The sequence below is a fragment of the Dioscorea cayenensis genome, chromosome 12 (assembly GCF_009730915.1).
Source record: "Dioscorea cayenensis subsp. rotundata cultivar TDr96_F1 chromosome 12, TDr96_F1_v2_PseudoChromosome.rev07_lg8_w22 25.fasta, whole genome shotgun sequence".
Classification (NCBI taxonomy): domain Eukaryota; kingdom Viridiplantae; phylum Streptophyta; class Magnoliopsida; order Dioscoreales; family Dioscoreaceae; genus Dioscorea; species Dioscorea cayenensis.
In genome coordinates, this window is record NC_052482.1 from 3,490,291 (window position 1) to 3,562,379 (window position 72,089).

The following is a 72,089-nucleotide window of genomic DNA, read 5'->3' on the forward strand; positions in this document are numbered from 1 at the left end:
GCAGTATGTAAAGACTTATTCAAAAATTACAATATTATTTGTTTGGACCGGGTTTTTATTTTTTATTTTATTTATTTATTTATTTATCTATTATTTCTTGGGCCTTTGGTTTTGATAAGAGTGGTGGCAAAAAAAAAAACACATTTGAGTGTTTTTTTTCTTCTTTTAGCTTTGTGAGAAGCAAATTAGTATACGGAGAATTCATAGCAAATATCAAATATGTAATAAATCAATTTTTATTGGTTATGACAATTAAAATTAAAAAGAAAAAAAAACCAAGTTTTATTTCCCAAAACCCCATCTCTCACCCAAATCTTAAAATAACATGTATTCATGTTATTTTTAAAACATTCTCCACATGTTTATATATATAATTTTTTTTCACTCTCTAGCCGTTGTTTTCAATTACTAGTATACTAAGCCTTTTGGGCTCTAATTGATTTTGCAATGTTTCTTACAAGGTTTTACTTGATTAGTTTTCATCAAGGTTGTCAGACCCGGACCGGCCCGGTCGGTTCAACCGGAAAAACCGGGAACCGGCCATGTGGCCGGCCCGGGTATACCCCATTGACCCGGGTATTAAAAAACCCGGTGTTAACCCGGTGACCCGGGCGGTTCAACCGGGAACCGGTTGACCCGGCCGGGTCAATCGGGTCACAATGTTTAATTTTTTTTTACATTATTTAATAATTTATTATTATTTTCTCATTAAAAATCACAAAATCGTGTATATTTATTAATATTAATTTATAATTTATAATCAATAAATAGAATTACAATATATATATTACAAAAATTAACATTTAAAAATAAAATATATTAATGTGTTATGTAAATACTTTCTAAAAATTTAATTTATTAAAAAAATAAAACAATAAATGAGTGTAATTTTTATTATAAAAAAATATAAAATTAAAAGTATTCTAATTAAATAAAAAAATATAAGAAAATCTAAAAACAAAATAAAAACTCAATTGAGATATAAGAATTAGTGAATTAAATTTCTTATTTATTTTAACAAAATCAACCAATAAACAAATAAATAAATAAATAACATCGAGAGAAGTTCAATAATTATATATTAATATATTAAATTTGTAAATATTTAAAAATATAAAAATAAATGACATAATTAGAAAACTCTACTGTATATAAGGTAATTTATCAATTTAAATATCAAATTTGAGTAGGTTTTTATAATATAATTATGGGTTTAATATTATATTTGCTTATTATTAATTATTATAATATTTTTTATATTTAATTATTGACCCCGGTTCAACTCCGGTTCGACCCGGTCGAACCCATTGACCCCTGACCCCTGGGCTTAGCCGGGTCATTGTCCGGGCCGGGTCTGACAACCTTGGTTTTCATTGATTCACCTTGTTTACAATAGTTAGCTAGTGTTTGTTCAAAGACATCAAACCTAACATAGCTAAGCTTATTGCTCAAAATTGTCAATGGAGGCCTCAAGTTGTCTATTATGGCCATATATGTCATGACCAATAATTATTTTTGAAATTATGAACACTACAAGACTTATGGATTGATTTGTTTAATGATAATTTTTACTTTTTGATTGTTTTTTTTCCCGCTCTATTTTTTTGTTGTTGAAGAGGATCAATTTAATGATTATTGTTATCAATACATCATTAGTATGAATTCTCCGGTTGTTGTCTATCTATAATCAGTTATTTGAAATGCAAATTATTCTCACACTAGCCAATGATTTTACATGTGTAAATATAGATTGGTGTTATAAACAAATATTTTAATGGATGCCTACTGTAGCAATTTCACTGTAGTAGCCGCCCATATGGTACTGTAGCGGCCGCCGGTACTGTTACTATTCCACCAATCAGGGTATTTTGGACCGTCGGATCGAATCGATCCTGGCCGTTCATTCAACTCTTGTAACCCTATAAATACCCCCTCATTTTGTATACTTTGATATAAAGAAAAGAGAAGAGAAAGAAAAGAGAGAAATAAAAGAAGAAAGAAGAAGAAGTTAATTCTTCAAGGTTTTTGGGTTTTGGTAAATACTCTGGTTCTCTATTCTTATTACTATCTTTACATTTATAACATATATATTCTTAACAATTGGCAATATATATATTTTTTTTTTTGAAAAAAATGGATAAACCACTAATTCATTCAAAAGAAAACATGAACAACATAGCAACTAACAAAACTGAAAGACAAAAAACGGGTCACAAGAAGTGAAACACCACAAGAGACATGAAGGAAAAGACAGAAATAAACAAGAGTCAGAGCTGAAAAAAGATAAGTATCATTCAGAAATTGGATGATGGAACTCTAATAGAGCTTAAAGCAGGTTGGTGCCTTCAAAGATGGGCTCATCTTGCTTGCTTGCCAGAGCTGGCTGGGGAGGAGGGCCGTGATCCCTAGGACTCACAAAAGCAAGACTACATTTAATTTTGAGGAGGGCCTACTCGAGTTGGGGAATATGTTTTTAAAACAAAATTTCAAGTATTTTAGGAACTTTTCAAATATTTTAGGAGTCGTAAGAATTTTTGGGTACGTTGAAAATTTATCTGCACTGATAATTTTATGATTTTTTAAGTTTTATTTATTTGCTACTAAAGACTATATACCGTAATATACGATCTCACATAAAAGAGATCCTGTCTTTAAAAAAAATATTAAGGTTTTATTCAAATATTAAGGAAATCTATCAAAATTTTAATGATATGAAAATTAAAGCAAAATTTCTCGCACTTTGGGAAAATGTATTTCAAAATATACTGCACTGTCATGAGTGCAAGGATGAAAGTTAATAATTTACATCCACGTTGTAATTAATATCATAAATTATTAACCATAAGATGAATGATGATACAAATACTATGAATCAAAAGTTAATGAAATACAAGTGAGTGGATATTGCATAATAACTTATGATCAAGATATATCAATTTATTACCTAAAATCTGTTTTATGCCACATATCAATAATTAATCAATCTGTCAGAAACATGAAGTTACACATTTATAAGAAATATGTTCAGTGAACTTTTAACAAAAAATAAAGAAAATTTGTCGATGAGTTACATAGCATAAATTTTTTTTTTTTTATTAAAGTTACATAGCATAATCATTTATATGTTCTTATAACAACTATATTTATTCGTATATCTCCCTGTTATGGCAATATATGGCAATATCTAACCTATATATCTTTATAAAAATAATGTTTTTTTGATTAAAAAATTTATACAAATATGAATGGTTATAAACACCGATTTCTTGATTAAGTAATTATTTATTCTCAAAACTTCAAAAGATCCGATTTTAATAGATTTAATCTAAAATTAGAACTTTATTTGTAGCTTGTTTTTATTTTTATAGATAAATAATACAAATCATATAATATTTTTAATATAAATAATGCATGATATAATAATACATATTATAATTGAAAAAAAAAATCATATATTAATATATTTTAAGTTATCGAACTAATTCCAATCGAGCTTCGTTCAAAATCAATTTTGAACTCAAAAACCAAGCTCAAACTAAATTTGAAAAACAGGAATATATGAATAGCTTGAATTATTCCTAAATAGCTTGATCAGCTAACACTTTTGGATATGTACTCCTAAAAATTATTAAATTGCATTTTTTTATAAAAATTATTTTCTTACATATGCATGCAAATATTGATAAGGATATGAGTCAGGAGCGGAGCCAGGAATTTTTTTTAGGGGGTGCCAAAAAAATTTTCCAAAGGAGTAATTTTTTTAGGGGGCTAAAAAAATTTTTTTCAAATGAAGATAAATTTTTTTCGAGGATAAGTAAAAAGTTAATGAAGAAAAGAATATATTTTTATAAATATTTTCTTGAAACTATACTTTTTTAAACAACATATATATACTAATTTTTTGAAAATCAAGTTATCGCACAATAAATTTTACAAAAAAAAAAAGTATTACTATATAACCAATTTATTAAATATCAAAAAACTAAATAATAAAATTTTATAAATATGTTTGTCTAAAACTATAATATTTTAGACTATATATACTAATCTGTAAAAACCTCATCAAACAATAGACTTTTGCCAAAATACAAAATAAAAAACTATATAAATCAATTTGTAAAATATTAAAATGCAAAACAATAAAATTTCACAAATATTTAAAAAAATATATATTATTTTTTATATTATATGCATTAATTTATATATATATATATATATATATATTATTTAAAAACAAAAACAAAAACAAAAACCAGGGGGCCATGGACCCCTAACTCCGCCCCTAATATGAGTCTCTTGGTTTTTATTTTCATTAAGGTTTTCATAGTGTGTACAACTAACAAAAGGATTAATTTTTTGTGTACCACTAAAAAAATATACTTCATATAGTTCTTGAAAAAAATAAAATAAAATACAATAAAATCCCATTTTAACAAATTAATAGAATACCTGTTTGTGTCTTTTAAGAATAAAATTAAAATTATTTTGATATAACTAAACAATATACACCTTGCACTTGCAAACACTTTATTTTTTTGTTTTTTGTTTTTTCCATTTTTTTTTCTTTTTCAATCTTTCACCATCTCATAGGAAAAATTGCAAAGTTTAATTCTACGCAAATCTTATAAAGTAAAAATTTCAATATAATTTCAAGATAAATATTGTGGATAATATTTTTTTTTTTTAAAAAAAATAATTTATTTGGGGTTTTTTTTTATGTATCTCCTATAATTGTTCATAAATATTAGGGCTTATACAGCAAACTTAAACATATTTTCATTGTTTTACATAATTTTTAATTATTTAGAATCCTACAAGCAAGAGAGCATTGATTTCTATTTTTCATTATTTTATACAATTTCTGTATATAAAATTTCAATCCTTGAAGACTTTTATACAATTATTTATATATAATTGGTATAAAAATAGGAGCATTTGGAAAAAAACAGCCCAATAACTAAAACCTAATATTTTATAATCTTTATGATTAGACATGGGCACGGGCCGGTTAACAGGGCCCAACCGGCGGGTCCGGATCGGTCTTTGGCCGACCCGTAACCGGCTCGGCCAACAGTGCCAACCCGGCCAACCCGTCGGGTCACACGTCACCGGAGGGTGACCCGGACCCGGCCCGGGTACAGTGCCAAACCGGCGGGCCGGGCCAAAACCCGCTAGTTCAAAGGCCGGCCCGCCAGGTTTTTTATAAAATTTTAATATTTTAAATAAATTTATAAATTTATAAAGTTATTAATATAATTTTAAATATAAAACAAAATATCCAAAACAAATAATAACAAACAAGTTGGTATGTGACTGATTTTATAGGCAGTTGTTATGCAATTTGTTTGAAATTAGTCAATGTGGGACTAAATTACAATAGTAAAAGACTTGTTTATTGATTTTATATTTTAGTATAGCATTTTTGTCAAAACAAATTTTATTGGTAGATTGGTTAGAATAGTATATGATTGGTTTTAATGGTTTAAGTCTTGAGTTCAAATCATGGTGACCACAATTGTTGTTTTTCATTTGTTTTAAATCAAATCTAAACTTTAAAATTTTAAAAACTATTTAGGATAATTTCAAATAAATCACAAAAATTAAAAACTTTTAGTATTAATTTATTTTTTTAAATGCTTATTATTGAATATTTTGATAATGTTTTAAAAGATGATATATATGATTACAATTTAAATATTTTCAAGAATCATAGATTTGATTAAAAGGGAACATGAGACGATGGAAATTGAAAAAAAAACTTATTATATACAAAATTTAATTTTCTATAAAAAATAATTAAATATATAATTGAGAAATTAAAATAATAATGTTTATTTTTTACCGTTATTTAACATTATGTTATGATAAATATTTTTTAACATAATTTAGTTTTCTTACAATAAAATATATTATTAACAAAATTTTATTAGTTATTTGTTCATCAGGATTTTGGTGAATATTATAATTTTAAGTTAATAATATATCTAGAAATACATAAAATTTTAGAATTTTCACCCAAAAATATACAAAAATATGTATGAAAGATTATAGTTTTAAATTAACAATAAGGTTATACTATTACACATCAATGACATTATTTTTTTTTTATATTTATTTTAAATAATATTAATAACGGAGATAAGTAATACATATAAAAACAATGGATTATAATGTTGAGTAACACAAAAAAGGGTGAGTAATACCCTTTTTTTTTATAATGGTTGCTACTAACAATTAAAGTAAATAATTTGACACAAAATGCAAAAATAATGAATCTAAAAAGGTATATATAATTAAACAGAAAGTGAAAAACTAATTTTTTATTCTTTTTAAAGTATGTTTATATATTTTTCCTTTCTTTAATTAAACAAGGAAAAAGTTTGGGTTGGTGGATTAGGTGTTTGAGGGATGAAAAGGTCATGGGTTCCAAATATTTGGTGTTTTGAATCTAAGTTTTTTTTAAAATAAAAAAAGGACTCAACCCGCCGGGTTGCCGGGTTGGGACAGCCCCAACCCGTAACCGGAGTGCGGGCCGGTTACGGGTTACCGGCCCGGCTCACCGGGTCAGCTGAACCGGCGGGTTTGGGCGGGCCGGGCCAAAAGACGGCCCGTGCCCCCCTCTATTTATGATAATCTTCAGAACTTTATGCAATAAATCCAAAATCAAAACACATTAAATGATTGATTTTTTTTAGATAATAAACAGGTTTTTTTAAATGTAATAAACAGATTTAAAATAGTAATTATTGTTTATTAATGCTGCATGTTGAATCATGATCCAACAGCTGATAATTTGACGTCTATAGAAGATGTATTATATATATATATATATATATATAAGGAAGGAAAGTATAGTGTAAATTATTAGGGAGAGACAAATCAACAGATTGATTGGTTTGAAATTTGATTTTAATTAGATTGTTGTAAATCTAGTATAAATAGGATTGAACATCCACTTTTCACTGTGCTTCTATTTATAAGCACAGTATTATTATTTAACTAAAGGGTATATCAATTATTGTATTATAATCCAACGGCTGATGACTTATGTAGATTTTAAATCCGAGGCCATGAGTAGGAAAACGCATCTTATATATATATATACACACACTAATGCAGTAATGGCCATGTCATCTGGAAACGTTGTTTTTATATGATCTTGTTTTCACTGTAATATAGAACAGCTTCAAATTGATATTAATAAGAATGGTAAAACATTGCTGGATAACATGTAAAGCAACATGCAACATGCCAACATGCCAACATGCATAAAGAATCAAGAAAAGAAAACCAAAGCAGTGCCGCGTTACTAATAAACAAAAAGAAAATCAACAAAATAAAATAAAATAAATTTAAGAAATATTACAACTAAAAAAAAAAAATAGAGAGACAATTACTAATTTATTATACTTGGATCTAAACACATCTACCTTCAAAACCCACTTCTCTTCTATAACAAAATTAAGCAATGAATTGCTAAAGTAAAACATGACATAAATTGTATGTTAAATGATTGCAAGAGCTAATAAAGAATAAGGCCGATTGATGCCTAAAATTCATACGATACTAAGATATTCATGCTAGACATTTGACAAGTTGTTATGAATATTGGGGTAAATTTTTTGATAGGACACTAAATAATGGTCCATTTTTATATTGGGGTCTAAACTTCAGTTTGAATTAAAATAATTACACAACTTCAATTTTGTTTCACTGAATGGTCAAATGAGAGATTCTAGCCTATTTTTTATGATGTATATGTCTAAAATTCTCTATTATCATATATATGACATGATATCTGTTTTATTGGTAATTTTATCTCACTTACTATAGAGAATTTCTGATATTGCATCATTAAAAATAGGCCAAAATTTGTCGGATGCTCCTCTAGTGAAACAAAATTAAAACTGGGTAACCATTTTGATGCAAATTGAAGTTTAGACTTCATAATGAAAAAGGACTATAGTTTGACATCCTATCAAAAAAATTTAAAATTAACTAAGTCTAGAGATTCTAATAGACTAATATGGAAGGACACCCCTAACAATAACAATGAGACAAGAACCCAAACAAACTCCTACGAAAATCATGTACACAGTAAATCTGGTCCATGGCAGTAAAATGACAGATAAGCATGTTATAGTTTAAGGGTGAAACCTCTTTTTTCTGTGACTCAAGATTTCTGCGAGTGAGAAATGAGAACTATGTTTGCCATTTATAGCATCACCTATTACCAATTGAACATATCTGCATGTGCTTCAAATGGTCCTCAAAATGTAGCATTCTTACTTTTGTGATTGGATTGTAGGTCTGATCAACCAACTAGGATAGGAACATGCAATAGAGATCCAATTAGCCTCTTCAAAGAACAAATATCAATTGATATAACTTCCTTCAACTATCCAAATTGTATCAGCTCTGTGGCATAAATAATGGATTTAGACAGAGGCTGAAGAAACAATGAGCTTGAGGCCATCTAAAAGCTTTATATGTCTTTCTAATATATATATATATATATATATACCTATTTTGCCTAAGTAAATGTAAGACAATTGAGGACCTCCAAATCCCAGAATTTAAATATGTTATATCAACTTGATAATTTTACCACTTCTTCTGTGAACAACATGTGTATCATCCTAAAGATAGGTTTGATGATATATACCAAATAGTTAAATCTAAAGCTTGGCGCATCTAGAAGCTTTATATGACTTTCTAATATAACTATTGTGTCTAAGTAAATGTAAGACAATTGAGGACCTCCAAATCCCAGAATTTAAATATGTTATTTCAACTTGATAATTTTACCGCTTTTTCTGTAAACTGATAGCATGCAGTACCTTCCTAATGACAGGTTTGATGATACATACTAAATAGTCATGTCTTGAGCTTGAGGCATCTAGCAGCTTTATATACATTTCTAATATGCTTATTGTGTCAAGTACATGTAGGACAATTGAGGACATCCCAATCCAAAAAGCAACAATTGTAGGGAACACCATGGGGAACAAAGGCATACCAATGAAAACTGAGGCTCAAATGAGCTAAAGCCAAAAAACAAATGCATCCTAGAATCCTCAAGCATGCCAACGCTTCAATAATCAAGTGCAACACAGAATATTAAACTTCAAATGAGTGTGCATAATCAAATATGCACAAGAAAGCGAAGGATATTGATAATTGTCCTCAATATCAATAAAAATAAATATAAATTATTAAAAAAAAAAAGATTAAGGTTAAGCTGCTCAAGGCAGGCATAGAAAGACCTTAAAATACATGGTGGATAATTTTCTAGAGGTGCTAATAACATTGGTTGGCAAAAGAATAGTTTATAAAGCAATCGAAGAAACGTTTACATGATGAGATGCTTCAAGACAGATGAGTAGTGACTTGACAGATCCTGCGTCATGAAGGACACCTAATCATGGCCCTTCAATTTTTTTTTTCTAAAAATGAACCTTACAGTCACAAAGTTTGATTTTAGGCCCATATGAAGGACAGAAAGTGGACTTCCATATCTCTTTTGCATGTTGAAAAACTGAAGGATTCTAAGTTATACCCTCATCTATGTTAAAGTACACCAACCATATTACCACATCAACTACTATATGAAAAAGCACCTTCATAAACAAAGACAAAAGCATAAAGCGAATAGATAAGAAAAAAAAGAAAGAATTTGGCAACCAACATATCTAGACAAACTATATTTGTCATAAACCTTAGTTATGAACAGTCAATAACTAGAAAAACATTTGCTAGTATCCTTATTTTTCAGTGAATTAATCAAATAAGCCATCCGAGGAACACGTTCAAGTACTGGATGGCCTACATTATAAATCACATTTCCAACAGACAAGTAATCAATTCATACAAAAGCCAATTAGGTGCTACATCACATATGAACAAGTCTTTCATTTCATGCTAATTGAAACCAAAGCAATGACCAACAAAATGGACCTCATTAGGTCCAAGATTCAGGTTGTCCAATCTCAATAGAAAGATGATCGACCCAACAACAAAATACCAAAGAAAACCCACCAAAACCCACCAAACATACATTACCTGAAAAGTATTCACCATAACTAAAGCCATCACATATAAGTGAATGTAACAAATTTAAGGCATAAATCATCAAAATTCACTTAAAACAGAGAAAACCAATTTAGCCAATGTATATTTTTCACAACAATAGAACCTAAGAAGATTCTAAACTTATTAATTGCATAGAAGAAAACTACCATAATTATAAATAACAATGCAAAACCATCACAATACAATCAACTGAAATAAAAATGGATGATCACCTCAGTTATGTGCACCAACACCTGCCTCACTCTGCCTGGCAAGCTTGGTCCACTCTGTGTGGAATGATCCCGGGCGATCAATTCGCTCATAAGTATGAGCCCCAAAGAGGTCCCGCTGCGCCTGCACAAGGTTTGCCGGGAGCCTAGATCTCCTATAGGTATCAAAATAAGACAAGCTAGCACACATCCCTGGTGTGCTAATCCCCGCCCCAATTGCCAACCCCACAACTCTCCTCCATGCCCCTTGCCTCTGTGCCATCTCCCTAGCAAACTCCGGGTCAACAATCAGATTCGGCAAGCTCCCATTCCGCTCATACGCCTTCTTAATCCTATCCAAAAACCTTGCCCTGATAATGCACCCTCCTTTCCAGATCCTGGCAAGCTCCCCCAAATTGAGGTTCCATCCCTTCTCCTGACTCTTTGCACGGAGCAAGTTCATACCTTGCGCATAACTACATATCTTTGAAGCATACAGAGCCTGCCGGACATCATCAATCAATCTTTTCTTATCAACAGCTCCAACTGAAGCTCTCAGAGCCTCATTGCTGATCCCTGCTTGTTCAAGGACTCCGGCGGCAGCCTCACGCTCCTCCTTCAATCCACTGAGGTACCTACAATCAAGAGACGCAGCAATGGTTGGCGCTGCCACTGAGAGCTCAGCGGCCTGCTGCACCGTCCACTTTCCAGTCCCCTTCATCCCAGTCTTATCCAAGATCTTATCCACAAGCTCTCCCTCACCATGCTCATCCTTGACCTTAAATATATCAGCAGTGATCTCGATCAAGAAGCTCTCCAGCTCCCCGCGATTCCATTCATCAAAGATGTTGGCGAGATCTTGGTTGGAGAGGCCGCCCACAGTCTTGAGGACATCGTAGGCCTCAGAGATGAGCTGCATGTCACCATACTCGATCCCATTGTGAACCATCTTGACGAAGTTACCAGCGCCGCCGGGGCCGACGTAGGTGACACAGGGGCCATCGTCAACCTGGGCAGCTACTTTGGAGAGAATATCAGCAACGTTGTCGAAGGCCTGGCGAGAGCCACCGGGCATGAGGGAAGGGCCGCGGCGGGCTCCCTCCTCGCCGCCGGAGACGCCCATGCCAAGGTAGAGGAGACCTTGGGGAGACGCTTCGGAGATGCGGCGCTCAGTGTTCTCATACCACTCGTTGCCGCCATCAATGATAGCGTCGCCGGGCTCGAGAAAGCGGGAGAGGGTGGCGATGGTCTGATCAACAGGGGCGCCGGCCTTGACGAGGATGATGATGGAGCGGGGGCGAGAGAGGGAGAGGACGAACTCGCGAGGAGAATGGTGACCAAAGAGGGGGAGGCCGCCCTCGTCGGCGGCGCGAGCAACGGTCTCATCGACCTTGGAGGTGGTGCGGTTGTAGACGGAGATGGGGAAGCCCTTTTCGGCGATGTTGAGGGCGAGGTTCTGGCCCATGACGGCGAGGCCGGCGAGGCCGATCCGGGAGAGCGCCGCCGACTCCATGATTAGGGTTAGGGTTAGGATTAGGGTTAGGGTTTTGGAGAAGGGTATATAAAACGGGAAGGAAGGTTGGCGGAGAAGGCGGACTCGTCGAGGTTGCGAAAGGGCAACGGGCGGAGATAACAAACCGAATGAGGTGCTGGTGGTCCCGTTTTCCCGTTCCGTTCCGTTCCGTGTTCTTGTTTCCCTCTATTTATTTATTTATTTATTTTATATATATATATATACTATTTTTTTTTACATTATTAGGTAATTTTTTTTTAGTATTATATACTCTCCGTGACTATGCCGGTGTTTTTAAAAATATTGTAATTTTTTAAGAAAAAATTACTATTTACCTCATAAAAATTTCAAAACTTCCCAAACAGCACCTATAAGTTATGAATACCCGGACAACCTTTCGATTATCATTTCATTTCTTTTTTGCCCCCGTAGGTCACTTAGACTTTGTTCATGTTGTGAAATTCCATCGTTGCCAACTTTTTTTTACATTTTTTTTTTCTTTTTTCTGAAACAAACTTTGGAAAACTTCTGTCAACTTGGATTCTTGGAGTTTTTCAATTCATCCCTATTTGGTGTGTTGGAGTTTTGCCAGTTGCCCAATAAGGTGAGAATCTTCATTGCCCTCACCTTGATCACCCTGCGATAACCTTGATCCCCTTGCGAGAGAGAGTAATATTTTATTTTTATGTAGGTTTACTATAGACATTTTTTGTGCTATTGCTAGATATAAAGTGGAGGAACGAGTACTAGTGTTCACGCCACTGACTTCTTGGGAATCAGTGTTAGCGGAAATATGTGAGCGATGGGGTCTTGATGTTTCCCATGTCAGGTAAAGTTTATCACTCTTGATGCACATGAAACAGTTTATTCAATAGAAAACGAGGTAGATTTCCAATGCATGTGTCACGTGTACGCCCTCTTCAATTGCGCTGCAGTCAATCTTGTGGTTGAGATTTCTACTACTGACAATGATTTCTTCTCGTTGTAAAGTTCTCATCTTTTATGTTTACATAGTTGTACAAGTTAATTATTGATTAATTATCACAGTTTCCGCTTAAAATTATATGTTTTCACATAATTATTACAGTTTCCACTTAAAACTTATATTTTTTTCTCAGCTATCCCTATCTTGTCCCCGTTTCCGTTTAAAATTATCCAGTTGCCTTTTAAACAGAAATGTTTCCGTTTAAATTTATCAAGTTTCTGTTTACAAAATTATATTCCCGCTTAAATTTATCCAGTTTCCGTTTAAACAAATGATTTTAGCAGGTATTCGGATCTGCGAGTGTATCTGTTCCACCTCAGGGCCACCCTAACGGTTTAGCAGGCTTTCCTTTCTCGTTAGACAGTCTGGAGTTTTGTCATTGGATGTCGAACAACATTTTATAGGTGCTAACCATTTCAGTGATGCATTTCACTACCACGAGTCCGAACACAATCGTAGATTTTGCAAAGAAACTGTCACCGACTAAGCATGGAGGACAACTTATATTCGTTACACATGTTTGCCACAAAGTATCGCATATTACTGTACATTTTGCTCATTATTTATGAAAATGAGTTCCGTAAATAAACGCAAATTTAAAAAGAAACGATAATATTTAAATAGAAATATAGGTAGTTAAACATAAACACTGAAACTTAAATAGAAAAATTGAAACTTAAACAGAACAATCGATAGTTAAAAAGAAACAACGATATTTACATTCAAAATTAAACCTGGTTGTCCTAGTCAAATGTGGATCGAGTCGCAAGCGTCCGGAGTCCGTGATATTTAAACATAAATCTAAATAGAAACAACGATATTTACGTGCCAATCGTAGATCTCTAAGCAGAAAGATTCATATGTTAAATAAAGACTACAATATTTACAATACAAATGAAATAAGATTTGCAACAGAGAATCAAGAAGTGGACTCTCTTGGATTACAGGTTCCAGTTCAGTGAGTGTTGCAAATGGTGTCCTTCGGATGATCTCCCAGTATCATCTACTCATGTGAACTTTCAATTCAGCCATAGTCTCCACTATCGGTGTCAAGTAGCATCGCCCATTAACTAAGTTTAAATAGAAAACTATATTTTAAACAGAAAACTAGCAACTTAAATGGAAAACTCATTTCTTAAACGGAAAGCTATGTTTTTAAACGGAAAACCCAATTTTTAAACGGAAACCTCATTTTTTACACTGATACTATTAAACACTACTTACTACAACCATATCAAATTAAAGGAGAAACATACATCATAAACATTACACAGCACAATGAGATTGCAAAACAATAAAAAAAATTTCTTCAGTACAGGATTATTACTTTCGATCGTGTATACAGACAAAAATGAAAAACAAAATAAAACCCTAGCCGAAAAATCTCCCTACAAACTACAAGATCATCCAATAATCACACCATAAAATCGAAAAATCTCTCTTTCTAATAGAATACTTTACAAATCAAACCGGAAAGAAACCCACAGAATGTCAAAACAAAAGGAAACTACACAATATCTTCAATGGCGTCCACCTCGCCTCAATACCTTGGAGCGCAAACTAATGAAATGCCGAAGAGTTGAGCAGAGTTCTCCTTCAAGACAGTGGTCCGATCCTACAAAAGATATCCAGACAATAACAACTTTAGAATGGGAAAAGCTGAAGAGACGAAGAAAGAGAAAAAAAACCGGGGCCAGTAATGGTGTCCTCTCGGGATTAGCCAAGAAAAAAGAAACCGCTTCCTCTCAAAGAGGAAAAATTATTACAGCCAAGGGTGTTATGGTCAAATCATGTCTCACTTGCCATAACTTCCCATGCAAGGGACAATTTCGTCCCAAAAATTCAAAACTAACTCTGTTACATGCTTGGGGGGTTTCAAATTCATTGTATTAAAAAAGAGGGGGTTTTTATGGATAATCAAATTTAGAGGGATAATTTGTACATATTGAAAACTTAAGGGGTTTTTTGGTAATTTCTGTTTTTTAATTAATTACTGAAATACATACTTCCGTAATCATTTTAAAAATACATATATTTATTTATTTTTTTTTAAATTGCTAGTCCCCATTAATTTTTTAATATTAAATTTTTATGCTTTTTAAAAATCACAAGTCTCATTAACATTAATTTCCTCAACAATGACAAGGATCTCAATGATCTCCATGCTATTTCTCAAGTACTTTGGCGATAGATTCCATGCCCATGGCAAGGCCGGAGAGGATGGAGTAGTCAGTGATGTTGGCCAAGCCGATGGCAAGAAAACCGTCGACGAGGGAAAACTCGCTGAGGTAGCTAAGGAATAGCATGGAGATCATTGTGCGTAAATAGAGAACTAAACTAATGATTGTTGAGGGAATTGAGATTCTTGCTATTGCTATTATTGAGGAAATTAGTGTAAGTGGGACTTTTGATTTTTAAATTTTCATGTACTAAAATATCTAATATGTCTATAATCTATATCCATGATTTAAGAATTAATTTTAAAATTTAACTTTACCAACCTTTTTAAATGTATTATTCTCCACTATTATTGCTTTAAATGCATAAATTTAATAGATAAAAGAAAAACTAAATAAAATGGAAAAATAACTAAATATTCATGAAATTTGTTATTCTAATTATTTATATACTCTTCGGTGAAATAGTTAAAATGGACATTTATAATGGGGGAAAATAAAAAATTAGACATGCTCTCTCAATATTTTTTCTTAAAAGATTTAAAAAAAAAAATTGGAGAAAACCCACACTAGAACAATTGATTATTTTATTCCTCTCTCAATTTAAAAAGTTTATATACTATCTCTGTTTTGTTTTTACCACTAATAACGAATTTCAGCTTCTTTTTATGGATTATTTTTAAAAAACTTCCTCATAAATTCACGTTCTCATTCTCAATTTTTGTCTTAGACATGTGTGAATGTTTTCATCTCGAAATACATCAAATAAGCACTATTATAGTTATTCATTTCCATTCAAATCCTATATATTTATAGTCCCAGGTCTCAAGTATCAACAAAAGTCATAATCTATTCTATCGCAATGCCCTATCACAAAACACTATCATTTTTGTTTTTTTTTATAATTATGGACAAACCATGAACTTTTAATTTTGAGTTAAAAAGAGATTTAAATGCGGGAGTTTTTGACCAGGGGGTTTGGGGGATTCCAAGTGCCATCTCCTATTGGTACAAGGGACTATTGTGACTAACTATTTGAAACCATTATCACTAGAGAATTAAGTATGGAGGCCCAACCAATAACTAAGCTCTTTTATCTTCTTTTAAAAACTATGAGAAGTGGGCTAGAATTTAGTTAGTTCACCAAAGATGAAAAAAGGTTCTCTAGTTGCGGGGAAAAAAAGTTTAAACTATAATCTCCTCTTATTGGAATTGTCATGGCATTCAATCAACTATCAAGCACATCTTTGAAAAAAAAGAAATTCATTTAGAGTTATCAAAACATATCAACTTGTTAAATAGGATGGCCAAAGAGACTCAAACCACGATTATCTAGTCAGATGCTTAGTATCAGGGTATGAGGTTCATACAAAAGACAAATTTTGTGAGGTGGTTTATCTAACCTTTTATAATTTAAAAGACCTCTCAATACACAGCTAATATGGGACTAAACTTGGCTGTCATACATATCATCTTCCTTTTTTTTTTCTTTTGTGTTATTCCTTCTTAGCATTTTTTTGAAGTCCTTGACTATCAAAGTCTCACTAGAAATGGATCATAAGAGAGGAAGCCACATAAACAATTAAGATTCGTCGTTCGGCTTTTCATGATTACTTGATAAAGAAGAAGAGCAAGTTTAAAAGCGGATGTGAGTTTGCTAAAGCTCAAATCCAACTTGTGAGTCTTAAAGAATGAAAACCCAAATCCGCTTCTTCAAATGGGCTTTAATCCATTTTGAAGCAGATCCAAGCCAATTAAAAAAGTAAAAGGCTAATAGGCTTTAAGCCTTTGGACATGGCTTAAGGGCCTTTTTGATAACTGGGCTTTCCTTTTGATGAATTCCTTTCGGGGCTTATTGCCAAAACAGGCCTAAATAAGCCCCGAATCTCTACTAAATCAAATAAATGAAGATATGGACTTAAAATCATGGACCCAAAACAAATTAAATAGGCTAAAAAAAAAAATCAAATTGTTATCAATCAATACACCAAATCAGTTTACTGGTTAGTATTAGTTCTATTTATATGAAGTGGTTTAATATTCATGTCAGCAACTAATTGCTTGGTGGAGACATGTGTTGGAAGTATGAAGCCCTGCTTGTATTTATTAATTTTATTTCAAACAAGATAATAGTCAATCTCTAAATGTTTGATCCTCTCCTGGAACATTAGATTGGTTGTAATATGTAATGCCACCTGATTGTCACATTTAAGTGGAATAGAAGTAGAGATCATTGAGTATATAGAAAATCCAAAGCAATTCACAAACTATAGAACCTATGTTTTTTTTTTCTCTATAGATGATTTGGATACAATGTTCTATTTCTTTGTTTTCCAAGAAACTAATGAAGTTTGTAAGAAGATGTAGTAACCTGACAATGTTTTTTTGATGTTTGGGCAAGATGTCTAATCTGTATCACAAGAAGCACATATCTGAAAGTCATTCTTTGCAGGGAAAAAGTAAACCTTATGATGGACAATCTTTTAATTATCTAACCAAATGTAAAGCTGTCTTCCAATGTTGTTGGCAAGGTGTCTATATATATATATATATATTGAATTAATTGTTATAGCCCATATGCAATGTATGGCCTAGTGAAATTGAGGTAGATTAATTTCCCAAAAGGTCTTTTGTCTTTTTTGTTTTTTGGATTAGGAAGAGGTTTGCTTGCATTTTTTGTATGCTTAATTTCTTTAGGTAAAGGTGTGGCATTAACCCTGCATCATTAATAATATCAATCATATTACTTTTGACAAATAGAAGTGCCACTTTCTAATCTTTATATTTCCAGTCCTAGTATTTGACATGCCCCAAATCTTTGTTATCATGTAGATATTACTTGACTTGGATTAAATCTTCTTCTGAAGTACCATTTAGTAAGACATCATCAATATGTACTATAAGAGCAATACATGAACATGTAGAGAACTTGGTGAACATGCAATAATCATGCTTGGATTGATTCAAATCATATGAACATAACTGAGTTGTAGACTCTGAATTCTATCATCTAGATGTATGTTTTTCAGCAGTTTAAAGACTGTTTAAGCTTGCAAATCCCTCCTGTTTTTGCTTTTGTGTAACCATATGGTGGAAGCATGAACACCTTTTCTTCTACAAATCCATGCAAAAAAGCATTGTTAATATCAAATTGGTGAATTGGCCATTAGTATGAAGAAGTAACAGCTAATAATAGTTTAACAGTAACTATTTTGGCCACTGATGAGAAGCTTTCTGTGTAATCAATCCCTTATATATGATTATATCCTTTTGCAACTAAACAAACCTTTGGCCCAAATCTTTCAATGTTGCCATCAAGTTTTAGTTTAGTCTTGTAGACCCATTTAGAGCTAATAGCCTTTTCCCCTTCAAATAAATGGGTCAGTTCAAGTTTTCATTTGCTTTTAATTAAAGCATTTAATTCCTGCTGCATAGCTTGAGCTCAGTCTGCATTCATTTTTGCCTCACTGTATCACCTTGGTTTTTGGATAGATGACAATTTAGCTAAATAGGACACTATCTGAAGATGTAGTGTATGGGTAAGTATTTGGTGTGTAAAGGTTTGAATGAGGTATGTTTGCAAGGCCAATACTTATGTTTTATTTATTTATTTATTTTTTGTTGCCATGATGAGCGGCTAGACTACTAAGAAATATATAAGTGTGCACAAACTTTAACCGAGTAAGTGGGGGGAGGGTTCATGTACATATGGTTGTTAGGACCATCCGTACACAACCACTACTTTTAGTCCCAGAAATGGGTTTTTACTAATGATTTGAACTCTCTCACTACTTGTGAAAAATTATAATAGAGACCCGACTACCAATAGACCACTTAGTGATTAGTAAGTCTAATACTTATGTTGACCGTATTAAAAGTATCAATATTAAAATTTATTTGAGAAATAAAATTTTTTAACCAAGTTTATTATGCACAGTAAAATTTGAGTTAAATTAAAAATATCCAATAACTAGTCTAATCAGCACTGATGTGCTCATTGGATCCATGATTTGGTGAATCTAGAGCTATTTTGACAAATAAAATAATTTTATGGTAATTTAAATAATAAAAATATAAATCAAATTCCCCTTTTAAAAATATAATATACACCATGAATTACAAAAATTCTTAAATTCTTAAGAGTAGAAAATTTGAAGTGGTTGGGATTAGTATTTTATTAGGATAAGCTAAAGACCTTTTTCTTCAAACACAATAACCTAATATGGTCATTATAATAATCTGTAGTTAACCATGTGAAGGGTATGCATGTGCCAATTTCAAGTTTGCACTGAGACATACAAAAGGGAAAACATTATGAGGGTATTTTTGTAATTTTAAGAATTATTTAATATAAGTATACATATGTTAAATAACATTTTTCCCCTCCCTATGCCCTCATGCATTGAACCATTCAACCAGAGGAAATTGAGGAACACAAGCGCCATTCATGCTTCTCGTTTTTTATTATTTATTTGTTTGTTATTTTTATATTTCTTTTTAGTGTTTTTTTTTTAAGAATTTTTTTTAATCAAATTGATTGAATTAATATATTTTAAACTACCACCAACACAATAACTAGAATCCGGATGGTAGTGAGTTTTTTTCCTAAAACATATTTAAATATATAGTGAATGTGTGAGTGACAATGATAAAGAATTTTTCTTTTAGATTTTTAATATAATCAATGACCTCTTGATCAATTAATATTAAATATTTATATAGAGTATTCATGCATTTATCAAAAAACCAAGTTTAAACCTCAACCCACACAAAATAAAGGTACATATAGATTTAGATTAAGGTATTAATTTTTTTTTGTATACAGTGGCTTATCAATTTTGTGAAGGAATATATATATATATATATATATCAATTAAATATATGGTTTGAATGCATACAAGAAGTTATTTCATTCTTTATGATTTAAAATTTTAAATTTAATTGAAATTAATCTAACATGATGTCATAACCAAACTAGCTTTTAATTGGGATAATGTACTAGAGCTAATAGTTTCCCTCTGATTAATAAATATCTTTATTTGTGTCCTTTTTTACATTCTTAAACTTCAATTTAATTAAATATGCAGGTGGAATCTAAGGGTGTGTTTAGTTTGGAGGATTTGGTTTTCCAATGTATAACCAAATTCTTTGACTTCAGAAATTTGTTGTTTGTTTCATTGTATTTGCTTTTCAAAGGGATGTGAAAATCCCATGGATGATGGATTTTTGTTTCTGACCATTTTTGGTCGTAAAACAAAATCTGACATAAAATCCCTCACGTGTATGTCACGTGAGGGATTCACTACTGATTGGGAAAAAGCGAGAAGGTGAGAGGATTCCATATTCTCGTGTTTTCTCTTTTTCATATCTGGGGTCCGGCTGTTCTTCTTCTTAGGAGCAGCATCAGAAGGTGATCTTCTGAGGATTCAAGGTTTGTATTTTTTTCTTTCCCAAATCCGACCTCCCAATTTCGATGTTCTTCTTAGGAGTAACAGATCAACCAAGAGAGGTTGGATTGCAGATCTTGTTTTTTTGAAATCTTATCTTTTTTCTTCAATCCAACAAATTTTTCAGAAATCTTGTGGTTTGCTTCCAACCGAGAGGGACTTGTTTCACGGTGATCACTTCAAGGTATTTCCTCTTCTCCCATCTATCTCTTGTTTTTATTTTTCCCCCATTTTACTGTCAATTTTGGTAATTTTTTTTGTTAGGTTTTTTTTCTTTCATTAATAATAATCTCCTTAAATTTAGTAATTATTTTCCTTTTAAAGCTTTCATAATTAATGGGATATGTGTCTTATATTAACTCTTAATGTTTCATGGTTTTGGGAAGAGATTTGGAGAGAGAGAGAGAGTGATTTGTGTTTGTTAGGATTTGAGATTGATATCTTTTATTATTATATATATATACAGATATATTGTGGAGACTTAGTTTTTGGATTTAAAAACATTGGGGGGAATACTTAATTCATATGTCCATTGTGTTGTGCATGAAATTGACACATTATGGATATTCCATAGAACAAGCTCTTATGGTGTATGAACACTTGATGGCTGATGACACACGTGCTAGAACCTTCTTTGGAATGCGTGAGGAATTTCGCAAGGTTTGGGTAAGAAAATTCTTTGATGGTGTCAACCAGGACCTTTGATGTGATGGTAAGAAATTTTTTATCTTCATTGTTCGTAGTTGTTCATTCTTTACATTTTATATCTTTCCTTTTGTATTAATGTTCTTGTTTTCTTATATTAATTTCAGGAGGAATGACTTTATTTCGCCGATGAAGGATAATTCTACTCTCTATATATAGTGGAAACTTATTTGTGATGGGAGTTCTCATGTGTTATTTTGTGTGTGTAATATATGGTGAAATGTGGAATATTATGGGTTTTATATGGAGTACTTATGTGAGGAGGTTCATAACTAGGTTAATATGTATTTATAGTTAAGTTTGATGTGTTGTATGTTGTGAAATTTCATATGTTGTAATATGGAGATAAATACCTATATGGAGTTGTTGGTTGTTTGTTTGTTGTTTTTGTAAGTACCTATAAGTTTTTGATGTTTATAAATAATGATTTTTTTATAATATTTGTTAGTGTTCTATAATGATGCTTATTGCAATAATATAGAGAATTTGTTGTGCTTTATAAGTTATGTGGTGTTTGAATGTTCATTATCTTTAGTGTATTAATTTATTTTTTTCTATCTCATGATATATATCTTGTCAGGTTATAGAATTTTGAAGTTATATATGTAGAAGTTTGAAGTTTTGAAATTTATAATTTTATATAGTTTTTATTTTTAATTTTTTTGATTTTTTCACATTTCTAGGTTGTGTTATCGAATTTATTATCATTATTTTTAAAATAAGGGTTATTTTATAAAATAAATAAATACAAACATTACGAAAAATTAAAAATATAAATATGATTTTTTTTTTCTATCCAATATTATAACAATACAATTTAATGAATTTTTTTATCATTAAAATCTAATAGATTTTGTTTTTGTGATGAATAAAATCTAATCTAATCAACATATTTATCCTTATGGGGGTAACCTCACCATGGTTTTTATATCTTCTAAATCCATCAAAACAAACACATGTTTATCAAATCCGGATTTAAAAATCCTTCCAAACAAACATAAAATTCTGAAATTCAGTATTTTCAAATACAGTTAACCAAACAACAGATTTCATTCTCCTGCATGTTCAAATCCATGGATTTACAAATACACTGTAATTGAAAATCCACTGCATTTTCAACTACATCAAACCAAACACACCATAAGTTAACAAACCTATTCAACACAAATGAAAGACAATAAAAATATAATAATAAAGACAAGTAACCCATGTTATTTAATCTGCAATGCTACTCCCTGGTGTGTGTTTTTTCTAATAATTATCTTTTATAAATTGATAGATTATTATTATTATTATTATTTTTCATTAGTATAACAAAAGTTAAAATTTAGAATTCACATAAACTCAATTACCCCTGTAATAAAAGGTCAAGGGTTCAATCTGTGTTTTGTTCATATTTAAAAAAAAAAAATTCACCAAAATATACTAGCTTTTAACCATTATTTATAAATTTTATGATTATTTATTATTGAAATTAATTTTTATGAGAATATATATTTTAAAACTAATTATATTTTTATAATAAATTTTATTTAATATAATTATCAATTTTAAAATTTATGTAGATTTATTAAATATAAATGGATGGATATTAAGTACCTGCAACATTCACTTCTAAGTTACATCAAATTAAATAATGAAAATGAAATGCACCAGAATTTTTTATTAAAACCAAAAAAAAAAAAATTGTAATTTAAAGTACATTACTATAACTCAAATTTTGACTTAAAAAGAAGGAATCAAGTAGTCTAAAAAATTAATTATATATTGCTTTATTTTAATAAAAAATATTATTATTTATTAAATTTAATAAATTATAAAAAATATTGTAGGGGAAATTTTGTTAAACTACCATATGATTTCCTCTTTATTAATTTGAAACTTGTGGTCTGAGTTATAATACTTTAGAACCTTACAATTTAAATAGTTTGCAAAAGTATGCCAAAACGCATAATTTCGTTAATTTTTACTGACATGGGTTAAAAAATCTTTTTGCCCCTTATTTACATTATTAAAACATGTATTAATAAAATCCATTCAGGTCTACCTGTGTAGTATTTAATCACTATTCAAGTTATAATTGGAGATAGATTTGAATGATTCTTAATTAGTACGTGTTTTAAATAATGTAAAATAAGGACAAAAAGTTAAAGTTAGGTTTAAATTAACGGAGTTAAATGTTTTGTCACTTTTTTTATAAAATGGTTTAGACCAGAGAGTACTAAAGTGTTACAACTCAAACTATAAGTTCTGAATTGATAAAAAAACAAACCACATAGTAGTTTAGCAAAATTTCTCCAATATTATATATACATCATGGTAAAAAAAGAAAAAAAAAAAGGTTATTTATGAATACTGTAATTGCTCTTAACGGTAGTTAGTAAAATTAATTATTAAGAAAGAAAATGATGGGTTATTTCTTAAAAAAGAAGGTGCTAATTGGATATCTATGTGCTAATTGGATACATGATTTAATGGTTCTAAGGTTAATTTGACAAATAAAAAGGTTCTAAGGCCATTTAGACAATAAAAATAAACAACTTGTTACCTTTTAAAAATATAATATACATGTACATTACACAAATTCTTAAGAGTAGAAAATTTGAAAAGGTTGGGATTAGTATTTTATTAGGATAAGCTAAAGACATTTTTCTTCAAACACAATAACCTAATAAGGTCATTATAATAATCTGTAGTTAACCATGTGAAGGGTATGCATGTGCCAATTTCAAGTTTGCACTGAAACATACAAAATGGGAAACATTATGAGGATATTTTGTAATTTTAAGAATTGTTCAATACAAGTGTACATTTGTAAAATAACATTTTCCCCCTCCCTATGCCCTCATGCATTGAACCATTCATCCATAGCAAATTAAGGAACACAAGCGCCATTCATGCATCTCTTTTTGATTATTTATTTATTTATTTTTATATTTCTTTTTGTTGCTTGTTTTGGTGTTTTTTGTTGAAGAAATCTTGGTGTAATCTTGGTTGTTTTTTTTAAGAACCAAATTGATTGAATTAATATTTTTTATCACCAACACAATAGCCAGAATCCGAATGGTAGTGAGTTTATTTCAAATGGTTGAAGGTTAAACTTTTTCCTAAAACATCTTTGATTATTTAGTGGATGTGTTAGTCACAATAGTAAAAAAAATCTTTTTAGATTTTTTATATAACCAATGACTTCTTGATCTATTGACATTATATCTTTGCATAGGATATTCTTATACTTACCAAAGAACTAAGTTCAAATCTCAGCCCACACAAGATAAAAGTACATATGGGTTAAGATTAAGGCATAAACTCCTTATATGTGTAAACTGTGGCTTATCTATTTTGTCGAGGAAAAAAATTGATATATGTGTCAAATAAGTATATGTTGGTTTGAATACATACAAGAAATTATTCCATTTTTTATGATTTAAAATTTTAAATTTAATTGAAATTAATTTAGTATGTCATAACCAAACTAGCTTTTAATTGGGATGATGGACCAGAGCTTATAGTTTCTCACTTATTAAGGGCATGTTCGGCAACAAAATAAAAAATATGATATAATTTTATTATGTAGGAAATGTAAGTAATTATTACAGAAATTATGGCATATTTTTTTTTACAGGATGAATGTTTGGTTAACAAAATAAAAAAAATTATAAAGAATGTTCGGCCGACATCCTGACCGTCGGTGGACCGGTAGCCAATCGCAGGCCAGTGGACCGCTAGTGAGTCGTCAAAGGCTGGTCGGAGTGTGGTGAACCAATGACCGGATAGTGACCGGAGCGCTGGTAGAATGATGGGGGGTGACTGGATTGAGAAAGAGTGACTTTTTATATTAAGAAAAATATTTCATTCCCAGTAAAATATTTTTTTTTTTATGCCATAACACATCTTTTATAACATAATTTTCTAGCATCAAATAAGTACCCAAACAATCATTATGTCATAATTATGTGAAAACGTTAAAATGTACCATATTACACAAATTATGGCATATTTTTGGGTTATCTAAAAAACAATAATAAATATCTTTATTTATGTCCTTTTTTATATTCTTAAACTTCAATTTAATTAAATATACAGCTGGAATCTAAGTTAACAAACCTACTCAACACAAATGAAAGACAATAAAAATACAGTATTAAAGACAAGTAACCCATGTAATTTAATTTGCAATGCTACTCCCTGGTGTGTGTGTTTTTTAATAATTATCTTTTATAAATTGATAGATTAATTTTTTTTTATTTTTTATTTTTATTAATATTACAAAAGTTAAAATTCTCAAGTACTCTGTAATAAAATATCAAGGGCTGACATGTATTTTGTTCACATTTTTTTAAGAAAATTCACCAAAATATACTAGCTTTTAACCACTATTTTTAAAATATATGATAATTATATTTTTATAATAAATTTTATTTAATATAATTATCATTTTTAAAATTTATTTAAATTTCATAAATATAAATGGATTGATATTAAGTACCTGCAGCATTCACTCCTAAGTTACATCAAATTAAATAATGAAAATGAAATGCATCAGGACTTCTTATTAAAACTATATAAAAAAAAATCTAATTGTAATTTAAAGTACAATACTTTAACTCAAATTTTGACTTAAAAAGAAGGAAGCCAAATAGTCTAAAAAATTAATTATATATTGCTCTATTTTAACAAAAAATAATAATATTATTATTTATTAAATATAATAATGACACACATTATAAAAAAAATTGTATATACACCATGGGGTAAAAAGAAAAAAGAAAAGGTTATTTACAAATACTGAAATTGCTATGGATGGTAGCTAATAAAATTAATTATTAAGAAATAAAAATATGAGTTATTTCTTAAAAAAAGAGGGGGTGGGAAGTAATTTCACTATCTTAAAATAAATCTCAACTTTTTATTTAATTAAAAAAAATTTATAAGCAAAACAATTATAGAACAATTGGCCCATTTGGGCCAATGGGAAAATGGATTTTACAAAGAGGCCCTTCCAAGATAACTAGATAAGCATACTTTCTATATATATATATAATAAAAATATAAATGATAGTCAAAGTCTTGGCAGATGGAGGGGGGGTACTTGACTATAAAGAAAGAGATGGTGGGCCTACAAGCAAAATTCCATTCCATGTATTATGCTCTCTCTCTCTCTTCATTCACATTGCAAAGAGACAAAATGAAAGCAAAACAGTCCCTTTTATAATTCAAACTCTTTTAAGTGTCACATTTTTTTGTTTTTGTCCTTTTCTGCCAACTTATAATAGAAAAAAATTTATAAATATACACAATATTAAATAATAATAATAATAATAATAATAATAATAATAACAACTACAACTACTACAATATTATCAAATTAGCTTTCGCTACCTCATCTATAATATTTAGAGCATGTGACTTTTAAAAAAAAAAAGAGAATCAATATATATACACTGAATTAGTAATATCAGAAATAATAAAGAATTTTATTAAACACACAGATAATTTTATATATTTTAAAATTATGAGGATCAAAATAAAAAATAATTGTTTTATCAACGATTTTTTTATGTATTAACATCAAGTTCCCTGTGTAGAGTGTTTTTGTTTTTATCGAGAAAAATCGGTTTAAACTTTAATTTATGTAAAGTGAGAGCATATGTGTGTATTAATGTATAAGCTGCGCATTTGTACACGCATCCGATGTGACTTATCACATTTATTAAAAAAAATAATAAATATATAATAAATAAATATTCTTATTATATTGGTATAAATAAAAATTAACAAACATTTTAATCCCATATCAAACACTAGAAAAATATATTTAAGCAAATAAGTAGACTTATAAAGTTGTACCACACACAGTTATCTCACATTGAGCATTCTTTTATTATAATTTAGCTCAATCTTGATAATTAAAAAAATAAAAAAGGACAAAAATTTCCTTCTTGGAAATTTCTACACCAAAGATTGTTGGAAATGGTTTATGACTTTATATCCATCAAATCCACAATAATGATTAAAAAGGGCTTATTGAGAAGATGTTTGAAAAATAAGAGAGAAACATTAAGATATGGATATGTTGGCATTTAAAAAAAAAAAATGATGTGATAAACAAAGTACATATTTATGTATATATTTGATTAAAAAAATAATATTTATGTACTAACAATATATGTTTGGATGTAATAATTCTATAGTAAAAAATTAATGGTGTATCAAAATTACTTCTTTACCCCTAAAATAATGAGTAATTACTTATACATCATTATAAAAACCATATTTGTTGCTTGACCTTGGCTTAAAGCAAGGATAGTTTGGTCTTTTTATTAAATTTTTAATTTAACATATATGAACAAATATGTTTTTCATATGGATATAATAGTAATTGTGTATTTTTTTATTGAAATGTAAGAAAAATGAACACTTGAAAAAAAAATCAGGGAGGTATATATATGTGATTTTTTTTTTTTAAATTACATCTGAGTATATGACATAAATTATTATTAAATTGGTAAATATGGTCAAATATTACCATACCTAGATCCACCTCCAACATCATATGTAGCCCAACGTGGTTGTACCAGAAGGCTAATTTTGTCCAAAAGTGCTATATTTCTAAATTACAAAAATGCCCTTATGAGCACTTAAGTGTGACAATAGTGGTCAACAGTAAATAAAAGTAAGAGAAAAGAAATGTGATCAATAAAGCCAAGTGAGGGCATTTCAGTCCAAGATGACTATTAAACAAAGGTAACATTTTAAAAAAAAACTTGTGAACAAGAAAATAAATTATTTTTTTTGGAGGTAAAACTCAACTATTATAAATCTTATGATTAAAATTATATTTTTTTTTAATTGGAAAATATAATTAATATTAATGATTTATTTATTTTTATTGTTTTCCATACATTCATATATGTTTGATTTTTTTATTGTTTCTATTTAAAGTAATTAAAAATAACATACATATTTCTAAAATATATTTTCTTCATATTTAGAGGCATTTTTAAATTCTATTTTAATGAGCTTAAATAAATTTTTGAAAAAAAAAATTAATATATACATAAGGGGAGCAATTTTTCATTCTCAAATTTTATAATAAATACTACCAATATTTTCAATATATATATATATATATATATACTTGCCCAAACCTTCACTAGCAAAATTTGACTTAATTATATCAGTTAAAATTTAAAATTTTAAAATTAAATTCCATTTAGACAAATTTAAAATTTTATTTAATATTAAATAAATAATATTATTAATTTTTTTATTAATCATGTATTTATAAATAAATAAAATTTATAAAAAAATAAAAAATGTAATTCTTTGAATAGTCCCCTATTTTTTCAAATTTACTTCTTTACTCTTTCTACCTATTATTTGAAATTATAATATATTCATAATTAGAGTGAGTTAATTATAATCTAAAATAAAAAGGACTAATATAAGTTGGATAACAATTTCACTGTATTAGGTGTAAAAAGTAAAAACAGGTGGTGCCGAAAACCAGAGTTGAGTGGAGGGTATTTTTGTCCAAATAAAAATAAAATAAGTGAAATGACTAAATTACCCTTCAAATAATAAAAAAAAAAGAGTAGGAGAAGAGTGGGACCCATCAATAGGAGAGAAGGGGGTTGTGTGTGGGACCCACATAAATAGTTCATTTTTGAGCCGCCCGTTTTGTCGGCTCTTTCGTCTCTTTCTTTCTCTCTTTTCTCTCTCTCTCTCTCTCTTTCTTTGCGACTCGTTTCTCGTTCCGCCATGCGCTATCTCGCGTGCGCCGCGGACCTCGACAACCCTTCTTATCCTGCTCCAGCGCCAGCCCCAGTCCCTTCTCCACTTGTCCTTCTCTGTCTCTCCCTTGGACCCTTCTCCTCCTTCGCTTTCCTGGCGTTTTTCTCTTTGTTTTTGGCTTAGAAGTTAGGAACACCCGCGTTACTTGCGGGCCAACGGAGAGAAAAGCAGGGATTGGAGGTCGAGATCCCTTTTTTTGGAGCTCTGTAATGAGAAAAGCCGGGAGCTTTTTTAGGTTTTCTTGATCCTGTGTTTCGCCATGGCTGGGAGTAACGAGGTCAACGCTAATGAATCGAAGGTGCTGACCTTTTTCCTTTTCTTTTTTTCTGGTTTGATTATTTGAGTTTTTGGTCTGAATTTAGGGCTTTTCATTTCAGAGATTTTGATTATTTTTTTTAATTTATTTTTGGCGTGGTTTGGGGTGATTTGAATCTTTGAGGGTTTTCATGCAATCGAGTTGCTGTTTTTGGGGTTGAGTGAACAAAGATGTGATTTTTTTGGGAAAAAAAATTTTGTTTTTCTATTGGGATATGATGATGCCTTTGACTCTGATTTGTGAGCAATTTGCTCGGATTTTATTTTAGGGTTTTAATTCTCAATCGGAAACCAAAATTAGGGCTTGAATCCCTACTGAATCTGATCTCTTGATGCCCTAATCCCTTTCGATTTTGTGAATTCTCAATAAAACAAACACCTTTGCATCTGATTCCTTTCCATCTCCTTAAAATTTCCCCCTCAAATTACAGAAACAAATCAATTCAATCAGAAACAAGTACTTGATCCCCATTTGATAACAAATCATATCTGTGATCTTATTATGCATTTGATTATTAATCTCATTCTTATTGTTTTGTTGTTTGATTTCATTGTTCATTGATGCAATGATTTGTATTTATAGTTTACTGAATTTGAGCTGAAATTAAACACAGATGGCTGTGCCTTTGAACACATGGGTGCTAATCTCCAACTTTAAACTTGCTTACAACATGCTTCGCCGTCCTGACGGTACCTTTAATCGGCATCTTGCCGAGTTCCTCGACCGGAAAGTCCAAGCTAATGCCACCCCTGTCAATGGTGTCCTCTCCTTTGATCAACTTATTGATCGATCCACCAATCTCCTTGTTCGTATTTACCGGCCGACCCCTATCCCCGATACTGAAGACCCTCAAACATCCCCTTCCCCTGCAACCTCCTCCATATTCTCCAGCCTCATTAGCTGTCCTTCTCCGGACCCGTTCCCTGTAATCATATTCTTTCACGGTGGCAGTTTCGCTCACTCATCTGCCAACACTGCTATCTATGATTCACTCTGTCGACGTTTTGTCACTCTTTGCAATGCGGTCGTTGTCTCTGTCAATTACCGTCGCTCACCTGAGTATAGATACCCTTGTGCGTATGACGATGGTTTTACTGCACTTAAGTGGGCTTGTGCTCAACCTTGGCTTCACTCCGGCAAGGATTCAAAGCTCAGGGTTTTCCTGTCTGGGGATAGCTCCGGTGGAAACATTGCACATCATGTTGCTGTACAGGCCATTGAGTCTGGCATTACTATCTCCGGCAACATTCTTCTCAACCCGATGTTCGGTGGACAGGCTCGAACAGAGTCAGAGGAGAGACTAGATGGGAAATACTTCGTCACACTGCAAGACCGGGATTGGTATTGGAAAGCATTCCTTCCCGAAGGGGCAGATCGAGACCACCCGGCCAGCAATCCATTTGGCCCCAATGGTATTGATCTCAGAGGGCTTCCCTACCCAAAAAGCCTTGTTGTCATTGCTGGTTTGGATCTCATTCAGGACTGGCAACTAGCCTTTGTCGAAGGGCTGAAGAAAGCCGATCAAGATGTGAAGCTCGTCTATCGCGAGCAAGCCACCATCGGCTTCTACTTACTGCCCAACACTGACCATTTTCATGAAGTCATGGAGGAGATCAAGTGCTTTGTGAGTTCAAACTGTTGATAAAACACAGAACTCTTCGCCATTTCATACTCACACACATATATATCTCTATATATATCTATATATATTTATATATAATACATATAGACATAGATATCGGTAGCTCGACATCTTGCCGCTGTTGCTGCTGCTATTTCTGCTGCTCTAGCCTGGAAAACTTTGTGCAAAACCAAAGCTCCATATCTTGACACAACCGGTTGCTTTTTACTGCACATTGTTTGTTTTTCGATTTGAATTTGAATTGAATCGAATTGAATCCATGCATGACTCGAGTCTGTTGTCGTAGAAGCAGCCGAGTTTCTGCTTCATTTCTACTGACAAGTTACTCCAGGTGATATAATCTGATGATCCTGTCTCCTGGCTAATGTTTGTAATAGCTCTAATTACAGCAACATGGCAAACAACCATGATGTATTTTGTTGTGAACTATATAATATATATATCTACATAATGTTGTAACACTTGTTTGAATTTCTTAGTAATGAACATAAGAAGGTTTTCCCTTTTGTTTTGAATTGATAGTTTGTCGGATTTTTTATGTTTAAAGGCAGTATTAATCCCTTGAAACATCCAGTATTTTAGTCGACATGATATATCATGTAATTATTAATTGTTCTTGTTCGCTTCAATAGGTATCATTGTATGTTTTTGTGCCTTTTGATTGAATGATTTTCTGTTGATTTTATTTCAGTCTTTTCATTATTTATGAAGAAAAAAAGGAACTATTAATGTATGGATTAAAAGTAGGTTTGAAACAATGTTTGATGAAGTTTATTAGGAATTAATATCAAATCAAATATAATGAGAAGAGATGCTGACATGATATATCAAAGTCTTTTGAAGTAGGTGATGTTACTTTAAGTTCTGAAGTAGTTGGTCCACATCAAGCTCTTGTATGCTATTATATATTATATATAAAGAAAACAAATTAAAACAACATTCAATTGAACAAAAATTAAATAAGAGAAAAGCCAACGATATCTTAGCCTACAAGCATCGAGTCCGCTCCACAAGGGCAGAAATCAAGAGTTGAATCTTCGTCCTACATATAGGGCAAAAATCAAGAGTTATATTTTTGCCCACTGTTTGACGAAGATCAAGAGTCGGATTTTTATTATGTCTATTGTGTATGGGCAAAAATCAGTAGTTGAATTTTCGTCAATTACATGACGAAGATCAAGAGTTGAATCTTCACCCATTGCATGACAAAGATCAAAAGTCAAATCTTCATCAAGTCTATTGCATGGCGAAAATTAAGAGTTGAATCTTCATAGAGTCTATTTTGTATGGGCAAAAATCATGAGTTGAATCTTCGCCCATTGCATGACGAAGATCAAGAGTCAAATCTTCATCTTGCAATGTAAGAATATATACGGTATATTTAAAAAAGCTTGGAGTGTAAGAATGTGTGATATATTTAAAAAAATATGCAAGTTTATCATATTTGCCCAGTTAAAAAAATAAATAAATAAAAACAAGGAGTGGCAAAATATAAAACAAAGGAGAGTCATTCTATATCAAAAGCCTCACAATATATATATATATATATAAGTAGTAAAAATACATATATTTTGCCATCATCCACCCACTCAAATGAGCATGAAGCTTGACATTTGGGGTTAAATAAATGGTAGCACTTTGGTCCACTTTTATTTCTAGGCAACCTTCTTGTTCTCTTTTGGATGTATTCAAATGCTCCAAGTGCATGCATTTTTTTTATTCCTTTCTTTTATTTATTTATTTAATCCATTTGTAGTTTGTCCTATATACAAAGAAATTTTCAATTATTATAAATTCTTTTAATGCATAAAATGAGTATTTGATAATTAAGAAATTCTCTAAAGAAAATGACAAAAATTAGTTTAATTAGGATGAACCTTTTTAAGTACAAACTACAATTATAGTTTTTTTTATAAATCCATATGTGTGTATATATATATATATATTTATATAATTAAGTCACAAACAAACAAAAAGTAATCATTTTTTATTTTAAAAATTACATTATAAATAAGATTCGAACTCTAGATATTTAAATAAGGAAAGGAATTAAATACTAACCCCTACTTTAAAATGGCTAATAAAAATTGCACATATAATGACAAGTTTTTTAAATAATAAATTTTTGTTTAAAATAAAAATAACTATATATATATATATATATATTGAAAACTTGGCAATGAATGGGACATGAGATTCCTTCTTTGTTGCTCAATTGACTTTCAAGTTCTATCTTTTAAGATAATGGTGTGAAGAGGAACATAGTTTAATGAGAAGGTAAGCACAATGGTGCTTTGCATTGTAGTAGTGTGCCTTATTATTTATATTAATTAAGACAAAAGATGGCAATGTGGAGCCAAAGGGCATAAACCTTTATAAAGGACTAATTTAAGTCCTTAGCAAAGGTATATATATATATATATATATATATGCTAGGCCGGCTCATTACACACTAAGGAACATCCACCCACTTGTAAGTTTTCTAGGTTGACTTAATTACTATTAGGGTTTTTCTTGTGGTTTGTTGTCTAATGAAGTGAGAATTTTCTTTTCTATGTATATTTTTAGGGTTTGTCTTGATCAGTATTAGGTTGACTGCTTAAGTATTATTAGGGTTTGTCTTGTGGTTTGTTTTCCACCCATTTTTTTGTTTTTTTTAGTTTAGATGTTGAGTTGTGAATATATATATATATATATATATATTTCATTAATATGGGTGGCAAGCATGCTGACAAATAATATTAAAAAAAAAGCATAGCACTAATCAACTGTGTTTACTTAAATTTTTAAGTTTTATTAGCCATTGTAAGGCAAAGTTTTTATTGGTTTGTGAATATGGTACAATAATTTCAATTTATTTTAAATTTTATAAGTAAAAAAAAACAATGATATATTGAAAGTAATTTTCTTTGACCAATTTGAGGTTGCTTCCAATTCAAGATTATGTAGTTACAAACTTATTCTATAATTTTCAAAAAATGCATTTTGTTCGAATATGTTTTTAAGCGAAGAATAATCAGAAAAACATATTTTAATTTGATCAAATGAACATAGACGCCGTAAAAATTGTGGTTTTTCCTTCATATAAACTTGAACTTTCATTAAGCCACTTCGGACTTTCTCTATTAATAATATGATAAGTACCATTGAATTTGGCTAAGGCATTCAACTTTTACAGTCCAGTGCCACTTAAAATAGATATTCCGCTATTGATATTATTGTCTGAGGGGTAAATTTTGATAGAGCATCAAACTATGGTACCTTTTCATTATGGGTCTAAACTTCAATTTGAATTAAAATGATTATTCAACTTCAATTTTGTTTCACTGGAGGATCATCGGACAAATTCCAGTCTATTTTTGATGATGTAATATCAGAAATTCTCTATCAGCAAATGAGATAGAATTATTAGCTGAACAGACAGGGTGTCATATATATAATGACAGCGAATTTTTGATATATACATCATAAAAAAATAGGCTAAAATCTCTCAAGTGACCGCTCGGTGAAACAAAATTGAAACTGGATAACAATTTTAATCCAAATTAAAGTTTAGACCCCAAAATAAAAAAAAAAGACATAGTTTGGTGCTCTATAACAAAAAATTACCCATTTTCTGAGTGCTAATATTATCTTTATCTATTGTTTATTTATTATCAAACATTTGATTCGCCCCATTTTTACTGTCAATGGAATTTGTGACTTTTTCCTACTTAATTTTATTTATATGTCATATTAAATCTTATTTGTTTATTCCTCCTCAACCTATTTTTATAAAAATAATAATAAGAAGAAGAATAAAGAGGGAAAGAATACTAGTGACTCTTAAATAGTAACTAAAAACCAACTCTTTTTGCACCATAGCCACTAGTTTCCTACTTGATATGTATACTTATATATAAATATATATAAGATTGTGTAGGTGGGTAGGTGGACAAAAGAAATAATGGAAAGGAAAAAGACAAAATTGATTGATTATGTGGGGATGATTATTTATTTATTTATTTTATTTATTAGCATCTTATATAAAATATAGATATTTTCTTGTTTTTGGTCCCCTCAATTTATTTATTTTATTTATCACCCTCTCATTTTTATTTTCTCTCTTCAAAGTATATTTCACATAAGATTTGAGAGTTATTTATTTAATATAATCATGGTAAATAATAATCATAAAACATTTTATTTTGTTAATAATTTATTAGTAAAATATTATACAATTATTTTTTTTTTTTGTATGAAGAGATTTTAAAAAAATTACTTTATTTTATCTTAATATTCAGCTAGTTTTATTTTCATGTAAAAATCTAAAATTTTGAGGAAATTGGTGGAGAACCATTCTTATCTTCTCTCTATTATTATTTTATTTTATTTATAAAATTAAATTGTGTTGTAAACGTTTTTCTTTATGATAAATATTACTTTAGTGTGAAAATTTAAAAAGAAAGAAAAAGCGTTTTAAACATATTACAATATATAAATACATAATATTAATGTTGATTATTTAGTTATTAGTTATATATTTTCAAAGATGCAAACTAATTTACAAATTTTATAAAAATAAAGATTGACCTTAAAATTTTCTTTTCTATCTTGAAACATAAATGCAGAGAGGAAAGTAAATAACAATTTGATCTTTCAATAAAATCTTTTAATTGATTTTTAAATCATAAAAATTTATACATAAATAAAATTAATTTATAAAAAAAACACAAAACAAAAAAAAATTACAAAAACGATAGAGCATAATCTTATGAATAAACAAATAAACAAAATTTTGACTAACAGCATCACTGATTTGGTTCTTTCAAAAATAAACAAATAAATAAATAAATAAATAAAATTATAAAAAACAACCTAAAAATAATAAGAGGAAAACATAGACACAAATTTTGACTAATAAACCAAGTAATGAATCACTTGTGAAACAATTTCATATTTTCATACAATTAAAAATTATATTTTAAATTTTTTTATTGAATAAATATGAATAAATCATACATCAAAGACAGGAAAAAGCACACGGAAAAAACTGAATCCTATAATATCTATGTCATTCACCTACATGACTATATATATTTGAGATTTAAACTCATCTTCCATAAACAGTTCTGGGGTCATACTTGCACTTCACAGACCCTAATTAAAATTTAGTATAATCATCAAAATAGTCTCTGTACTTTTCTCTCTCTTCTCTTTTGATCCCTCTACTCAGAAATGCTCCTGACTAGTCCCTTTATTTTTGAAAATATCCCCGTTTAGTTAAAAATGCTACCAACTAGTCCCTCTACTTTTAAAAATGTGACCACTTAGTCTCTCTAGTTTGATCATTTTTAAAAATAGAAGGACTAGTTTGAAACATTTTTAACTAAGTAGATATATTTTTAAAAATAGAGATATTAATTGAAAACATTTTGAGTAAAAAGACTAAAAAAAACAAAGAAAAAAATAGAGGGATCAATTAAGGTATTATACCTTAAAATTTTAACACAATAAATGGACAGGGAATCTTTAGACCAGAGGATAAGACAAATGAGAAGATAAATTTATATTATTAAAAAAAGGCTGTTTTACATATAGGCCCCCACAGTCACAGACACTCAAAATCACACACATAACCTTTGTTCAACTTCTTTTATGTGTGACAGATGAAAAATAAATGAATGCCTTTGTGAACATCTCTGAACATTTAATATTTTTATTACATGGAATACATTTATTTATAAGGTACAACTTACTGTTAATTTATTAACATTTATAAAAGAAATTTATATCTTGATATTTTTATATCTATATATATACACACAAGAAAATTTTCAAAGGCATTTAAGTAGTTCAGTAATTTATTACAATAACACATGGTGTACACATGCAAGAGTCTTAATTTTCCAGGAATAGATATGAAATAAAAAACAATACAAGGGTATATATATAATTTCCTTTTTTTCTTTGCAAAAGCATCTATATAAAAATCCATAAAACCAGGACTGATAGAACATAAGAAACAAGAATTCAACAAGTGATAAATCGGAAGAGCAAGTGCACACAAGTAAAAATAAATAAATTGTTGATAGATACTCTCAACGATTCTAAATACATGTCGTTTAAAGATGTTGCACAAGAATTAAGAATTGCATTAAATTATCTAAATTTTAACATAAAAATAACAAAATTACTAAACTATCATTTTCTTAAAATCATATATTTTTTTGAGATTATAAATATTACTCTCTTTATTTAAACTCCCTCTGTTCTTTTTTAGTTGTCACATTTAACTAATTCACACCGATTAAAAAAAATTAGTTAAAATTAATTGATTACCTATATTTTATAAAAAAAAATCCATTACTTTCCAAAATTACCCCTATTTAAAATCTCACTAGTAGAGAATATAATTTAATGCTTAGTTGATTTTAATTTATTGAAAATTGTACAAGTACATTAAATAATATGATAAATTTAAAAAAATTATTTAATGCTGCACAGTTTCTAATATGACAAGTAAAAAAAAATAGAAAAGAGCTCCAAAACATGACAACCAAAAAGGAACGGAGGGAATATAACTTAAAAAATTGGAAATGGGTAAAATTAGAAAAAATAAATAAATATTGCCTTGATATTGTAAAACGACAATTATTTTAGAATAATTTTTTTTTTCTTAAAATGACATGTATTTTGGAAGGAAGGGAATAATTTTTTTTATTAAAAAAAAGTGAAGAATAGAACAAGAACACAATGAAGTAGGAATTCAACATGTGAAAAAGCATTTAGTAGTCAAAGAAAGAACAAATGATAAAGCAACCATCCAACATATTATTTAAAAGAAAAGGAACTGTTGGTGTACCTGCAGAGTTCTGGGAAGCCATGTGGAGTGTGCATGTGGTAGATTGACCAGCAATCTTTGAAGTTCATACCTGGTGAAGAACATACCAAGTGTAGGCATTACTCTTCAAAAACATAAACAAAAACTGGAAAAAAAAATAAAGGTTTAAAAATGAAAGCATTTACAAAAAATTAATGACTTTGATCCTGACCTGCATACATGTAACATGCTGATAAAACTCAATGTTCATTTTCATCTTTATTTTATGAACAAAGCAGAGGGCAAATAATGGCTTTAAAAATTATATATCATTCACAGAAGCAATTTCAGTAGAGACATCATTGATGGAGATTTTGGAATTGCATATTAACTGCCAACTGCTCACTGTTGGCAGCAACCATGTGAGACTGTCAACTTGTTGAATGGATGATGGTTGATGATTCCTGTAGAGATCTCTGTCTTTGTTTTTGCACAAACAAATGATGAAATAAAATAATGGTTGATGTGTTTATACTTCAAGGACCTTCACAATCAATTTAGCTCAAGTGTCTGCAAAACAATTTATGGTTGTCACAGTGAGTATTAAATGAATAAGGCCAAGTTATTTGAACAAGTTTGCTTTTAAAAATAAACAGATTTAATAAACTAATCGTTGCACAATTAAATTTTAAAGTGAATCCGAAGGAAAAAAAAATGCCTGCATATGACAAAACCACGCAGTTAAATAAGAACCGCGTGGCAATAAAGATACATCTGCATTGTCATGTGTCACGCATTGAAAGGGTTTGGTGCAAAAGGATTCACTAAATCTACTGGTTTTACCTTCAATAATACATCTGAGAACTGAATATGAACTTAAGCAGAGAATCAATGGTCTTAATTGGCTCTATGTGAATCCTTATTACAAATTTCCAATTTCATGGATCGTCAAAATAGAAATTATTTTATTCTAACTGTAGCTGCATTACTGCAAATCATGCAACAGCTTCTCTTCACAAGAGTGCATGTAACATCCATATCACACGAGGAATTTGCAGAACAAGCAGATTTCATCAGTTTATCACATGCTCATCAGGACCCATTTATTCATTTCTAATAAACATCAAATAATCAATTTGCCAAAATAATCAATATGGCTCTTTCGATTGAGCCAGATTTCAAAAGCCTCTACCACCACATAATGTTGAGTTGAGCTGATGTCAGGTGCAATAAAATTGATAATTGAACACAATCACTCGACATAAAATGTAAAGAACCTCATGATTGATAGAGACTAATCTTCAGATAACTATCTGCTATCACCATCGGTCCCAGAGAGAATTTTCATGGCCTTGGTATTTACCATCTTACCAGTAACTACAAAACAAATTGAGAAAAATGCAATAAGGCATATGATCCCAAAGTGAAAACTTGAACTACTACATATAAAGCCAAATGAGAGCCACTGATGAGGATAACAGTAGAGTTTGCTTAAATGACTTTATAATCATTTGAAAAATAACCACCCAAAAGAACAGATTATTAGATTGCTGAGTTCAGACCAATACGGTGAAGACTTCCATGTGATTTAGTGTTCAAGCTGATACAGACAGTTGATTTACAACTATGAATAATACACTCTACCAACTTCATTAAAGAGTTACGGATTTTTACAAATAATCTCCTGAAAATGTTCTAATTGCAAATAAACACCAGACTTTGAATAATAACTCAAACATTAGTTTACAAATTTCACTATCATTACCTTTCAGTGAAAATTACATGAAGAGTCCACCTAACAAATTTTGAGCCACTAGAGGTCATTGGTCCATTACAAATGACCACTTTCCCTTTTTTCTTTTTTTGCCAGAAGCATAGGTTATGTCAAATCTTATATAATGACTCCAGCATACTTCAAATGATTAATGTGTTCATCATTGTATTAGTATTGCTTAGTGATAGGGTCATATCTGCTAGTTTAATTGTCCAATACGATGCCACTTTCTTCTGAAGCATTTAAATACTAGCAACGTTCACAACAAAGGTATTCAACAAGGAAGTCATGGATTCAAATACAAGGTTCAAGTTTGCTACATAATTTAGAATTTTATTAATAGGATATCAAATGAACACGCCAATCAAGTTGCTTGAATTTGGCTTAAAAAGAACTGGTATTTCATAAAATAAGTCAAGCTCAGGTGAGCAGCTTCTTCATGTTAAGCTCAAATATATTGACTTTATTTTCAATTTTAATATATATACTTATACACAAAAGCCAGTAGGCACGCAGTCAGAAAGGCATTCAATAAGCAGGTCATGGATTCAAATATGAAGTTCAAGTTTGTTCCAGGAGTTAGAATTAATAGGATGCAAATAAACAAGCCAATCGAGCTGCTTGAATTTGGCTTAAAACACCCAATATTTCATAAAATAAGTCAAGCTCAAGTAAGCATTGCTTCTTCATGTTAGGCTAAAATATATTGACTTTACTTCTAATATTTAATATATATGTAGAAGTCAATAGGCATAGAGTAGATAGACATAAGCAGTGGTTTCAGTTCTGTGATCATTGTTATTTCTAGAAGTTCAATTTCAACTACAAAGTAAGGCAGATTATCGGCCAAGGGTATTTCAAAATATATACATATATATAGAGAGAGAGTCCAAAGGTCCATATCCAATACTACTAATTAGAAGTTGTCTAACGGTTGCGGTTTTGTGTTTTCTTGAATTTTAGGACCAAGGTATTTTGCTCTTTTATGTTTTCAGCCAGCAAGAATGTGTAAAATGATCTAATGTCTTTGGTTTTTAATTTACTCTTTAAGTCAGGATTGATTGAAAAGTCTAGAAGTTTAGATAGTTCCATTTGTTATGTTAATTGCCACATCTATTTGTTATCAAACTTTTCTTGGAAAAAAGTCCTAATACCTGTAAAAGAGAGCTGGATTTTTTCAAATAAAATCAGTAATTTCGATGAACAAGGTCATTTTCTAGCTTAATGCCACTTTTGAGTTTGTGATTACCTTATTCTAAGCGTCATTGTTTAGAAAGTCAGGATGTGATTGCAAGGTTATCATGCACCACAAGCATATTATTTAATACATGACATAACTTATCCCACAAACCCACTGTTCTTGAGCAAACTCATGTTCAGCTTGAAGGTTACCCTGCTTTAGTGCAAAATATAGCTTATGCAAAGTGCCGCTCGATTGCTAACGGATGATCAGTGTGCTTTGTTCTCAATTTTATGTTGGCGTATATGGCGCCACCGAAATGAGGTGCTGTGGAGGGGCAAATTTGTGCAGCTTACTGTTTTGACGAATTCCGCATATCATTTCTTACATCATTGGCAGGAGGAGCAATGGGCAAGGGTCGCATCGGATGTGCATATTGTCCCTCATGGGGCTGCAATAGTGTGGTCTCCTCTTCCTTCAGGTTGGCTAAAGATGAACACTGATGCTGCTGTCTCAGCTATTGGGGGACACGCGGGGTTGGCTTGGATTCTACGAAGGCCGGACTTGTCGGTGGTTGCCGCGGCAGCTATTCCTATTGCTAGGGTGTTAAATGTCGAGCTGGCGGAGGCCTTAACCATTCGGGAGGCTCTCTCTTGGTTGAAGGATAATCATTTTAGTAATGTTTATTTAGAATCAGATGCACAACAGGTCATGGTCATCACAGCGATTCACAATTCAGAACTTGTCCATTCTGAGTTGGGTTTGATTGCTTCTGATTGTATGTGTCTTTTCTTTCTTCTTTGGCAAATGTTAGTTGCGTGTTTGTCCGGTGATCAGCAAACATGGTGGCGGATGCGTTAGCAAAAGCTGCTTGTTCTTTGTCTGATCGCATGCTTTGGGAGAATAGCACTCCCCCTATGTTATCTTCTTTTTTTAATGAGTAATCCAGGTGTTGATCTCAAAAAAAAAAAAAGTGCCGCTCGATTGAAGTAAGACCTATAGAGCTTGAATTTACAATCCCAACTCAGCACTGCACTTGACAAGCTCATTGAATTTCCAGTTAAACTTTAGGCAAGGCCAGGAAACTCAACTATTTTACACCCTACTTATCAATATAAATATAAAGAATCACTTCCAGACCCATGTCTCATGTACAGCATTTACAATAAACCCCAGTAGTAAGCACCAACAGGAAAATTTGGTGTGACATTATGCATGGGCCTGCTGTAATCAAATTTGGGCTCCCACCATTGCCAGAACTCTAAGAATTTGAACATTATTTAGCTTATTCCAAGTTCCATTCACCAAATGCAAGCTCAGTTGTTCTCATGCACAGCACATTCTAGATGGTAAAATAATCACCTCACAGTGTTTTCTCATGTCTGAACAATTTGTTCCATTTTTTATTTATTTCTCATTTGTGCATAAAAGATGCAATATGATAGAGAAAACTATATTGTCTGTTCTAAATAAAATTTTTCCTTTCTTGCACAGCCAAAGTCCACTAGGTCGCTATCTTAAAATGACTAAAATGCCCTTATCAAGTTAAAATGACCAAAATGTCTTTATTTTCTTAATGACCATAATATCTTTATCATATTAAAATTATCAAAATACCCTTAACTTACTAAAATTTCCTTGCATTGTTAACTTTTCACCTTTGACTGAAATATATAGTGTGGTCATTTTTATTATCATTTTCATCGTTTAATAAAAATGCAAATGATTTTTAGTTATATCTTTTTAATTTTAAAATGTTATTTACTTATTTAGTTAGCTATTAATTTATTTTATGTTTTACACAATGTATTGCCAAAAATTGCATGTATGTACATATTTCACATATTAAATATGTTATATTCCTAAGTATCCATCTAACAAGCCAAACAACTTAATATAACGCATGGTCAATATCCTAATGCGAACAAAACAACTCAATCTAGCATAGTCATCAAAGTAATCCACATCAAGCATGTGAATCTATAGTGGAATGTCAAATTCCACGAACCACACATGACCTTAAATCAAAGATGATCCCATATTCCATCACTCCAAACATCAGCTTTGTTTCTTCCCTTATATTCAAACCTTTTCCCCTTTCCTTCTTCCCATAGATAAAAAAATTTCTCCCTCATTCAAATTATTGTCTTATAAGACTTGGACTTTTTATATCTCTAGTTAAAGCTAAACCATAGTCAAGTATGGGATGGAATTTTACCAGATGGTTGGGAGGCATCTGAAATAAAGGCAAAGATTTTTAGGGAGTTTCACGCCAGCAGAAACAATATATTTATTATTTCCCTTCATACAAAAAGATACATTTTTCAAAATGGACCACGCATTCTTACAAATAGCCATAACCCAACAAAGATGGTTCCTTTCTCCCCCCACCAAGAGGGAGATTGAGGACAATCCCCTAGTTTTTTTTCTCTTAGGTTCCTATGATACTTATTCATGATTTTAATGAAGGTTTCAGACCAAAGACGTGAGCATGATCAAATTTTGTTAGGTAGTGGCCAAAATCAAAAGGTAATGATCAAAGCAGTTTAATTTAGACCAAAATTTGTAACAACCTTTATAATCATAAGCATATGATACAGACTGTCTGAAATTATCAAAGGGTGTTTGCCGAATCTTCTAGGAAGTTTTGAAGTACTAGCTAGCTATCTAGGTGTTTGATGATTAATCAACAGTGTTAATTAGCTGCATAAAAAAAAAAGACAGGGTGGCTATGACGCATGAATTGGCCAATTTAAGTTTGCCATTCAATAAATTTATTTTTACAAGGAACAATACAAACCGAGGCAATATACTTCAAATGAACAACATTGCCAATGTATAGCAAGATCATAAAGAATGTGAAACATTTAGTAAAAATACAGTTATAGGACACTCACTTGGCAAAATTTTATACGAATGAGGAGCTGATTGGTCTAATCAGTCGAGTGAATGGCAATATGCACCAATGAAAATATGCCAATCTTAGTTCATGTTGATTGCAAGGAATTGACAACTTCTGCAGGTGTAACAAAACCATGTTTCCACATCTTCCCAATTACTGTCTCAGCTTCCCACCTCCTTCCAATTTCTGAATATGCCTTATACATAATCAAGTATGTCTTTTTTGTGGGATCGAACCTAAAAAGCTCCATCTCATCCAAAACACCATGCATCTCCTCCCACCGCTTCTCCTTCCCATACATGACCATCTTACAATGGAATAACGACCGACACAACCTCCACCCAGCATACTCCGCTCGCCTGACAAACCCAGCCAACCGGTCAACTGCATTGCACTGGAAGTAGCCCGATATAATTGAATTCATCACCCCAATCGTTGTAACAATAGTGTTCCTCTGAAAAGCCTCAAAAATGAATCTTTCCATAGCCTCCATCAGCCCCTCCTGCGCATAGACCCGGATCAAAAGCACATTGAGCCATGGCCGATAATCCTCCTCTGGTATAAACTTACTCAGAGCCTCGATCTTTTTTACTCGCTCAGGATCATTGCTTTTGCAATAAGCACAAATCATCGCCCGAATCAACTGCACATCCTTATCATTCACATGCTCCCTCACCAACTCATAAACCTGCTCCATCTTCTCAAGGTTTCCTGAATGCGCATATCCCCGAAGCATCAACAAGTGTGTGTGATTGTCCGGCTTCACGGGTCCCTCCTCCATCAACCTATAAGTGCTCTCCATCTTGTCCCACATCCATGCAGTAATATACCCAGCAATGACTGTATTGTAAGTGCTGATATTGGGACTGAGCTCAGACTCTTCAATGGTCCTAAGGACAGCCTCCATGGGAGTCACCATCATAGATCGGCCGAACACCGAAAGGAGAATGTTGTAGGTGACAACGGAGGGCTTACAATCAGGATCAAGCTTGAGATCATCAAAGACGGAGATGGCCTTCTTGGTGAGGCCATTGTACATGTAGGCGGCCATGAGCGCGTTATAAACGGAAGTGGAGATCACGCGACGTTTGCGGGCGTCAGTGAGGAGTTCGGAGGCGAGCTCGGGGTTGTGGTTGCGACCAGCGATGGTGATCGCCTTGGCGTATTCCTCTGGGTGGATCGGGGGAGAGAGGGAGTCGGAATGGTGGCGACGCCAGTCGAAGGCAGCGAGGGCGAGGGAAGGGCGGGAGCGGAGGAGGGAGAGAAGGTGGAGAAATGCGAAGGAGGGGAGGAGAGGGGAGGAGGAGAGGATCTGAGAGGGGTCGGCAGGGTCTGGGAGGGAGAGGAGGCGAGATGTGAGGTCGGAGAGCTGGGATCGGATGGCGTCGGCGTCAGCCTCGGAGGAGGATGGCTTCTCGGTGAGGAGGACGATGCGGCCATGGAGATCGGAGAGGCCATCATCGGAGCAGAAGAAGCGACGAACGGTGGAGGACGAGGACGGGGTGAGGGTTTTGGGGATGGGATGGGGATGGAGGGAGAGAAAAGGGAGGAGAAGCTTCGTGGTGGAGCATCGCCGGAGGAGAAGGAGATGCCTCGCCGGAGCCATGGCGGACTGGCTCTGACGGCGGCGGCGGCGGCGGTGGCGGCGGCGGCGAGCTTTGATGAGGAGAGAAAAGGGTTTTATTGGATTGGTTTCTCTTGCATTGAACTGAAAAATTTGTGTTTAATTGCAGTTACACCCCTACTTTTTTTTTTTTGTTTTTGGTTGTTTAAATCAAAGAAAAACACTTTTAGAAATGGTTTTTTTTTAAAAAAAATTACTGTCTTTCCCTCGTGATATTCAAAAATCCCTAAAATTCCCCTCCAACTTTTGCACAACCCGGGCAACCCTCATGTTATAGTTTAAATTCCCTTTTACCCCTATTGGTCACTTGAAGTGAGTTCATGTTATGAAATATCATTTTTGCCCTTTTAAATGGTGGGAAAAATATCGCCCAATCACATCATGTCCGACCTCTATGCATACAATTGTGCATTTTTTTTTTTGTCTTCCTGCTTGTTTTTTGTCAAACAAAGTTTAGAAGGCTCATTATATCTACTTCTTCTTTTTCTTCTTGTTCTTCTTATTCTATTTCTTCTCGTTGTAAAGTTTTTCTCTTTTATGTTTATATAGTCGTAGAAATTAATTATTGTTTAATTATCCCATTTACCTTTTAAATATATTGTGTTATCATTTACATGTTGCTTTCTCCACTTAAATTATTTTGTTTCTATTTAAATTATTTACTTACCGTTTAAATATTTTTGTTACCATTTAAAACATGTTTAGTTACCGTTTAAACATTTTATGTTTCCGTTTAAAACATTGACCTTTTTCGTTTAAACTGAAGTGTTGGCAGGAATTCGGATTCTGAGAGCGCTCCTGTTCCACCTCATAGTGACCCTGACGGTGTGGTATGCCTTCCTTCCTCGTTAGATCAATCTGAAGTGTTGTCGTTGGATATCGGACAACATTTTCAAGGCATTTTCAACCGTAGATATTGCAATGAAACTGACTAGGCATTGTAAATAAACAATTATTTTAAAAAAATAACTTATTTGAGTGTCAACTTTTGATATTTAAACAAAGATATTGTTGTTTAAACATTTTACTTAAACATTTTGAGAATCAAGAACAGTATTGTAAATAAATAAAAAGTTATCTAGAAACTGTAATAATTTACACTGTGACAATGATATTTAAACAATAACAGAGATATTTAAACAAAGATAATGATTTTTTAAATATGGAGACATTTTTATTTAAACGTTAACTTCAAAAAATAAACATAAAACTAAGAATTTAAATAGAGACAAAGATATTTAAACAAAAACTATGATATGTAAATGATATACAATGTTATTTACACTGTAACTCTATTGTACAATATTATATATCAATCTTTTTTCTCCCCCGTCGACGAATCCCCCTTTTTAGTGATGCCGGCTGCGCTCCCTTCCTTAAGTATACGGGTAACATACTTTAAGCGCAAGTATGGGACATCCGCTTGCGGTAACCGTAGCTTTTTATCGTCGAGCAGCTGTTCAATAAACTGTTTGACGTAGACGGCGCAGTAGACACTTCCTTGTTTCTGCCTTACGATGTCAGTGTCGTGAACAAGGGGGTAGGCTAGAGTCACCGATTCGTCGAGGTCCATATCGACACAATAGTCGAATAGTCTCCGCTGTCGAGATTTAAAATTTGATGTTAGAATCCCGACTAAAAGAGCAATATTTATAAAACTCTAGTTATCAAATCACTTACCATCTCTCTGGCGTCTCTGTAGCATCGCCCATTAACTAGGTTGACCACCATAATCACAAGCCTGCGACAATAACCATATATTAAACAGTATTCAGACAAATTTAAGCGGAAAGTAACTTTTTTTAAACGGTAAACTAAATTCTTAAACGGAGACATAAAGATTTAAACAGAAAACTCACATTTTAAACAGAAACAATAATTGTTAAACAAATAAATCAAATGTTTAAATACAATACCATTACTTAAACGAAAACCTCATTTTAAAACTGCAACCGTATCAACGTAAAAGGAAAACTTACATTGTAAACATTACACAGCATAACAATCGAAAAATCTCTTTCGAACATGTACACAGACGAAAATGAAAACCAAAACAAAACCCTAGGCGATAAATCTCTCTGCAGACTTCAATATCATTCAATAAAAACAGAACCACAAAACAACCCAGAAAAATCTCTTTTTTTTAACAAAATTGTTTTAAAAAAATCATAAACACAACTTCTTCAACGGCGTCCACCTCGGTTCAATACCTTAGACTGCGAGCTGATGAAATGCTGAATACTTGAGTTGGAATTCTTCTATGAACAATGGCGGAACGCGAAGTTCTTCTTCGAGACAAGGATGCCCAAGCAAAGATAATTTTGGAAATGGAAAAGCTGAGGAGGCGAAGAGAGAAAAAAAGTATAACCCAGGCCAAGAATGGTTGTCTCTAGGGATTACCCAAAACAATAATCCCCCACTCCCTCTCAAACCGGACACATGATTGCACTGCCACAACTTCCTATGTGAGGAGTAATTTCATCCATAAAATTAAAAACTAACTCTGTTATAGCCAATTACAATTTTTGGGGGTTTGAAAATCATTAACTTTAAAAAAAAGGTGTTTTTAGGGATTGCCAAATTAAGAGGGTGTTTTTGACAATATTGTGAAGTTAGGGGGTTTTTTGTTTTGGCAATTTCCACTTTTTTTAATTGTAAAATTCGGTGAATTTTTAAAATTTTAGTTTACATGAAAATTTAGTAATCATACTCACAAACCAATAACTGGATTTATGCTATTATTTTTTAAGCAAATTGAAAATAATAATAATAATAATAATTTAAAAAGTGAAATTAGCGAGAGGTCCTTCAGCAATTAACTTACTAAAAAGTCCTTTTGATTTATCAAATTTTTTTTAATTTTTTCCCTGAAGAATTAAGCATCAGTTTGGATGGAGGTAATCATCTCCTTCTAGAGGGAATGTTTACTAATCCCAATACACAATCATGTTTAGATGTGCATTGGATGCTATGATTACCCTCCATGGAGTGATAGGGGGTGACTATCATTCCCCCCAAAATTGGGGGAATGAGGGGGAGGGAGGGGTAATGGACATGAAATGTCCATTTTACCCTCTCCTAATATATATATATATATATATAATATTAATTTTAAAAAAATTAGATAATAATTCTATATTAAATAAATAAATATTTGGGGGAAATGGCCATTTTTTCAAGGGAAATTTCAATTTTACCCTAATCCAATTTATTTTTATTGAAAAAATATTAATTTAATTAATAATTAGAATAATTAATTCCAATAATTATTAAATGAAGATATGTTATTTAAATATTAATTTAAATATAAAAAATTAATAAATGATATTTAAAATATTTATAATTAAAGAAAATAATTAATTAACCGTTAATTATAATAATTAACATGAATAATACATTGTTATAAATAAAAACTATTTATTCTTAAACAAAAGCTCACTATATTATTTAGTATTATTTGTTTATATTAAGGGCATAAACGTAATTACTCACTATCTTCTTTTTTTACTTTTCTCATTTTCAATAAATTACTTATCTACTTTTCTCATTCCCAATGAATTACTCTCTCAAACAAACAAAGTTTTCATTTCCATCCCCCTCCCTAAAGTTTTTAACTTTTTATTAGTGTTGTTCAAAAAAACCGGTTAAACCGTAAACCGGACCGGGCCGGTTTCATCATTAACCGGTCCGGTCCGGTTTTGGAACCGGTTCCAGACCGGTCTAGTCCAGTTCCAATTTTCGGAACCACGGTCCAAACCGGACCGGACCAGTTTGCCTTGTTTAGTTATTTTTACCTTAAACTCTCTCTATATATATATATATATATATATGTAAATTTTCTATTGTTGATGAAGCTGATTGTTTGTTTTTAACTCTATATATTCGATGGCCACTCTATTAATTTAATTTTAATTCATAAAAACCGAAACCGGGACCGAACCGGACTGGACCAAACTGGTCCAAAACAGTCCAAATCAGAACCGGACCGGACCAGACCGGTCCAAAACGGTTTGGACCGGTCCGGGTTTCTCTGTTATTTGGTCTGGTCCGGTCCCAATAATAAAAAAATCGTTTAACCGGTCTGGTCCGGTTTTGGACCGTGCACATCCTTACTTTTTATTCCCCATTCCGTCATCGAAACGAAGGGTAGGCTAGGAGATCTTCTATCTCTAGAAGTTGAAATATCCCAAAAGAATGAAGAATATATCAAAATACAAGCTCAACTCCAAGAGATTACAAAAGAAGCTGAAGAAATGAAAAAAATTCAATGTTTTCAGAACCAGACCGGGAAGTGAACCGGTTAAACAATTGGGTCATGGGTCAATTGGTTGGACCGGATGTCCCAATTTGGTTGAACCGGATGATGTAATAATTATATTAATATTATATATAACATTAATAATATTATATATATTATATAATATTTATATATATATATATATAATATTAATAAACCCTTTTCCCTCTCTCTCTCAATACCAGCATCTCTCTCTCTCAATCCAAACCTTCTAAACACCTGCATTTCTCTCTCTCTCTCTCTCTCTCTCTCTCTCTCTCTCTCTATCTAAACCCAAACGAATCTAAACACCAGCATCTCTCTCTCTCTCTCTCTCTAAACCCATACGAATCTAAACACCAGCATCTCTTTCTCTCTCTCTCTCTCTCACACACACACACACACACACACACACACACACACTCTCTCTCTCTCTCTCTCTCTCTCTCTCTTCGATGGTGGAAGCCTGGAAGGCATGCAAATGTGCAATGTTACATTGAAAACCGGGGTCAACCCGATTTTGGTCAAACCCGCCGAACCGGTGGGTTTAACCGGGTTTCGACTCCCGATCGACCCAGACCTTTACAGAACCGGACCGGACTGCCGGCCGGTTCCCGGTTTTGCCGGTCCGACCGGCCGGTCCGGTCCGGTTCTGAAAACATTGAAAAAATTCTATTAGAAGAAAGAAAACAAAGAATGGAGAAATTTGAAGTATTTCCAAAACCAATAGAAGAAGTAAAACAACTCATCTTCAAGAAAGTGATAGCATCATAATATGACCAATTCATCTCTGAGCAAGAAGTACTAAGATAACTTGCAAAAGAAGAAATTCTTCTAGCAGGATTTGCAATAACCGGAAATGTTCTCAGAGAGCTAGCACATAAAGATACTGGATGTCAATGTGAAGAAGGATTCATTGCTGTGAAATGTTCCTTAGATATGTCCCAATGGCTTGATCAAGAAATCAATAGCGTCCAGATAAAAGCCATCAACCTCTTTAAACATGGTTACCTATCCAAAATAATGATGATAAGACCAGAGCAAGCAAATTTCTTAAATGATTACTGGCAACTGATACATCTACTCCATAAGTTCTTTAAAGCTCTTGAACCGCAAATTGATGAGTATATAAATCTAGAATTAAATTCAATCCCTCCCTGCTATGATGAAGGTTATCCCGATGAAGCAAGGCATCATATCAAGATCACTCTTGTTCGCCATCATAAGCCTGAACAAGAAAGGGTAACTCCTATAAGACTTGAAGATATGATCATTTTAGTAGATATTAAAAGACAAATGAAGCTATGGCGAGCATGTACAATCTCCACTGATTGGAAAAGAACTTGCCCCACAATTACTGACAACCAGAGGTGTCAAATGGTGCTGGAAACAAAAATTATGAAGGTATATGTTGATCAGTACATGTTCCCCATGTACTGTCCTTTTCCAAATCTAATTTCACAAATGCCAGCTACTGAACTACATATGAAACAAGTCTGCTCATGGGTAAGAGAGTATCGCTTTGGAGATTATTCAAGATTAAGTATCCCAACAGATATTTTAATGCTACCAAGTCCAGAAGGATCTCTAGAAGGCTTGGATGATATTGCTGAACAAAATCTAGCCAACATGATGGAAGGCTAGAAAATCCCTACTGTTCCAGATTCCTCACTGTCCCAGACTTCAACACTTTTGAGGACTGAAGCAGAATTGTTTATTTTTAATATGTAAAGGAGTCGGTGTTTGTTTTTTAATATGTAAAATAGGTTTGCAACTGTAGCACAGTAGTTTTACTGTTGAAGTTTGGTAAGTGTCATATTTGTAATAGGAAAGTTGGGTAAGTGTCATGTTAGTAATAGGAAAGTTAGGTATGTGTCATGTTTGTAATCGTAAGGTTTGGTAAGTGTCTTATCAGGAATAGTGTGGCTTAAGAGTTAAGTTTTGGAGCCTATATAAGGCTCCTTGGTGTTTGTAAGAAAGAAGGAGGAATGAGTAATTTGAAATAAACAAACCCTTTGTTCTATCCATAACACCTCTCCATGAGCAATTAAGATAATCTTTGAATCCATCCCTCTCTCATGTATCTCTCTCCCTTTACTCACTCTTCTTAAAGAGAGCTTCCGCCCTAACCTTTACTTTACTTGGATGTGTCTCACCCAAGTAAGTTGAAAGACATCCCCAACGACCTCTCCATTGTCCCCGAGGCTGGCTTGACGACGGTGTCAAGGAGGAAGTTCTAGTTTCTTTTATACTGTTTTTTACATAGTCTAGATTAGATAAGATAGTTTCTAATCTTAATAATTGTATTTCTAAATTATTTAATTTCTTGATAATTAAATCCATTTTTGCATCCATCTTTATTTTTATGATTCTGTTAATATTATTTCTTCTATTATTTCTTCGATGATTTGTATTGCTATCTTTAATACCGTTAATACTCTAGTTATTATTTTTATCTCTTTTTTATAAATATTTTTCATTTTAAGATCTTAATATCCTTAACGAGGTCCCCAACATGTAGATAGTGAGTTTTATCTTGGTAGTATGACTTTTATTTGATCCATGAACCTTTATCTAAAAATCTAAAAAGAAAATGAGTTTTGTACAGATCTTTTGAAAAAATATTTTTGAGCTTAAAAATGAATCTTTTATGTGAAAAGAGTTAATCTAACTAATATGAGGAGTAAGACAAACTGGAGAACACCAAAAAGTACCCCTCAGAAGGACCAGAGGTCCATTTAGGGGAAAAAGAGTGTGGAGGTAAGTCTGAACTCTGAAAGTTGGAAAGGATGAACTCTCACATATTAAAAGATAATCATTTGAATTGCAAAAAATTACTCTTCTAAGTAATTATGCAAAGTGGAACACTCAGGCTTTGGAAACTGGAGACTCTACAAGGGTGTCCTAGTACCGTAGACAGGGAAAGGTTAGTACACTCTAAGACGATAAGGTTGAACGAGCCAACAGAGAATGTCCATGGTGAAAGGAAGATAATTTTTCAAAAACCCATAAAAATAAAAAAACCAACAAAAACCAAAAATAAGTTTTTACTTTCAATAATTATGGATCAAATAGAGTTATTTGCCAAGTTTAACTTCTATCATATTGCATGTTGTGGATCTTGTTGTTGCATAAGAATTTCTTTAAATACTTTTATTTACTACAAAGTAGTAGTAACTTTTATTTACTGCAAAGTAGAAGTAGATTATAGTTTCTGCAAATCTTATTTCAATTTCAATATAAATATCATTACAAAAAATATATAAATAAAATAAACCAAATTTTATTGCATCAAAAATTATAACAACAACAAAAATATCAAATCAACGATATCAACAAAAATACCAAAAAGAAAAATCATCAAATTAAACTAAACTAATGAAAAATCAATTAAAAATAAAATCAAAACAAATATTAAAACATCAATGAATCAAATTATTAAAGAAACAATAGAGAAAATAATTACAATACAAGTAATATGTATTACAATAATAATGTTTATCCTAATAAACATCATAATAATATTAAGAAATTTTAATATCTTAAAATGAAAAATATTCATAAAAAAGAGATAAAAATAATAACTAAAGTATTTACTGTATTAAAGATAGCAATACAAATCATCGAAGAAATAATAAAAGAAATAATATTAACAGAATCATAAAAATAAAGATGGATGCAAAGATGGATTTAATTATTAAGAAATTAAATAATTTAGAAACACAATTATTAAAATTAGAAATTATCTTATCTAATCTAGATTATGTAAAAAACAGTATAAAAGAAAAAGAAAATCGAAAAAACGAAATAGATGACTTATGTAATCAAGTAAAAAATATTAAATTAGGAACAAATCAAAAGATTAGAAAACCAATAACGCCATTTAAAATTTGGACTAAAGAAGAATTATTAAAACCACCAAAATATAGGTTAAAATTTCCAAGAAATGAAACATTTACTTGAAACAACAGAATACTATAAAATAAGATATTATCCTTTAGAAGAACTAAATCAATATAACTTAAAAGATAAAATAAAATATCAAAAATATATATGGCTTAATAAAGTAGAAGAATATCTATCAGAAAATTAAGAATTACAAATGGATCAAAAGAAGAAAAAGAACAATTAAAAAATTGGAAAATTAAATTATCACAAGAATTTGACAATATAGAAATTCAATATGTCTAGAGAAAATCAAGAAAATTCAGAAAACAAAACTATAGTAAAAAATATAGATAACATTAGAAGATTCTCTATCTTAAATCATTTAAAATATACAAATCATATTAATAAACATCATAAAAGACAAGAAGTAACTTACACAATTGGAGAACAACAAAATAAAACAAGAGATATGAATATCGAACTAATCCCATGAGAAGAATTATATAAATTTGGAATATTTGAAACAAAAACAAAAATATATGAACATTATGATGAAATAGAAATATGTTGTACAAGTGATGATAAACGAATTATATTAGATTTAATAACAGAAGAATCATATAATAAACTTGTATCACCAGGCTATACATTGATCTATTTAGGCCTACTAATGTTAGGAGTAATAAGATTACACAGAAAAGGATTAGACCCAAGAATTTTAGTAAGCTTAGTAGATATAAGACGTATTAAAAATATGACAAAAGCAACTATAGAATCCATGGAATTAAATATGAATTGTGATCATCTAGAAATAATTTATATGACCAAGACTTTTTAGTTCCATTTGAAACATTTTATAAATATATAAAATTAGTAATAAATTCAAAAGTTTACACCATGATCTCAAATGCAGCAAATCTAATAATAACAAAAACATTCACAGGACAATTGACAAACATCTGTAAAATTAAATATATCTTAACACTTAAAAAAAATTATTTTTAGAAAACCAAGGACTAAAAGTAATAGAAGGAAAATTTTTATCCATCAGAAGTATTAGTAGAAAGTGAATGGAACATTCAACCTATAGATATCCCAATAACATCAAATAGACCAAGTAATGCAGAATTTTATGAAAATATTGATGGAAGTACAAGTATAAGAATGATAGATTATAAAAATAAAGGCATAAAAATAGAAGAACTTCGAGAATAAAATGGATTTAATATATACAACAGATCCAGAACTAATTAAAAAACAATTAAAACCATTAGGATTAGGAAATATAAATATAACTGTAACAGATCAAATAAAAAAAAGAAGAGCAATTTGGCTAATATGTGTTAAAGATTATATAACAATGAAACAATTTTATCAAATAAGATCAGAAATACTAATAGAAACCAAAACAATAAAAATATGATAATAAAGGAAATTGGATATGGAATATGAAATATATACCAAGAAAAGAATTATATCCACTAGAACATCAACAAAGAACAATCAGATTAAATAAATGGAAAAAGTCCCTAGAAGAACAATTTAAATCTATTGAAAGTTGTTATACATGAAAGATTTAATAGATTCAACAGATATAGCCTTAATAGATACTTTAATAAGTAACTCAATCAAATATACAATAAAAGATAACATAAGTTTAAAAGAAGAAATAAAAGCAAGACAATGTATGTGGTTAAAAGGAGTTAAAATATATATAACTTTAAGAGATCAAATTCATTATCAAGCATAATCATTAATAGAAGTAAGAATTAAATCAAAAGAAAGAGATGAAAATGGTAAATCTATTTAAAAACCAACAAAAATAAAATATAAAGATTTTCATCAAGATGAATATTTAAAAGATCAACATAGATTATGGAATTACAGATCAAGATTGAAAAATGAATATGATTCCATAAATATTTGTTATGATTAAAAATGAGTAAACAAACTTATAATCTAGATATAAATCCTAAATATCTATTAGAACAATATAACCAAATTGAAAATTTTAAAAAAAGCAAACATAAATTTGAACCATTTAAAATAAATTATAAAACAAGATGTGATAAATGCTATAAATTACTTATAACAAAGCATAGAGTAACATGCTTAAAATGTGAATTATCATTATGTAGAAAATGTGTATTAGACTTATGCAATTTTACTTTTGAAGAACAAAAAATAGAAAAGCCAAACAATAAATTCAGACAAGATAAAGAAATAATTGAACAATTATTAAAAAGAAAAATTACAAAATAAAAAAGAACAAAGTAAAGGAAAAGATATAATTATTCAAGAATAAAATATAATACAAGAAGAAGGACACGTTTTAGATAAATTATTAGAAATATATGATGACTAAGAAAAGAAAAATAGATAAGGAAAATACTATAGAATTAGAAACAATGATTGAAGAATTAAAAGAATTTAAAGACAAAATAATATTGAAATATCATATAACCCATTCTAGAAGTAAAATTGTAGATTCATTACAAAATACTATAGATTTAATTACAAAAAGAAAAAGAAGACTTTATGGAGAAAATAATGAAATAAGAGAGAAAAAATTAACAATGTCACAAAAGATTACAAAAATGGAAAAATAAATAAAAGAAATACAAGATAATATAAAACAATGGAAAATGAATAACTATCTAAAACAACAAGAAATGATAGACTTCCCATTCTTACAACAAAAATTTAATCTCTATTCATCTCCCTCTTAGAATCCAGGAATAGAAGTTTCACAACAAACTGAATCTCCATTGTTCTTATCTCTTTGGGAAACATGTAACTTAAATATGTAATTTGAACATTACCCCATAGTTTGTCCATTCGCATTAGAGAAAACTGTGACTGCAAAACCAGCAGGTTCATATGCGTTTTCTTTAATTGTAGGAACTATGTAACTAAATTTCCTAAAAGAAAATAAACAGACAAATGTTTGTTCATCTGAATAATAAGAGCTGTGGCTACAAAACCAGTAGGTCTATATGTGTCTCTTGTTATGGTGAAAACCTGGTTATCTTTAAACCTCAATGACATGCAAAACATGTAAATTTATTTAGACTAACAAGATTATTTTTTTGCAGAAATGGCAGGCAAAAATGTCTATAATCAATCATCCTCCTTTGAATCTCTGTTAAATCTCCCAATATTCCCATCAAACTCCACTTTAAAATTCAGAACACAAGCCAACCTAAACCTGTCACAACAAGTTATTCTTGACAATCTTTGGGCCAATAAACATGACCCAAAAATCCTCATCTCTCTATTCCACTCCTTAGCAAAATACTTTCACCAGACAAATGAAAAAATAAAATAAAAAATCCACCTCATTTACCATTACCAGAAACACCCAGTATAAAATTCTCTTTGAAACCTCAAACACTTGACTACATGGTAGAACAAGAAAAGAAAATTAAAACATTGGAAGTTGAAATATCCCAAAAGAATGAAGAAAATATCAAAATCCAAGCTTAACTCCAAGAGATTACAAAAGAAGCTGAAGAAATGAAGAAAATTCTATTAGAAGAAAGAAAACAAAGAATGGAGAAATTTGAAATATTTCTATAACCAATAGAAGAAGTAAAACAACTCATCTTCAAGAAAGTGATAACATCACAATATGACCAATTCATCTCTGAGCAAGAAGTACTAAGACAACTTACAAAAGAAGAAATTCTTCCAGCAGGATTTGCAATAGCCAGAAAATGTACTCAGAGAGCTAGCACATAAAGATACTGGATGTCAATGTGAAGAAGGGTTCACTGCCGTGACGTGTTCCTTAGATATGTCTCAATGGCATGATCAAGAAATAAATGGCGTCCAGATAAAAGCCATCAACCTCTTTAAATATGGTTACCTGTCCAGAATAATGCTACCAAGTCTAGAAGGATCTCCAGAAGGCTTGAATGATATTGCTAAACAAAATCTAGCCAACATGATGGAAGGCTAGAAAATCCCTACTGTTCCAGATTCCTCACTGTCCCAGACTTTAACACTTTTGAGGACTGAAGCAGTATTGTTTATTTTTAATATGTAAAGGAGTCGATGTTTGTTTTTTTATTATGTAAAATAGGTTTGCAACTGTAGCAACAGTAGTTTTACTGTTGAAGTTGGGTAAGTGTCATGTTAGTAATAGAAAAGTTTGGTATGTGTCATGTTTGTAATAGTAAGGTTTGGTTAGTGTCTTGTCATAAATAGTGTGGCTTAAGGGTTAAGTCCTGGAGCCTATATAAGGCCCCTTGGTGTTTGTAAGAAGGTATGAGGAATGAGGAATTCGAAATAAACAAACCCTTTGTTCCATCCATAACACCTCTCCATGAGTAATTTCCCATAAGCAAATCCCTTGCTCCATTCCTCCTCTCATCTTCATGTGAATCCATCCTTCTCTCATGCATCTCTCTCCCTCTACTCACTCTTCTTAAAGAGAGCTTCCGCACTAACCTTTACTTCACTTGGATGTGTCTCACCCAAGTAAGTTGAAAGGCATCCCCAACGACCTCTCCATCATCCCCGAGGCTGGCGTAACGACGGTGTCAAGGAGGAGGTTTTGAGGCACAATAAAAAAAGTTCTTTTTTTTTATTGCTCCCCAAAATCTTTCTACTTTGCTCAATTTTGCTCTAGATCATCAAATGGTTTTTTGTTTTGATTCTAGGTTTTCTAAAAATTTTAACCATGTATGTTGATAATCTCCTTCTTATCACAAAGGCGTCTAGGAAACTCTTGATTTTTGTAAAACTTCCCTAGATATCTGTACTACTATAGCTAGGTAGCAGTCCAATTTTAGTTATCTCATTAGTTCAGTAAAAGAGTTTCTAGAAATATCAACTCTATTTTTAAGTTAAAAATTGGAGATTATCATCTTCCTTACCAAAGCATCAATATTGATTATAGGAGACTAAAAATTATTGCTTTCTATCTCATGATTGCTAGAATTAAGAACATCATTACCTCTTAGAACTATAGATGCCTTTCTAAAGATGGGAGAATTGTGCTAATTAAGAGTACCTTAATGTCTATTACATCTTACTAGCTTTCACTCTACCCCATTATTGATACAGTGCTTGATAATATCTCTAAACTAGCTAGGAAGTTCCTCTGGTCTAGTAAACACTTAAAAAAAAAAAAAATCAATCTATTAATTGGAGCAATACTACACTTGTTAAATTTGAGAGGGGTTTAGACATCATGATCTTTAAAACTTTAATAATTGGCTTTTCTGGTAAATCTTGTTCTAAAATATTTCAATGGCGAATAGATTGATATTCTCAAGGTTAAGTATGGTTGGCTGAGACCTTGGAATATCAAGACACTTGCTAGCTGCTCATGGTTTTCAGGGTTTTATGTTGAGCTTTGGAGACAATTAGACCTAACTTGTGGCTTAATTGTATAAATTCTTTTGAGTCCTCTTTCTTTGATGATCCTTGGTAATATGAAATTCCTATTAATCTTAAACTTACCTTCTTGAATATGGATTTCATCACCAAGGATTTGCAAGTCAAAAATTTCGTTTTAAGTAGTTATTAGGACTTAGATGGTTTGAAAATTATTTTGGGTAACTCTTAATCTTATCATACTATCCCAATGTAACAATAATCCTGAGGATGTAGCTTCCCAGCATTTGGTTTGGTTACAATTTTTACTGCCATCATTAAATCCATAGTTGGTAGCAACATGAATCAATATACTTAGAATGGTTGGAATAACATTTGAAAATTGCATGCTACTCCTAGAGCAAAATTTTTCTTATGGATGGTATTTCAAGGTAGAATCCCTACTTATGAATACTTGTATGCCTTAAAATTGGGACCTAGAAACTTTTGTGTTTTTGTGGTTTGAATAAAGAGAACAATGAACATATTTTTCAATATTGCCACAAGATCCAGAATATTTGGCACAACATCAAGCACTTATTTAGTTAGATCCTATAAATCATTTGCAAGATGTTTCTAGAAGTACTCCAACAAAACGAAGAAGGAAGCTTCTATTGTTAATGTGATGTGGTTTACATGAAAAGCTAGGTGTGATACTATTTTAAAAGGAAGCCACCTAAATTATGATAGAATTGCTTACAAAGCTCTCCAACATGTGGAAGAATACTATATATATTCAATTACAATCACCAAAAAATGGGGAAGTACTTTATGAATCTCAAGAATGTTAATATCGACAACAACCTTTCACTTACAAATGCTACATGGTTTGATGAAGTACTTGAATATTGAAAGTGTTGGCTTTACTATAACGGATAACAAACTATGATAGAGTTGCAAATTGGAGGCTAAATCCACTTTGAAAGTTGAGATCCAATCTATGTTTCAAGGACTTATATGTGTTAGAGATATAAGTGCAAGTGGGTGAGAGTATGGTTAGAGGAGAAGAAGTTATCTCAAAGAGGTTGCAAAAGAAGTGTAGAGGAGATGTTTGTTCGAAACTCTTTTTAGATCAAAAGGAAGATGTCATTTCAATACATTCTTTAGTCTAATATATAGAATAAAAAACATACGAAAGGTGTCAACCTGACATAGGCACCAATCATTAAAGACAAACTAGATAAGGATAAACATGCACGTACTTAACTAGATAAACTACTCGTGGACTAGTTAACTTGTTCACGCACAGTACCAAATAGTCACCCATCAGTCCATTTACCAACCCACATACCCAGCCTGTTATCTGAGTAAACATCAACGCACTCCCCATACTTAAAACTTTTCACACCAAGTAGACCTTTGAGATATTTAATAGGTGAGCTTTAGTGAATACATCAGCATCTTGTTCGTTGGTACAACAATGAAGCAATTTGATTGCTTCTTCTCCTATCACGCCACGGATGAAGTGGTAATGAGTGTCATTGTGTTTGGTGCGACCATGCGAGGCGAGATTATTTGCAATAGTAATGCCTGATTTGTTGTCACAGAGGATCACAGTGGGTCTAGTTTGCTTCACATTCATATCATTAAGGAACTTCCTCATCCACATTGCTTGATATGCAGCGGAGGTAGTAGAAATATACTCAGCCCTAGTGCTTGATAAAGGAGTGATATCTTGTTTTTTTGAATCCAAGTAACAACTACCGATCTGAGGTGGAAAAACCAGACCCTGGTGCTCTTCTTGTCATCTACGGAGCCTCCCTAATCACTATCAGTATTTCTAGTGAATGTTAGATGATCTGTTGACTCATAAAGCAGACTAAAGTCCACAGTGCAGGCTATATGATGCATAATTCTCTTGACTGCACCTAAATAATGCATTGAGGGATGATGAATATAACTTAACACAACCAAGACTGCATACATGAGGTTTGGTATGGTGTGAGTGAGATACAACAAGCTACCCACTAGCCTTCTATATTTCCAGCATTTGTGTCTCCCGAGCTATCATCTAAGTAGAGTTTCTCATTGATATTAATTGGGTTGGACATAGTCTTTCATTTGAACGTACCTGATTTACTCAAGAAGTCTTCAGCATACTTCTTCTAAGACACAAACACAAATCCTTCCCCATGCTTTACTTCAAGGCCAAGGAAGTACTTGACTAAGTCCAGGTCTAACATTTCGAAAGCTTTCATCATAGTGCTTTTAAATTCTAACAACATTTTAGAAGAGTAGCTCATGTAGATGATATCATCTACATATATGTACAAGAGTAATATATGAGAGGTTCCTTGGAGTTTCTTGTACAAGGTTGGTTCACTGGTGCTTCGTTCAAAATCCATGTTGAGAAAGTGCTGGTTAATTTTACTATACAATGCATGGGGGGCTTGGCGCACCCCATAAAGAGCCTTCCAAAGCTTACAGGCCATCCTCTCTTTTGTCTTGATTACAAAACCTTTAGGTTGTGAAACATATACCTCTTCTTTTAGCTCTGATTCCCATTTAAAAATGCAGATTTTACGTCGAGTTGGAATATGGGCCAGTTCCTGTGATTACCTATAGTGAGAAAAATTAGAATGGTTTCCATGCACGCTATTGGTGCAAACACTTCATCAAAGTCGATCTCTTCCTTTTTGAGAATAACCTTTGGCTACAATCTGGGCCTTTTTCTTGTGCAGAACCCAATTGCTTGCTTACCTTCCGCCAATTTAGTCAGATCCCATGTTTGGTTTTGGTGAATTGAATTCATCTCTTCACTCATGGTTTCCTGCCATTCATAGTCTTTAGCAGCTTCTTCAAAGTTGATGGACTTGCAACAGAGAGAACAAAAGAGCAGGTGTTGTAGACGATTGACAAAGATCTATACCTTATGAGAGACCCACTGTCTGAGCATTCAGGGGTCGTCGGAGGAGTGTTGTTCTACTGTGAACTCTCAGGTTGAATAGTAGTTGGCTTTTCTTTTTGTATATTAATGGTTAAAAACTCTGATGCTGAGTTGTAAGATTCAAACCAATCCTAGAAGACTTCTTCAAAGAAGCATACGTTTCTACTTATTATGACTTTTCCAATCATCAGGTCAAATATTTTGTATGCCTTCATGTCTTCACAGTAGCCAACCTAAAACACACTTACACATTTTGGAGTCAAGCTTTTTTTTTAAATTGTGGGTTAATCAACACATGACCAATACAACTGAACACCCGTAGGTGTCCAACTGATGGCTTCTCTCCCTTGAGAGCTTCAACTGGCTTTTGATCTTTGATTGCACTAGTGGGTGATCTATTCAAAATAAGCATCATTGTAGCAGCAGCCTTAGCCCACAAAGACATTGGAAGTTTCATCTTCTTCAGCAAAGATCTCTTCATTTCAATCACTGTGCGGTTCTTCCTCTCTGCCACATCATTTTGCTCGGGCGAGTATGGCACCGTGAGTTGATGACGTATGTCGTGGACTTTATAGTAACTTATGACTTTATTGGAGAGAAACTCCGCACCTTTGTCAGTCTGAAGAGCCTTCAATGAGAGGTCTAGTTGCTTCTCTTACATTTGCTTGAAGACCTTGAACCGATCTAACACCTTGGATTTGCACTGTAGGAAGTACACCCAAGTGTATCTAGAGTAATCATTATTTAGGAGAAACATATACATATTACCTCCTAGAGATGTGGTTTGTAAGGGCTCGACTAAGCCACCATGCACCAAATCCAATGGTGTAGTTGCACGTCTTGCTTGGCCTTTTGGAAAAAGTTATCTCGCTTGCTTTACAAAGGAACAACCTTCACAGGGACCTGAAGGTGCAATATTGGGCAAATCTTTTACTAATTGTCTTTGAGCTAGTAACTGCAAGGTTCCTAGATTTAAGTGTTTGAATCTCCGATGCCAAAGCTTGGATTCTTCACTTGTACTAAGCACAACTTGAGCAAAACCAACGTTCCCAACATCCAGAGGAAACATATCCAGTTAATCATTTGAACGCATACACGTAGTGTGTTTGCATGCTTATCAACAATTTTGCATTCACCATCTAAAAAGGCAATGGAATATCCAGACAACATCAACTGACCCATGCTGAGGAGGTTGTGAGCCAGCTGAGGTACGTATTGAACTCTGGTTAGCTTACTGACTTTTCTAGTGCTTGAACAAAACAGGACAGTGCCAATGCCCACAACCTTCATCTCTTTGCCATCTCCAAGCCTTACCGTATGCTGTAAAGTGCTTTCTAGAGTTTCAAACAACTCCTTATTTCCTGGTATATGGTTAGAACAACCATTGTCAATGAGCCACATTCCACCTATTTCTTCTTCAGAGACTTGACCAGCCATAAGCAACAATCCTTCTTCTTCACATTCCTTGGTTTCTTTAGCATAGTTTGCTTCATTATGCTAGTACTAAGCTTTTGTATGTCCATACTTCTTGCAGACAAAGTACTAAACATGAACACTAGCTCTCTACTACTATTGTTTGTAGTCTTCTTGCTTGATTGTGAGGTCTGTTGTTCTTCCCCTTCCATGGCCTCGGAAACGACCATGGAATGGACTACAACCTAGTCCTCTTCTTTAACGAATGCTGCTTTCACCGGCTTACTGGTCACGACTTGTAGTGTTGTCTCCTCCTCTCCGACAAAAAAAAATAGTATAATGGTTTCATGGCCTTGAGCTACTTAGTTCTTCAACTGAGAGTGTACCAAGGTTCTTTGCCTCCATAATGGAAGAGATAACATGCTTAAAACTTGGAGTGAGGCTCCTCAATATTTTCCCTACCACAATTTGCTCCATTATAGAATTGCCCAACATTCTTATCTGATAGACTACGTCCAAGACCCTAGTTATAAAGTCTTGAACCTTTCTCCATTCTTCATTTTCATTGTTTCCATTTCTTGTCTAAGATAGTAAAGCTTCATTGAGAGGATTTTCGTGCTTCCTTGGTACTCTATCTTTAATGTTTCCCAATCTTTTTTGGCTGTCAAGGCATCAACGATTCAAATGAGTATTCTCTTATCCAGGCTTTGCTGTAGAAGATACAATGCACTGGCTTCTGCTTGCCCTTTCTGCTCTACCACCTCCTCTTCTCCTTCTTTATTAATCCTTTCTCCACAATGTTCCAAAGTCCCTTGGACCGAAACATGGTCTTCATTTTTAGGCTCCATAAATTGAAGTTGTCTCCTTTGAAGAGAGGTACACTCACTGGAGTGGAGCTATTGCTTTCAGCTATGATTTCAACAATCTCTAATACTGATATAAGTGTAAGTGGGTGAGAGTATGGTTAAAGGAGAAGTTATCACAGAGAGGGTGCAAATGAAGTGTAGAGGAGATGTTTGTTTGAGACTCTTTTTAGATCAAAAGGAGGATGACATTTCAATACATTCTTTAATTTATAGAGTAAACAACATACAAAAGGTGTTAACCACTCATCAGTCCATTTAGCAACCCACATGCACATATATAACTAGACAAACTACTCATGGACTAGTTGACTTGTTCATGCATAGTACCAGATAACCACTCATCAGTCCATTTAGCAACCTACATGGCCAGCCTGTTATCTGAGTAAACATTAACAAATAGATCATGCTTTCACTAGCTGTATTGAACACCAAATCTTTAATGACTAGTGCAATGGCAACACATGGAGAATCACTTACAACTTGACTTCTTTCAAACATTTGATAGAGGATAATACATGCCACATGGTTGAAATCATTCCGCGGGGTTGGGATAAGGTGGCTGATAAATTTGCAACTCAAAGGAGACATACCCATGCTTCTTTAGTTATATTTGTATTTGTATTCATTAAACCTTATATTTTATTTTAACCTTTTATAAAATAGCCACTATCTAGCTTATTTAAATTAAAAAAAAATGCCACTAGCCTCTTAATCTATTGGTACATGGTCCCTTGAGGTAGGGTGTTTGTTTTGAGAACAAGAAATTGATCCCAAAGTCTATATAAGGGGAGTGTACACATACTTATTGAACTTATTCCACGCTTGTGCACGTCCTCACACATGCTTATTGTATTTTCATAATAATGAAAAATTAAAAAAAAAAACAATGAACAACCATTAAAAATTACATAAATACTCATTTGAATAATAACCTCTTACTTAGATCATACAAAAAATAATGTCTAAAACTAAGTAGAAAAGTCATAAATTTCACATAAATTTAAAATTAAATGCAACAATTATTCCAACTCTCCAAATTAAAACTATTTAAATATATAAATATATCATAACAAATATTTCAAAATACAATTAAAAATAGCAGAAAAATCCCAACCTACCCCATTTTTTATTATTTAAATTATAAACAATATTCCAACCACACTATCCGAGCTGAGGACAGCCACGTGTCAGAATTACACGTGTCAAACAATGATTGGAAGTTGGATGCCAGAGTCTTGGAGAGCTCCCCGCCGCTTTCTTGCTCTCATCGCCTTCAAAACCCTCACTTTCATCGCTCCCGGAGCTCCAACCTTGGATCCAAACCTTCATCGGAGCTCAGTTATCGTCCCAATAGGTGTGTTCTCAATCCCGGTTTCCATGTTTCCTTTCAATTTCTCCAATTTTTCCTTAATTTCGAGGTTTTGGTTTCATTTTTTCATTGAATGTGTTGGTCTTCCTGTTCTTCTTCATGTGAACGATTTTGATCGGAGAAATCAGTTAAAGTGAGCTGTTTTGATGTTATTTGGCAATAAAAAAATGCTTGCTTGATTTGTGTGTATGTATGTTTTCTTTGGGTTTGATGTAATATGTACATATATAAATGCTTGACCTTTGTCTTGATGAAAAGTATTTTAGATGGAATGTTTTGATTGAGTGTGTTCCTCTTCCTGTCCTTCTGAAAGTGAATGATTTCAATTTGAGAAATCGCATAAATTGGGATCTTTTGATGTTGTTTGGCAGCAGCAGCGGCTTGTTTGCTTTATGTGTGTGTGTGTGTGTATGTATATGTTGTATTAGCATGGTGGTATATGTTTATATTTAAGTGCTAGATATCTGTCTTGATGAAAGCTATTTTTTTTAATAGAATGGTTTTTCTTGTCATTGAATGTGTTCTTCATCTCGATGAGAATAATTTTGACTGGAATAATCACTTGGGTGTTAGCTATATTGATGTTGTTTGGCAACACAAGGTGCTCTCCTGAAATGTATGTTTATGTGCGTGTTATATTTTGATGTACTCTGTCCTTTTTTTTTTATTTAAATTTCTTGTGTTCTGTCTTGATGAAGATAATTAGAATGCTTTCCCTGATTTTTTTCTTATCTTGTTCTTTTTATGAGAATGCTAGCATCATTATGTTTTAAATCTATTGCTTCTGAATTGCCCATGTTTAAAGTTGTGCATGATGACACTTGAAAGTGATCAGAAGTTGATGATCTTTTGCATTCTTTAAATGTTGTTTTTGATGATGCTAATTGGCAATTCAAATTGCTCCTTTACGGTTTTTTCCTGGAATGCACACTTTGTTATGTGATTCTGATATATATGCATTGTTGGGTGTAAGGTTGCAGAATCGATGCCGATTGTTGAACAAATTATGGCTTATGCTATGCGTAAGCTGAAATTTCATGTGGATGAGTGTGATGGTGGGGAATCCAGCGGTGAAGCTGTTTTAAATCAAAAGAACGGTGAACTTGCTAATAGTGATCATGAGATTTTTCATCTGACTAAGCTCAGGTCAGAGCCCAGTGAAGCACTTCGTAAATCCACACATGGTCCACGAAGTGCTCCCGTTTCAACAGTCAAGATGTTGTTGGGAAGGGAAGTTAATTATTCTGGGAGGGGGAAGTTCTCTTCAGCTGATTGCTCGCATGTTCTTGGTCGCTATTTGCCTGTCAATGGCCCTTGGCATGTGGACAGAATGGATTCAAGAGCATATGTTTCTCAATTTTCAGCAGATGGTTCACTTTTTGTTGCTGGATTTCAGGTTTTTTGTGCTTTTCAACTTTGCATGCCATGATGAATCAACCTTTTGTTGAATTTTGAATAAGGATATACTATTTTTTTTTTCATTTGAATTTCATGTAGGGAAGTCATATCAAAATATATGATGTTGAAAATGGATGGAAAGTACGGAAAAATATTCTTGCCAAAAGCTTGCGATGGACAATCACTGACACATCTCTTTCTCCTGATCAACGTTATCTTGTAAGACTTTATTTGCTGTTACTAAAGTATTCTAAAGATTGAACTCTCCATCATGTGCCTTTCCAACTTTCTAGCCTTCAACATTGAGTTCTACATCTTTTCAATAAAACTGAACTGGATATCATTGAAAAGAAATATTTGGAAGGTCTCATTAGAAATTATCATGTAAGAAAATTTTGGTATTGAGTTAACTTGATTGGCTCTTGTTAGGATTTCATGCAAATAGGCCCATATTATCCACACACATACACACACACACACACAAAACCATAGGAAATTAGGTGTAAGATGTAGCAAAATTTTTTTACAAGTTACAGACAAAGATAGAAGTAGCTACCATTAAAGTTTGGGATGAGGATATATACTTAATATTTCTCAGTTGTATTAAACTACATATGCTGGCTTCATACAAAACATTAATTATTCAATAAATAACTTATGTCGTATCTTTAAATTTTTCTAAATTTTTACATTCTTAAATGTTCTCGAATTATTTTGTAAAACATGAATGAAAATTCTATTGCAATCAATTGACTTCTATAATTAAAAGAAAAGGTCATCAAAGTCTTCTTTGTTGAATTTTTTGAAATTTTGAGCGGAAAAAACATTGTAAAGAATTTGAGAATATACTTGAATAAAATACCCAAACAAACACCATCTACAAATGATTTCAAAAAATATATTGCATATTTTGAAATGTTATTTAGATATGATAATGTGTTTAAATACTTTTATTTTTTGTCATTAAATGGATTTTTAAACTTCTAAAAAAACTGTTAAATGTAGAAATTATTTTAATAGACTCTGAAGGAATTCTAAGTTCTAAAAGTGCCTTAGTTCCAATTACATTTTACTAATACAGGGAAGAGTAAAAATTTAATAACTCTTTTAAAAATGGATGTAGGATTGTTTTAGAAAAATTATAACTAGGACTATTCTAATGTTGAAAATTTGTTTATTGAAAATACTTATAAAGCTATGAAACTTATTTTTATGAAGTCTTGGACTTGTTTTGTACTATGAAAGAAATAAGCTTGAGTTCTCATTTACATGTTAAATCAACTAAAACTATTTTTCATATTTATTTTTCCAACTTGGACCTGCCCATAAGCAATTCCCTCTCCATATCTCACTCATGCCTAGCTTGCTCCCCCAACCTTAGTTACACATTTGGTTTGCCACTGCTTCTTAGCCAAAGTTATCTGCCTTCAGATGGTTCTCCACCTCCTATCCGAAGATTTCCTAGATTTTGAACCTCACTACATGAATGAATAAGCTGAGACTAGATTATTGAAATAATGTCTAATAAATAGAAATGCAAAACCCCCATTAAAAGTAATTTAGCAATTTAGTATTACTAGTCTATATAGCAAGTGAAAGTAGAATAAATGGGGGAGCTTTTTTGATTGAGTAAAACTAGACATACTTTGTTATATTCACTAGAAATTCGTCACTTGTGGAGCCAATTTTGGTTAATTACTGCCGAATTTACACTTGGAAGGATTGCTTCCTTGAATGGGAGTAGGATACTAGCTTGAATGATTAGCTTATGATTTCATGTTTTAGTTTCATCAGGTTCAGCTCATACTAACCAAATTATTGTAGCTTTGCCCTGATAAAAGTTGTCTTAGCCAATCAACATGTTAATTATTTAATTGATGACTTGTTGGTTATATAACTAGCAAAACTGTACTCAAGAAGAATTGATAGGTTGAACTGCATGATCATTTTGCTCCATGAATTGGATTTTGACAGAGCCAATATATGCTATGAGAGTTTATTGTCTGTCAAGTGTGGACCTTTATGCTTTGTTGATTTTTTTTATTTTGTTAGGCTAACATACTTGAACTCAATATACTCTGCTTATTTGTTAAACTATTTCTCAGAAATTTCCCTTTTTCCTATTGCAGGTTTATTCTAGCATGTCACCTATCATTCACATTGTCAATGTTGGAAGTGAATCAACAGAGTCATATGCGAACATTAATGTATGCACCATGCTGTTGATCATATTTTATAATAAAGGGACTTAATTCAGGGATTTTAGATGGTGTTTATATTTGTGCTTTTATGTCATTTTCTATTAGCATTTTACTGCTTGATAAAATTATGTTGCCTTCTTTTTAAATTAAGCTAACTGCAGTCATATTGTCTACTATTGTAAATGCTGCTTGTTTAAAAACATCAAAAGTAATGGTTGAGAAGCTTTCAATCAAATCTAGTTGTTCTTCTTGTAGAAATGTTTTTGATGTGTTTCACTTTTGTGATTATGGTAAAAAAGAAATGCTCATTTTTCCTTGCAGGATATTCATGACGGATTGGACATGTCATGTCATGATGATGGGGCTTACTCTTTTGGAATATTTTCTGTGAAGTTTTCAACTGATGGTCGTGAGCTTGTTGCTGGAAGCAGTGATGACTCAATATATGTTTATGACCTTGAAGAAAATAAGTTGACTTTACGTATTCCAGCTCATTCGGTATGGTATTCCCTTAGCCCTTAATTTTATATGGGTGTATGCTATCTATTTATGTTCACTTAATGCTATGCCTCATTGTCTGATTACTAATTTTGTTATTACTTATTAGTAAGGACAAATTGAGGCTACTTGGCTTTACAAATGTTATTTTTGGTTCTACTTTGTGGGTACAGATGCCCTCTGTAACTATTTTGGAAATTTAGCATGTGACACATGACTAACTGTTGTTTGCCATGTTATTTAGCATTTGACTAGTAGTTTGCGAGCTTGCAAATTGAAGATGATCAGGGTGCCCTTTCTTAGGAAAACTGACAGCTAGGTGCACCATTTCATGGCCTCTAAAATTTGATGGCCTCAAACTTATTTAACACTTTTGGAACATTAATTGAAGGGATGAGTTGACAAGGATGATTAAAAGACTGACTTTTGCCCTACTGCAGTGTAAAACTTAAATTTGCTAATAACAGCATCTAAATTATTTGGCATGCTATAGTGAGAATGTCTTTTCTTCTATGATACTATTTTATGTCAAAAAAGGATACTACTTTATTGGGATTTATGTATTTACATAGAATTTTATCCTCCCATAAAAATTTTCTTACAACCCGGTAATTTAAAAAATTGGATAGAAGTGTGGCTTTTAGATTAATTTTGACAGCTTCATAATGTTCTGCTAGGAGTACATGCGTTAGTGTAAGTTTGCTTTTCCATTCTATAGAGTAAAGAAGAAGGTAGACCATTAGATCAGATGTGTACTTTGTGTTTCATCTAATTATGTTAGATCTGCTGTCCCCACCTTATCGCAAATTCCTGGTGCACATTAAAGGGCACATAAAATATTTCATTGCAGTGTCTACTTTTCTTGATAATTATCTTTAAACTTCCATACGTTGGAGAAATGGAATGAGTAGTTCCTTTTGTGATACAAAAACTGAATAAACTTCTATGAATTTTTGGCATTTCCCTTGTCTTCATGTTCATCTAGATTTCAATTGGCATATCCCCAAACCCAAGGGTCCACCATTCTAATAAAGGTTTCAACGAAGTTCTCGGCATTCTGAAAAGCATTGAGTTCACTTAACTTTTATTACCATGCACCATCCCATTTGGCTTAGAACTTCTGTTAATGAAATTCTTGTAGCTATCATGGTTTAAGATTCATTATTCTTACCTTAATCTTGCCTCGTGTGAGTCCATGATCACTATTGTCACGGGGCTGATCTGCCTAGATCGGCACCGTGTGGCGAATGGCTACGCTCGTTCGCACCAACCTAGCCTTCTCCCCAAATAGCCCTAGAATCCGGTCAAGAAAGAGACAAAGAAGCAGGACACCAAGTATGAAAAGAGAAAAAGTAACTTTCTTGAAGTGGAAAAGTTTACGACCTCACCTAAGGCCACAATTCTCACTTGCCTTCCAAAGGCTCTCGTTGCCCCCTTTTATAGGCAAAAAACCTCAAGACTTAACCATTCTTGGGTATGGTCGGCCACATCTTCTGCCATGCCTGGACGTCAGCCCGAGTCAGCAGCATGGCGTCATCACCGGCGGTACCGCGCGCGTTACCTAGCCACGCCGTGCCATGCCGAGACGCCTTGCCCTGTTCGCGACCTTGCCATGTGCCCTGCGCAAGCCGGACCGACCTTAGCCAAGACACCACGCCCTGCCAGCCTGCCAACCCGACCGGTCTGTCTGGTGCCATGCCCTGCGACCCGCGCCATGCTCGCGTCAGCCGCAACCATACTGCTCGTGTCAGTCCGCTTTACCCAGAGCGACCCGGCCCTGCTGTGCCATGCCTCTCGGTAACTGATCTGTGACCCACCTAAGTCATGGATATATTTTCTAGGCCAATGCCTTAAAATATTTTTGGCCTTTCCCGGCCTAGAACTGCCGATACCATCACGCCCCGCTAGGTCATTGCGCGCGGCCCTGTCGACGCGCCACGGACACCGGTCACGCTTTAGGTTAAGTTGCGCGGGATGTCATACCCGCTAATGACTGAGTGTGGTATCCGACTGTACAATCTGTGCTACCGATGCTCGCCCTCGACCATCGTTTAGGCCAAGCGACCCGGTCATGCCACGCCAACGGCGGACGTCGAAAAGCCCCGCTACAACTATCCTGCAAGGCTGTGCCACCATGCAGGTGGGTTCCTCATTACAATGCAGCATTAATTATGAAACAATTAAAAAAAAACATTGTTCTCAACAAACCGCAGAAGATGCATTAACCATTAGACAGTCAAACACTAGCACTTCTACAAATATCTAGATAAATAGAAGTGAATAATTACTGGCAAAGTAGATGGTGGGCCACTCAGTTTAAAATGGCTCCTCAAGAAAATTAGCGTACGACTTTTCATAACACAACCTTTTATGGCATGCATTTCTTTCTATTATTAGTTGGTTTTGTCAGTTAAGAACTTGCAGACAATATATGCCTTGGAATTAACACATGTGAGTTCCTTTTGCCATTGGATAACTTGGAAATAAGTTTCCATGCCCAATTCACAAGATGATGAGCTTCCTGGAGTATGAGTCATCTACTTACTAGAGTTGCATTGATATTTGGTCCCTTGTTTCACAGTCATAATTGTTAATGCAATAATGCTTTGTTGAACATGGATGCCACCGATCACATGTGAATTCAGTGATTAGGAAATTACATGGTATGAGATTTTGTTGATAAAAATCACATTATATAGCAGAATTTAGCCTGTTTGATTAGTATATCCAAGCTAAATACATGATGCTGGAATGCTTCAATATGTTG

General features: G+C 32.3%; 4 protein-coding genes across 6 annotated transcripts in view; 2 read left to right on the forward strand and 2 right to left on the reverse strand.

Annotated features, from left to right (window-relative positions):
- Positions 1–10,072: 10,072 nt before the first annotated feature.
- Positions 10,073–11,945, reverse strand: LOC120273941 (6-phosphogluconate dehydrogenase, decarboxylating 1, chloroplastic-like). Its single transcript, XM_039280692.1, has one exon. The coding sequence runs from the start codon at positions 11,791–11,793 to the stop codon at positions 10,306–10,308; it is 1,488 nt and encodes a 495-aa protein (XP_039136626.1). The 5' UTR covers positions 11,794–11,945; the 3' UTR covers positions 10,073–10,305.
- A 17,212-nt stretch (positions 11,946–29,157) lies between these two features.
- Positions 29,158–31,377, forward strand: LOC120273992 (gibberellin receptor GID1C-like). Its single transcript, XM_039280740.1, has 2 exons — positions 29,158–29,202; positions 29,834–31,377. Exons 1-2 carry the CDS (start codon positions 29,164–29,166, stop codon positions 30,860–30,862), a joined length of 1,068 nt encoding a protein of 355 aa, XP_039136674.1. The 5' UTR covers positions 29,158–29,163; the 3' UTR covers positions 30,863–31,377.
- Positions 31,378–37,609: 6,232 nt separating this feature from the next.
- On the reverse strand, positions 37,610–45,200 carry LOC120274086 (pentatricopeptide repeat-containing protein At2g30780-like). Of its 2 annotated transcripts, XM_039280837.1 has the most exons (4): positions 43,516–45,200; positions 38,942–39,041; positions 37,897–38,234; positions 37,610–37,776 (listed from the first exon to the last, which is right to left on the reverse strand). In XM_039280837.1, exon 1 carries the CDS (start codon positions 45,124–45,126, stop codon positions 43,606–43,608), a length of 1,521 nt encoding a protein of 506 aa, XP_039136771.1. In that variant the 5' UTR covers positions 45,127–45,200; the 3' UTR covers positions 37,610–37,776; positions 37,897–38,234; positions 38,942–39,041; positions 43,516–43,605. The 2 variants fall into 2 exon arrangements, with proteins under 2 accessions (XP_039136771.1, XP_039136772.1); XM_039280838.1 differs by lacking the exon at positions 38,942–39,041.
- A 19,839-nt stretch (positions 45,201–65,039) lies between these two features.
- The window catches only part of LOC120273689 (LEC14B homolog), a 10,879-nt gene continuing 3,829 nt past the window's right edge, over positions 65,040–72,089 (forward strand). Inside the window, exons 1-5 of one of the 2 annotated variants that reach the window (XM_039280376.1) lie at positions 65,040–65,210; positions 66,206–66,621; positions 66,723–66,842; positions 68,753–68,830; positions 69,146–69,322. In XM_039280376.1, the coding sequence (XP_039136310.1) occupies positions 65,066–65,210; positions 66,206–66,621; positions 66,723–66,842; positions 68,753–68,830; positions 69,146–69,322 (936 nt within the window). In that variant the 5' untranslated portion in view covers positions 65,040–65,065. Of the gene's footprint in view, positions 65,211–66,198; positions 66,622–66,722; positions 66,843–68,752; positions 68,831–69,145; positions 69,323–72,089 lie in introns of both variants that reach the window. The other variant, XM_039280377.1, reaches the window with a different exon arrangement.

Coding starts and splice junctions, on each gene's coding strand:
- LOC120273941 (XM_039280692.1), bottom strand. CDS start 11,793: ATGGAGTCGGCGGCGCTCTCCCGGATCGGCCTCGCCGGCCTCGCCGTC.
- LOC120273992 (XM_039280740.1), top strand. CDS start 29,164: ATGGCTGGGAGTAACGAGGTCAACGCTAATGAATCGAAG. Junction 29,203..29,833: donor TCAACGCTAATGAATCGAAG/GTGCTGACCTTT, acceptor AATTAAACACAG/ATGGCTGTGCCTTTGAACAC.
- LOC120274086 (XM_039280838.1), bottom strand. CDS start 45,126: ATGGCTCCGGCGAGGCATCTCCTTCTCCTCCGGCGATGCTCCACCACG.